At 43.3% G+C, this 72,089-nt stretch overlaps 1 protein-coding gene and 1 pseudogene across 2 annotated transcripts; one reads left to right on the forward strand and one right to left on the reverse strand.

Moving 5' to 3' along the window:
• Window positions 1–10,553: 10,553 nt before the first annotated feature.
• On the reverse strand, window positions 10,554–26,077 carry LOC140198677 (double-strand-break repair protein rad21 homolog; annotated as a pseudogene).
• A 385-nt stretch (window positions 26,078–26,462) lies between these two features.
• On the forward strand, window positions 26,463–45,319 carry LOC140198933 (NXPE family member 3-like). Of its 2 annotated transcripts, none has more exons than XM_072260205.1 (5): window positions 26,463–26,625; window positions 26,861–27,028; window positions 38,601–39,388; window positions 44,344–44,417; window positions 45,163–45,319. In XM_072260205.1, exons 2-5 carry the CDS (start codon window positions 26,921–26,923, stop codon window positions 45,219–45,221), a joined length of 1,029 nt encoding a protein of 342 aa, XP_072116306.1. In that variant the 5' UTR covers window positions 26,463–26,625; window positions 26,861–26,920; the 3' UTR covers window positions 45,222–45,319. The 2 variants fall into 2 exon arrangements, with proteins under 2 accessions (XP_072116306.1, XP_072116305.1); XM_072260204.1 differs by having other exon boundaries at window positions 26,463–26,573.
• The last annotated feature ends 26,770 nt before the right edge of the window (window positions 45,320–72,089 follow it).

The following is a 72,089-nucleotide window of genomic DNA, read 5'->3' on the forward strand; positions in this document are numbered from 1 at the left end:
GCCATCTTACGTCATTAACATGTGCTCAGGTCACCTGACTTTGCAAAGCCATTTTCCGTAGCCATAGACGCCAGTGACGAAGCTGCAGGAGCAGTGTTACTACAAAGGGATGATTATGATAATATTGACCATCCCGTGTCTTACTTTTCAAAGAAATTCAATGAGCATCAAAGAAATTATTCCACCGTAGAGAAAGAATTATTAGAATTTATTTCGGCTTTGCAGCATTTTGATGTCTATGTCTGCACAGCTCAGAGATCACTTGTGGTTTATACAGATCATAATCCATTGGTGTTCTTGAGTAAAGTGAAAAACAAAACTAGAAGGTTGTTGAATTAGAGTTTGATTTTGCAGGAGTATGATCTCATGATAACTCACATTAAAGGTAGGGATAATGTAATTGCCGACTGTCTTTCTAGGTGTCAAGCTTGCAACGTACTTTTAATAGTGGAGTGGAATTTACTATTTGTATACGCTCCTGCAATAAGTTATATTAATCTGTAGTGCACTATATGGTAACCGCATGGCGATTGTTTAACATATTGTAGTTTGTAGTTAAAATTTTGCGCTTACAGATCAAAATTTTTCCTTCTTGGGGGTTGGGGGGAGGTATTATGTGACCGCGTGTTTCATATACTGTGGGCGTCACTTTAAGCACCCGGACGAGGCAGGAGTATGACGTTAGTATGACATAATGCAGACAGACTGCTGGGACACTCCGAAAGAGAGAGAGAGAGAGTTAAGACTTCGGGCTGTGAGCATGAGCTTGCTACAGTAATGGGTGAAGTTTGATACTTTCCTATGCCCAAAGGATTGAGTGAATGAGTGGCACACAGTACATATTGTATATGTGGTTGTCACTTCTTATGATCCATACGTAGATTTTTGTGTATTCTGTGGCGACCACTTTCATTAACCCTTACATGGATTCGGGTGTGTTGTGTGGTGACCACTTGTGCTAAAGAATATTCCGTGACTGTCACCTTGTAATATCTCTATGTGGATTTCAGAATACAACTCAATGGCTGAGATCTTCTGTGACCGTTACTTCATTTTCCCAGCATGGAACCTGTGGAATTCTTCGTGATCGCCTCCTTGTTGCATTTTAATGTGGATTTACAAGTTTCTCCCCTCACCTATTCCGTGAGTAGCTGAAACTTTTCAGGCTTGCCATCTTAAAACTTTAAGAACTGTTCCTAAGTTTGACGGTTTGGGGTCCACAAACGCATAACACTGTTAACTTCTGTTTAGAAGAGTAGTTTGTTTAATTTTCTATATTTTGAGTAGATACTAATAAATATAGTGTTTTAACATTAAACTCTGACTCAGTTTGTGGTCTATTGCTGCTGGTATGTAACATTAGTCCCCAAGTACGCCAAAATGTCATTCTTAAAAATGGACCCCAACACTTTCCCAACCACTGATGATAGGCTAACTGTCCCATAATTTTCTCTCTTTTGTCTTCCTCCCTTCTTAAAGAGTGGAATAAGATGTGCAATTTTCCAGTTCTCTGGGACAATGCCAGAATAATGTGATTCTTGAACAATCATGACCAATGCATCCATTATCTCTTCAGCAACTTCTTGAAGAACTCTGGGATGTCATCCATCTGGTCCAGGTAACATCCACCTTAAGACCTTTCAGTTTGCCGAACACCTTTTCCTGTGTAATAGCAATGGCACTCACTCCTGCTCCCTGACACTCATGGATCTCTGACACACTGCTAGTGTCTTCCATGGTTTAGACAGAGCAAAAATACTTACTAAGTTCACCTGCCATTTCTTTGTCCCCTATTACTACCTCACCAGCATCATTTTTCCAGTGGTCTAATATCAACTCTAGTTGGCCCTCCTATTTCATCTTTTCCCTTCTAATAAATTTTTAGTTGCCTTTTGTTGGATTTTAAAAGCTTCCCAATCATCCAACTTCCCACTCACTTTTACTACCTTATATGTCCTTTCCTTGGCTTTTATACAGTCCCCACCTGGCACTCAGCTCTCACCTGTGGCTCCCCATAGCTGTTTGCATGCGACAGAGGCCACACCCCGGGCAACGGCTTCGACAAGCCGGCTAAACCAGGTGAGTGTAGCCGATGGGTCTCAAACCCTCGGTGAGATAGGGAGTTGTCTATCCCAGCATGTGAAGACAGACTCTGGTGGATTGAGCAGACGAGACCAATGGAAGGTCCAATGATCAAGAAGGCGGTCTCTGCAAGCGTCGTGGAATGCATAGAGCAGGACAAGACACAGCAGATGTCCTGGTCATCCACTGCGCCTAGTCCTATCTCCAGCCATCTCGACTCCATCTTGCCACTGGATCCAGATGGAAATTGGGAAGAGAGAGTGAGGCTGACGCTGCGCAACCCTCCCTCACTTAAATCCAAATCAAGCGCTAGTCTCGACACCATCATCATCATCATCACCCTCAACCTTTGAAGTCCTGTGGCGATGGGCGAGCGACGAAGCAGCAGGTGTGGATACTGTCACGTGACCGGCAACAATGAATATAGAAATGAGTCAGGTTTTATAAACAAATAAACATTTATTAAACTCTGCTCAACATTAGTAAAAAGATAAACAAATGAACACCTTAACCGGAAGTAAACTGTTATGCAGCCATTTAACAAACCGCCAAACTCAGTACTAGTTCTTGAAGCGGTAAATGCGAACACAGTCTTAAAGTGGTAAATTAGAACACAGTTCTTAGAATGGTAAATTTGAAAGTCCAAGAGATTTATACAGTCAATTAGGAGATACTCTCCTGAAGCAAAGAATTCCTCGAAGATTTGACATTACTGCTGATCCCAGCCGGAACCTACCTTGTTCGCAGGATTCACGACGACAGAAATAAAACGGTTTAAAGGAACTGACCTTTTCCTCTGTAGAATAGACACTGCACAACCTTTTCTGCTTTAGCGGAGGTTATCTCATGCAGATCACTCTTTCTTGAATGAAGATTCAATAATGGTCGATCCTCTCCAATACCAGCTTTACTCGATATCAGCTTTACTCGACTCCTTCAGGTTCCGTACCTTGGTAATATCTTCACTCTCCAATACTACTGAAAAGGTACACCAATAAAGCTAGCAGCTATTGGTGAAACTGCCGGCCCAACACTTCTGTACCTTACAACAGAAAGTAAAACTCCGTTCTAAAACTGAACTGCGTCATGGGATGAATACGCAGCATAGCGGAGTATCTGACTGACGATCTAATTGAAAACCAACTGTGTCACATCAGGAGTCTCTTTTATATACCTGTTGAGAACAAGTCATCATGTGACCGCACTGGCGGGAAAATTACATCATGTGACCTCCACAAGACCATTACATCATCCTCATAAGACAGTCACAAGATATCCATGAAGTATGTAACAATACACTGGGAGCTGTAGTCACAGACCAGCACACAGGCGGCTCAGGTCTACTGGTCACTTTTCGCTGACCGAAGAAGCAGTGAAACTCGGCATCTACGTGGACAACCGAGCAGCCCTCTTTAGGAACGCCCTCTTTCACCTCTGTAGTATGAGGAAGGGGCTAGAAAAGGTGCCCTAAACATTGCCTGCTTCATTACACCCTGGCCAGTTTACTGTGGCTGGTGGGGATCCAATCTTGGCGGTCGAACAAACACAACAAAACGCAAAGTGACACTGCTCACCATTGGCACTTGGAATGTGCACACACTATTGGACAACCCTACAGCAAGCAGACCAGAGAGGAGAACAGCCTTAGTTGCCAGAGAGCTTGCAAGATACAACATTGACATTGCAGCCCTGAGTGAGACTTGTCTTGCCAATGAGGGTCAGCTGACTGAAACTGGAGGCAGATACACTTTTCTCTGGAGAGGTCACGGCAGCGATGAGCGTCGTGATGCTGGAGTTGGATTCGCCGTCAGGAGTCACTGTGTTTGGAAACTTGCCAGTCTCCCCAAGGGTGTGAACGACCAGCTCATGACACTACAGCTTCCGCTACAGAACAGAAGTCAAGCCACCCTGATCAGCGCCTATGCCCCCACAATAACCAAACTGGATGTGACAAAAGACAGGTTCTATGAAGAACCAGACGCCCTACTATCAGCAGTGAGCAGCACCAACAAGCTGACCTTGCTCGGCGACTTCAATGCAAGAGTAGGGCACAACTCTGCAGCCTGGCAGGGAGTTGTTGGGAGACATGGAGTGGGCAAATGTAACAGTAATGGCCTACTCTTACTGAAGACCTGTGCAGCACACAACCTGCTCATCACCAACACAGCTTTCCGCCAGCCTACCTGTAACAAGACCTCCTGGATGCACGCCCGCTCTAAGCATTGGCATCTTATCGACTATGTCATTGTCAAAAGAAAGACAGGCAGGATCTCAGAGTGACCAAGGCCATGGGTGGTGCTGACTGCTGGACAGATCACAGGCTCACTGTCTCCAAAATGAAGCTCCGCATCTGACCCAAGAGGCAACCACAAAGAAGCAAGGCTATGAAAAGAATCAAGGTGGCCAGGCTGAAGAACCCCAGCATAGCTTCAGCACTGGCTGAAGATTTAGAAACCGAGCTTGCTGACCTATACCTTGCAGGCAGTGCTGTGGATGACTGGGGTCGCTTCAGGGATGCTGGTCCATTCATCTGCACTGAAGATGCCAGGGCTCTCTACCCGCAAGCAGCATGACAGGTTCGATGAGAATGATGAGGAGATGCAGGCTCTACTTGTTGAAAAGCACCGCCTTCATCGTGCCCATCAGAACGACCCATCGTCAGCTGCCAAGAAAAACACCTTTACCAGTGCTCGCAGGACAGTCCAGAATAAACTGCGTAAAATGCAAGACGCCTGGCTGAGCGCCAAGGCAGATGAAATACAGGGATACGCTGACAGAAACAACTTGAAACAAATCTATGAAGCCCTCAACACTCTCTACAGACCTCAGTCTCTCGGAAGTACTCCCCTCCTGAGTACAAATGGTACAACTCTCATTACAGAGAAGGCTCAGATCCTGCAGAGATGGGCTGAACACTTTGAAGCCGTCCTGAACCGACTGTCATCTATTAACGATGAGACGATAGACAGGATTCCCCAAGTCGACATCAACAGCACCATGGATGACCCACCGGTAGTAGCCGAAGTCACGGAAGCTGTCAGCCAGCTATCCAGTGGCAAAGCCCCAGGGGCAGACACCATACCTGCAGAGATCTACAAAGCCGGTGGTCCTGTACTTATAGAGAAGCTCACTGAGTTGTTCCAGTCTTTTTGGAAGCAAGGATCCATTCCTCAGGAACTTAAAGATGCATCCATCATACACCTCTACAAGAGGAAGGGCAATCGACAAATATGCGACAACCACTGAGGAATCTCGCTGCTCTCCAACGCAGGAAAAACCCTGCAAGAGTCCTACTAAATCGTCTGGTCACTCATCTGGAGCTGGGCTTGCTGCCAGAGTCACAGTGTGCTTTCGCAAAGGTCGTGGGACTATTGATATGACTTTTGCCACGCACCAACTTCAGGAGAAGTGTCAGGAGCAGAATCGCGAACTCTACACAACTTTTGTTGACCTCATGAAAGCCTTTGACACTGTTTGTCGACAAGCTCTGTGGAGGATCACGTCAAGTTTCGGCTGCCCCGCCAGATTCATTCAGATGGTACGCCAGTTCCATGATGGCCTGATGGGCAGAGTGCTGGATGGTGGAGAATCCTCTGAGGCGCTCCCAGTCAAACAGGGCTGTGTGCTCGCACCCTCACTGTTCAGCATGATGTTTACTGCCATGCTGAATGATGCCTTCCAGGACAGTGATGCTGGAATCAGCCTCAAGTACAGAGTAGATGGGAAGCTCTTCAACCTGAGGAGACTTCTAGCTTTTGCCAAAGTGAAGGAGACTGTTCTGAGAGACTTCTTCTTTGCCGATGACTGCGCCCCTGTATGCTGGCTCGGAGCCAGAGATGCAAGTCAATATGGACAAATTCTCCACAGCTTGTGACAACTTTGGACTCACCATCAACATCAAAAAGACCGAAGGCATGCACCAGCCTGCCCCTCGTGCACCGTACACAGAACCCAAAATCACAGTCAAGGGACAGGAACTACAGGCAGTGGACCAGTTTACTTACCTTGGCAGCACCCTCTCCCGAGCTGTGACTATTGATACATAAGTTAACTGCAGAATAGCAAAGGCAAGTTCTGCTTTCGGTAGACTGCGTTCCACTGTATAGGAATGTTGAGGAATCAGTCCAGCAACAAATCTGAAGGTCTAAAGAGCCGTGGTACTCATTACCCTCTTGTTGGCCTGTGAAACGTGGACTGTGTATCGAAGGCATGCAAGACAGCTCAACCATTTCCACATGACTTGTCTTCGCAGAATTTTAGGCATCAGATGGCAAGATAAAGTTCCAGACACTGAAGTTCTCTCTAGAGCAAGTCTACCACCAGTCCACACACCGCTGATGAGAGCACAGACACGGTGGGCAGGTCACGTCATCCACATGCCGGACGAGCGCATACCCAAGCAGCTCCTTTTTGGGGAACTCTCTGCTGGAAGACGCTTGCATGGAGGGCAGAAGAAACATTACAAAGACACACTAAAGGCCTCCCTGAAGTTGCTTGACATAGACACGACCACCTGGGAAATGCTGGCACAAAACCACCTGTTGCGGCCTCATCCACAAGGGCTGTCAAGCTTACGAAGCAAGGCGCATTGCTGAAGCACAACATAAGCGCGAGCTGCGCAAGTCCAGAGTCACCAGCGCAACAACTGCAGCGCCTACACGTCTGCCCAACATGTGCCAGGACATTCCGCGCCCGAATTGGCCTGACCAGTCATCTTCGGACACACTGCATCCAGTCTCAAAGTGACTAATGGTGTCGAGGTCTTCATCAATGGCGATGGATGAACCACAGATACAGTCCTTACCTTCCCTTGTTGGCCACGGTTGCCTAGCCCTGCCTTTTGAGAACCTGTTCTTCTGTGGGTCATATCTATCCTGGGCGCTGTGAACTATTCCCTGAAACTTCAGCCACCTCTGCTCTGCCATCATCCCCACCAGTACCCCCTCCAATCAACCTGGGCAAGCTCCACTCTCATGCCTCGGTAATTCCCTTCATTCCACTGCGATACTGATACATCTCTCTCTCAAACTGCAGTATGAATTCAATCATATTATGATCACTGCCTCCTAAGGATTCCTTTACGTTAAGCTCCCTGATAAGATCTGGGTTGTTACACGACATCCAATCCAAGATAGCATTTCCCCGAGTAGGCTCAAGCAGAAGCTGCTCTAAAAAGCCATCTTGTAGGCATTCAAGAAATTCCCTCTCTTGTGATTCAACACCAACCTGATTTTGCCAATCTCCTTGCATACTGAAGTTCCCCATTACAATTGTGACATTACCCTTATTACAAGCCCTTTCCAGCTCCTTTTGCAATCTCAACCCCATAGCTTCTGTGGTACAATTTTGCTTCTGTGGTACAATTTAACTCTTTGCTCTGTCTGTAGTTGTACCCAATCATTTGCTTGTTCTTCCTCAGGTTCATATTACATATCACACCATCTGCTTGTAAACCTGCTAGCTCACCCTCAGCTCTGTCATACTAGCTTGAGCCACCTCCAACAGCTCTAGCTAACCTGCCCGCAAGGATCTTGGTCCTCCTTGGATTCAAGTGCAATCTGTCCCTTTTGTACAGGTCACATCTGCCCCAGAAGAGGTCCCAATTACCCAGAAATCTGAACCCTTGCCCCCTGCTTCAATTCTTCAGCCACACATTTATCCTCACTCAGCAATCCTGAGATTACTACCCTTGAGGTCCTGCCTCTCAGCTTCCTTCTTAACTCCCTGTATTCTGTTTTCTGCACCTCCTCCCTTTTTCTACCCATATTGTTGGTACCAACATGTGCCATAACTTCTAGTTGCTCACTCTCCCTTTTCAGGATATTGTGGATGCATTCAGAAACACCGTGGACCCTGGAACTTGGGAGGAAAACTACCATCTGTGTTCCTTTTTCGCGTCCATGGAGGCCCCTGTAACTGCTGCCATTCTCTTCAGTTTCCTGCCCTTCTGAGCCACAGGGCCAGACTCAGTACCAGAGGCACAGCCGCTGTTGCTTCCCCCAGATAGGTCGTCTCCCCCAACAGTACTCAAAATGAAGTGCTTATTGTTTGGGGGGGGGGGGTGGCCACAAGGGGCTCTCCACAATCTGACGTTCTCCCTTCCCTCACCTGACAGTCACCTATTTATCTGTCTCATTTATTTTATTTTAGTTTATTGCCTTAAGGGAGAGGTTCTAGATAACTCAGTATTGGGCCTCTCCCATGCTAAGTGACATATTACCCATATGGAATTCGCATTATGTTAATCCCACTGCTTAAACTGTAAGTATGGTTAATATAATCAACTTCAGTTTTGTAATTAATCCAGTACTTTGTCCTTGTATAAAGTACCAATGAGGAATCAAGGGGCGGAGTGTAAGGGAGGAGTTAAATTTGATTCCTTCCTTGTGTACCGAAAATGTGTAATACAAAATGGAAGTTAAGACAAAATGGTGTTACTCTGAAATATGGGAATGTTTTGAGAAAGAGCAGGGGAACCAGCCCACAGCAGTATTTTGAGAACTGAATGTGAGTACCAGTCTACAGCCTTGAGAAAAGACAATGGCTTGGGATGGATTAGAGTAAAGGGAGAGAGAGTGAGAGACTGGAAAAGCTGTTGGACACTTTTGGTTCCCTCCTGCTGTGCATTGTGTAAGGTGGCTTAGTGATAGTTTAATAAGTATTACTTTGTCTCTTTTAGAAATTCTTTAATCGTTTCCTTTCTGTATTGATTCTGCATTATATTAATTGAATAAAGATATTTCTTATGACCTTTAACATGTGTACAGTGCCTCCGTTATTTCTGGATACCTCTTGCTGCTAAGTCTGGAAAGCATGACATAAGATATAGGGAAAGAATGAGGAAATTTGGCCCATCAAGTCTGCTCCATCTTTCCATCATGTCTGATTTCTTATCCACCAGAATCCTATTTTCAAAGTCAATGTTCCATCTAATTTTTTTTAGAGATGCACAGACCAACCATGGCTCTGAGCAGGAAATTTTTACACTGTCTGAAAACTGCACAGCACTTTAAATAGTTTTGTGTAATATGCCTGCTATGAATACTTAGAATGAAAATTGAAGAATCACATACTTTTCATTTTATTTATTAAAGGGTACAATTAAATACAATACAAAGAAAATCTTTCACGCTTCAGAAACTTTTTCTCATCTGGCTTTACAAATTCATTGTCCATAAGGACTGTCTAGATATGTCTTAACCCCCATTAGATCATCCAAATTTTCCACCTTTTGTCTTTTCCTGGGCTTATATTTGTTGGCAGTCAGCACTAGAAGCTTGAAATGTTTCAACGAGAACATTTGTTGAAATGACGGCTTTTCACATGCTTAATTTCAGGTAGTTCAACGTATCAGTGAACGTCTTAATTGAGCCAGTCTTAACTTTCTCAGAAACAACAAATTTGAATATCACAATATTTCTGTGGTAGTTTTGAGGAAACACTTTAGTCGTAGTTCGTAATAGTTTTGTCAATCGTACAAAATTCTCTTTTCCAAATTCAAAATTGGTTGCGTTAGCAATAGCAGCAGGGTCAAAAGCTAACTATTTTCTTAATTCATCATCAGGAAATCTATTATCCAGGTGATTACACTCACATTGAAAGAATCAAATAATAGGTGCAGTATCGACGTTAAAGCTTATACGTGCAAACAGATCGTTCACTTTGTCATTCCAATATAAGGTATCACCGATACTATGAGCGTGATTTGTTAATTTTTGCTTTTGCATAATGCAGTGCTTCAATTGTATTCAAACAGATTTTCTGGAGGAGTTTACAAAGAAATGCCAGATCTTTGTCAAGGATTTTTTTTTTAATACAAGTATTTTATTTAAAAGGTTATACATAACAGCAAGAACTATCACTGTTCAGCAACATTTAGCAATGACCTAATTAAGCAACAAACTAAAGACTCAGTAGCATCAGCAAAATGCTGCTTCAAATGAAAGGTGTCATCTTTCCATAATTAGATATTCATGAAAAATTATCTGCACATTTTATACAAAAAGTGGTTTGAAGCTTACGGGGACATAATGTTTAAAATGAAACCAGCTTTGTAACACTCCCATCAGTTACAGCATCCTAAATTTATGAGCATGACATTAGAATTAACTGAATATTTTGTATGTCCTTGGTTGTATTTTAACAAATAATTTGAAATTCCAGTGCAGAATGGGCATACTGGTAGCCTGTGTTCTAAAATAAAATCTCAATACAAAGGAGCCCGCACACAATTGTAAAAGTTAACTTAAGTGCAAATGTTCACTACCAATTCTATAGTACTTTGTTGTAATTTTAATAAAAATACATCTTATTGACATATACCAGCAATAGTGGTGTACATGACCTTCTTGAATAATTCTATCAATAAACCCAGAATTGTATTTGCACAGAAACATGCTAAATGTGTTCATAATCTGAATGTTTAGTATTTTTCCAATCATGATTATTTTTTTTCCAGTATAAAACCCGCCATGGAGTGAAAAGTATTTTTCTTCCTCATAAACACTGGAATAACACACCTATCCCAAATATTGAAGTTTCCCTGTCCAAAACAATCTTTTAATAGTCAATATACATAAAACCATCATATCAAAGAGTTGCAGTGGTCTCAATTCCCCACTTAGGGCAATACGTATCGAGTGAATAAACACGAGCTATAAGATCAGACAATATTGAACCTGGGTCCTGGAGTTGCAATGATGTCGCTGTAAGGCTCAGCCTGTGTAAGCTCAATTGCCTGTTGCTTCTTCAGTACTAACAAACTGCAGAATTTTGCAGCTGCTTGCTTGCTGTTATTTTTCTGACATAAATCTGTCAGGCCAACGGACTCAGCTCCCGTTGTAGCCAAAGCTCTCTGTAGACCATGAAGCATTTGTTGAGTTCTGTTATTACACCGCCTTTCTTCCTGATCTTGTTCACCTCCAGTTGTTTCCTCTTCCTCTTCTTCTTCCTCTTCATCTTTTTCTTTTTTTCTCTGGCAGAACTGCAAGTTCTGGGACAAGGTCAACGATGTGCATTTGTTCCTCAGGAGGAAGCTCTATAGGTAGAATCTGCAGTTCCTGTTCTTGTTGCTGTGGCTGTTGTTGCTCTTCTTGTGGTAATGGAACCTCAAGTTCAATTTCCTTTGATTTACGCTTGGCAATTCTCTGTGGTGGTGGCATGATTGACTCATCTAATGCAGTCCTACTGCTCTCTAATATAGATTCTCGCAGGCGACTGGGCTCTTCCAAGATGGGTTCATCAGTTACATCACGCTGCTGCTGTTGTTGTGGCTGCCGCTCTTCCCTTGGAACTTCTGGATTTTCAATCTCTTTCAGGAATTGTTCCAAATTGTCTGCCTCACCTCGCTTTCTCTTTTCTCAGCTCATCTGATACAATTGGAGTGAGGCAACGTGTGAACAGTTTCAACAATCTGTTACTCCAGAGGAGTTGAGCTGGAAGCGAGGATAACTTCCCCACACCACCTGTCCCTTTCCACATCATAAGTTGTTTGGGTTGGTGGTGTAAGATCCAACGCTGTTACAATGTCAGAGTGATCACTTAGCTGTGCCCGAATAGTTTTACTGTCCAGTTCCTTAACACTGTCTACAATCAGCTTCCTCTTCCTCTTGGCTTTTGTTTCTTTAACAGTTATATCAATTGGTTCCAATGCAAATGCTTCCTCTTCATTTGGTACCAAGGTTGTCTGATCAGTCATGGTTGGAAGAGGTTCATCAGGATCATCAGAGTCTGGACTGTCAGGTCCACCGATGGACATGACATCATCTTCATCATCATTATGGACAGGTTCTTCCAGCATCAGTACTCCACCATCTGTTAACACTGGTGCATCATCAAAGATACCACCGTCGTTGTGACTTAAAAGTTTATCGTTAAGAATTCCACCATCAGTACCATCCCCAAATCCATAATTTTTGAGGGAATCATCATATGCCAGATAATTACTTTTCTCAACCAGCTGAGATGTGGTGTTCTGTACTGGCTCCAACAACAGATTGGAATCACTAGTGCTTCCCATTATATCTTCTTCAAAAATGCTTCCTTCTTGCATAATCTCTCGGTCATCTACTCCAAAATCACCAAAGTCATTATCCTGAATTAAAGTGGTGTTACCAACTTCCTCTCTTATTGTGATTTCTTCCACTCTTCTCTGGTTCAGCGTAAACTGCTGAGCCACGCCAATATCAAATCAGTAATAACCTCTGGATTACTACCAGTGCCACGTGCTAGTCAGAGTAGAAATAGGAGGATATATCAGATGAATACGTGGCTTGAAAAATGGTGCAAGGGGGAGGGATTCAAATTTCTGGGGCATTGGAACCAGTTCTGGAGGAGGTGGGACCGGTACAAGCAGGACAGTCTGCACCTGGGCTGGACTGGAACCAATGTCCTAGGGGGAGCAGTTGCTACTGTTGTTCAGGAGGATTTAAACTAATGTGGCAGGGGGATGGGAACAAGTGCAGAGAGACAGAAGGGTGCAAAATGAGGGTAGAAGCAAAAAGTAGTAAGGTGAAAAGTAAAAGTGGCAGGCAGGCAAACCCAGAGCAAAAATCAAAAAGGGCCACTTTTCATCATAGTTGTCTAAGGGCTAAGAGTGTTGTAAAAGCAAGCCTGAAGGCTTTGTGAATCAACGCAAGGAGCATTTGTAACAAGGTGGATGAATAGAAAGTGCTGATAGTTATTAATGAATATGATATATTTGGGATCGCAGAGACATGGCTCCAGGGTGACCAAGGATGGGAGCTCAACATTCAGACATATTCAATATTCAGGAGGGATAGACATGAAAGAAAAGGAGGTGGGATAGCATTGCTGGTTAGAGAGGAGATTAACACAATAGAAAGGAAGGACATTAGCCAGGAGGATGTGGAATCGATATGGGTAGAGCTGCATAACACTAAGGGGCAGAAAACGCTGGTGGGAGTTGTGTACAGGCCACCTAACAGTAGTAGTGAGGTTGGGGATGGCATTAAACAGAAAATTAGAAATGCGTGCAATAAAGGAACAGCAGTTATAATGGGTGACTTCAATCTACATGTAGATTGGGTGAACCAAATTGGTAAGGGTGCTGAGGAAGAGGATTTCTTCGAATGTATGCGGGATGGTTTTTTGAACCAACATGTCGAGGAACCAACTAGAGAGCAGGCCATTCTAGACTGGGTATTGAGCAATGAGGAAGGGTTAATTAGCAATCTTGTCGTGAGAGGCCCCTTGGGTAAGAGTGACCATAATATGGTGGAATTCTTCAGGAAGATGGAGAGTGACATAGTTAATTCAGAAACAAAGGTTCTGAACTTAAAGAAGGGTAACTTTGAAGGTCTGAGACGTGAATTAGCTAAGTTAGACTGGCAAATGATACTTAAAGGGTTGATGATGGATATGCAATGGCAAGCATTTAAAGATTGCATGGATGAACTACAACAATTGTTCATCCCAGTTTGGCAGAAGAATAAACCAGGGAAGATAGTGCCCCCGTGGCTGACAAGGGAAATTAGGAATAGTATCAATTCCAAAGAAGAAACATACAAATTAGCCAGCAAAAGCGGCACACCTGAGGACTGGGAGAAATTCAGAGTCCAGCAGAGGAGGACAAAGGGCTTAATTGGGAAAGGGAGAAAAGATTATGAGAGAAAACTGGCAGGGAACATAAAAACTGACTGTAAAAGCTTTTATAGATATGTGAAAAGAAAAAGATTAGTTAAGACTAATGTAGGTCCCTTACAGTCAGAAACAGGTGAATTGATCATGGGGAACAAGGACATGGCAGAATAATTGAGTAACTACTTTGGTTCTGTCTTCACAAAGGAGGACATAAATAATCTTCCGGAAATAGTAGGGGACCGAGGGTCTAGTGAGATGGAGGAACTGGGGGAAATACATGTTAGTAGGAAAGTGGTGTTAGGTAAATTGAAGGAAATAAAGGCAGTTAAATCCCCAGGGCCAGATGGTCTGCATCCCAGAGTGCTTCAGAAAGTAGCCCAAGAAATAGTGGATGCATTAGTGATAATTTTTCAAGACTTTTTAGATTCTGGACTAGTTCCTGAGGATTGGAGGGTGGCTAATGTAACCCCGCTTTTTAAAAAAGGAGAGAGAGAGAAACCGGGGAATTATAGACCAGTTAGCCTAACATCGGTGGTGGGGAAAATGCTAGAGTCAGTTATCAAAGATGTGATAACAGCACATTTGGAAAGCGGTGAAATCATCGGACAAAGTCAGCATGGATTTGTGAGAGGAAAATCATGTCTGACGAATCTCATAGAATTTTTTGAGGATGTAACTAGTAGAGTGGATAGGGGAGAACCAGTGGATGTGGTATATTTGGATTTTCAAAAGGCTTTTGACAAGGTCCCACACAGGAGATTAGTGTGCAAACTTAAAGCACACGGTATTTGGGGGATGGTATTGACGTGGATAGAGAACTAGTTGGCAGACAGGAAGCAAAGAGTGGGAATAAATGGGACCTTCTCAGAATGGCAGGCAGTGACTAGTGGGGTACCGCAAGGCTCAATGCTGGGACCCCAGTTGTTTACAATATATATTAATGACTTAGACGAGGGAATTAAATGCAGCATCTCCAAGTTTGCAGATGACACGAAGCTGGATGGCAGTGTTAGCTGTGAGGAGGATGCTAAGGGGATTCAGGGTGACTTGAATAGGTTAGGTGAGTGGGCAAATTCATGGCAGATGCAATTTAATGTGGATAAATGTGAGGTTATCCACTTTGGTGGCAAAAACAGGAAAACAGATTATTATCTGAATGGTGGCCGATTAGGAAAAGGGGAGGTGCAATCAGACCTGGGTGTCATTATACACCAGTCATTGAAAGTGGGCATGCAGGTACAGCAGGCGGTGAAAAAGGCGAATGGTATGCTGGCATTTATAGCAAGAGGATTCGAGTACAGGAGCAGGGAGGTACCACTGCAGTTGTACAAGGCCTTGTTGAGACCACACCTGGAGTACTGTGTGCTGTTTTGGTCCCCTAATCTGAGGAAATACATTCTTGCCATATAGGGAGTACAAAGAAGGTTCACCAGATTGATTTCTGGGATGGCAGGACTTTCATATCATGAAAGACTGGATCGACTAGGCTTAATCTCGCTGGAATTTAGAAGATTGAGGGGGGATCTTATTGAAACGTATAAAATTCTAAAGGGATTGGACTGGGTAGATGCAGGAAGATTGTTCCCGATGTTGGAGAAGTCCAGAACGAGGGGTCACAGATTAAAGATAAAGTGGAAGCCTTTTAGGACGGAGATGAGGAAAAACTTCTTCACACAGAGAGTGGTGAATCTGTGGAATTCTCTGCCACAGGAAACAGTTGAGGCCAGTTCATTGGCTATATTTAAGAGGGAGTTAGATATGGCCCTTGTGGCTAAAGGGATCAGGGGGTATGGAGAGAAGGCAGGTGCAGGGTTCTGAGTTGGATGATCAGCCATGATCATACTGAATGGTGGTGCAGGCTCGAAGGGCCGAATGGCCTACTCCTGCACCTATTTTCTACGTTTAATATCATCTAAGTCTGATAGTGGTTGGTCAAAATCATGAAATCCTTTGGGCAAGGTGATAGCATTGTATGCGGGTTCTCGGTTCTCTTCTGGAAGTTCTACCACACCCGGATGAAAAGCCATTTTAATCTTTATAAAGGCTTCATTGCAGTCTGCCAAAAAATATTTGGCTTTTCTGTGATAAATCCTTACCACACCGGGCAGAAGATGCCGAGAGGTTCGCAAGGCCATCTTGACCTCAGGGGAAATAATGCTTTCCACGCTGCTCTCCAGGTTACATTCAAATATATGGGCTTTAGGCAGCTTCTTGTCCCAATGGACTGCAAGCCAAATTTTGGCAAGCGGCCCCCGTTTATTCAACACAAAGTGAGCGTAGAAGATCTTGCGTGATCACTTGCAGCACAAGATCATAAATCCTCGCCCGTCGGTGCACACGCCGCTCTGCACAACACCGCAGTGCCTGGAGCCCGCATCCGACAAGATGGCGGCCGTCAAGGATTGTTATGCTACTCAATATTGTGGATTGGTCAAAATCTTCAGGCTGCCATTGCTGATTAGATCGTTAAATTCATTAATCTGTTCTTTGCAATGCTAGATCGAAATTTCGTAATTCTTCATTAAGGCAGTAACGGCAAAATTCCTTGACTGCCATCTTAACGCTTTTAGTGGTCTAAATGACGCATTACCAAATTCCAAAGCATTATCTGATTATTGTAGTTTTCGCTTCTTCACTGATAACCTGCTGAAAATTGTATACACTGTTCGTAGCCGTGTTTCTATATCCTGCATTATTGATATTTTTTTCCCATGCATCTTCTAATCCCAGGTCTTCGCTCTGTGCAAAGCAATGTTGCTTAGACACAGAAGGGAGCAATTTCATATTTCAAGCCTATGCCAGTTCTTGGAGCAATTCCACTTCCTCTCTTATTGTCCTTTCACCTGTTCTTTTTCAGATATTTATCAACTCTGGAAAAAAAAAAGAGGTTTACTTGCTGAAGAACAGCATCAAATCAATAGGAAGATGTTGAATTCTTGTAGATTGAGTTAAAAAACTGCAAGGGTGAAAGGACCCTATATGTACAGGCCTCTCAACAGTAGCTGGGATGTGGACCACAGATTACAACAGGAAATAGAAAAGGTATTTCAAAGGGGCAATGTTATGATAGTCATGGGAGATTTCAACATGCAGGTCGATTGGGAAAATCAGGCTGGAAATGGATCTCAAGAGAGTGAGTTTGTTGAATGCCTACGAGATGACTTTTAAGAACAGTTTGTGGTTGAGCCTACTAGGTGCTCAGCTATACTGAATTGGGTGTTATATAATGAACCGGAGGCAGGAGGAGAAGATGGCGGCGCGCCTGCGTGTGCGCAGTGAAAAATGATATCGTATCGGTTAAATAGGGGCCGTGGACAATTCTGATTTGATGGAGAATGGATGTGAAAGCACGGAGGAACATCTGGAGAAATTTCTAAAACGCTCATTTGCTGCTGTCATTATTGCGTGGTCGGGAATCTTTCGGAGGGTAGGCCTTGAAATTTCCGGCCTTGCCTGCTTTTGGCGACCGCGAAGGAGGTCAAATCGTTCGGACAAAGATGGCGCTCAGTACTCGGTGTCGAGAGTTGATCAGAGCTCGAAGTTTTCGGATGACTCAGAGTCGGACTGTGGTCGGCATGGCAGGGAGAGTTTTTCTTCCTTCTCCCATCTCCGTGAGATGTGGGACATTTGAGAGACTTTGAACTTTACTGTACTCATGGACTTCTTCATCAAGTTATGGTATTGTTGCACTGTTGTAACTATATATGGTTTTGTCAGTTCTTTTCAGTCTTGGTCTGTCCTGTGTTTTGTGATATCACACCGGAGGAAATATTGTATCACTTCTTAATGCATGCATTACTAAATGACAATGAAAGAGGACTACGTGTCTTCATAATCTAGGTGATCAGGGAACTTAAGGTAAAAGAACATTTAGGAGCCAATGATCACAATACGATTGTGTTCAACTTGAAATTTGATAGGGAGAAGGTAAAGCCTGATGTAGCCGTATTTCAGTGAAATATAAAGGAAATTACAGAGGTACGAGAGAGGAGATGGCCAAAGTAAATTGGAAGAAGATGCTGGCAGGGATGACAGCAGAGCAGCAATGGTGTGAGTTTCTGGGAAAAATGAGGAAGGTGCAGAATAGCTGCATTCCAAAAAATGAAGAACTACACAAATGGCAAAATAGTACAACCATGGCTAACAAGGGATATCAAAGCTAATGTAAAAGCAAAAGAGAGGGCATACAACAAAGCAAAAATGAATGGGGAGACAGGATTGGGAAGCTTTTAAAACCCTGCAGAGAACAGCTAAAAGAATCATCAGGAGGGAAAAGATGAAATATGAAATCAAGCTTGCAAACAATATCAAAGTGGATAGTGAAAGCTTTTTCAAGTATGTAAAAATAAAAGAGAGGTGAGAGTGGATATAAGACCACGAGAAAATGAGGCCGGAGAAATAATAGCAGGGGACAAGGAGATGGCAGATGAACTAAATGAGTATTTTGCATCAGTCTTCACTGTGGAAGACACCAACCATGTGCCAGATGTTGAAGGGTGTGAGGGAATAGAAGTGACTGCAGTTACTATTACAAGAGAGAAGGTGCTCAAAAAGCTGAAAAGTACTTAAGTCACCGGGACCAGATAAACTGCACCCTCGGGTTCTGAGAAAGGTAGCAGTAGAGATTGTGGTGGCATTAGTAATGATCTTCCAAAAATCATTGGACTCTGGCGTGGTGCCAGAGGACTAGAAAATTGCAAATTTCACCACTCTTTAAAAAAGGAGGAAGGCAACAGAAAGGAAGTTATAGACCAGTTAGCCTGACCTCAGTGGCTGGGAAGACGTTGGAGTCAATTGTTAACGATGAGGTGATGGAGTACTTGGTGACACAGGACAAGAGAGGACAAAGTCAGCATGGTTTCTTTAAGGGAAAATCCTGCCTGATGTACCTGTTGGAATTTTCTTGAGGTGATTACATATTACATGTAGGATAAATAAAGGCGATACAGTGGACGTTGTATATTTGGAATTTCAGAAGGCCTTTGACAAAGGTGCCACACAAGGCTGCTTACCAAGTTAAGAGCCCATGGTATTGCAGGAAAGTTACTGGCATGGTTAGAGCATTGGCTAATGGTAGGAGGCAGTGAGTGGGAATAAAAGGATCCTTCTCTGGTTGGCTGCCAGTGACCAGTGGTGTTCTGCAAGGGTCGTTGTTGGGACCACTTCTTTTTATGTTGGATATCAACGATTTAGTTGATGGAATAGATGACTTTTTTTTAACCAGGTTTGCAGATGATACAAAGTTTGGTGGAGGGGCAGGTAGTGTTGAGGAAACAGGTGGGCTGCATTAGGACTTAGACAGATTAGGAGAATGGGCAAGAAAGTGGCAAATGAAATACAATATTGGAAAATGCATGGTCGTGCACTTTGGTAGTTGAAATAAATGTGCAGACTATCTTCTAAATGGGGAGAAAATACAAAAATCCAAAAATCTGAGATGCAAGGTGTTAGCATTCATTCAAAAGGTCTAGAATACAAGAGCAAGGATGTGATGCTGAGGCTTTATAAGGCACTGGTGAGGCCTCACCTTGAGTATCGTGAACAGTTTTGTGCTCCTCATCTTAGAAAAGATGTGCTGGCATTGGAGAGGGCCCAGAGGAGGTTCACAAGGATGTTTCTAGGAATGCAAGGATTATCATACGAGGAACGTTTGATAGCTCTGGGTCTGTACTCACTGGAATTTAGAAGGATGAGGGGGGATCTCATTGAAACCTTTAAAATGCTGAAAGACCTAGACAGAGCAGATATGGAAAGGATGTTTCCCGTGGTGGTTAGTGTAGGACAAGAGAGCACAACCTTAGGATAGAGGGGCATCCATTTAAAACAGATGCAGAGAAATTCCTTTAGCCAGAAAGTGGTGAATTTGCGGAATTTATTACTACAGGCAGCTGTGGAGGGCAGGTCGTTGGGTGTATTTAAAGCAGAGCTTGATATGCTCTTGATTGGATATGGCATCAAAGGTTACAGAGGGAAGGCTGGGGGGCACTGACGAGTTTAAAAAAAGGATCAGCCATGGCGGAGCGGACTCGATGGGCCCAACGGCCTAATTCTGCTCCTACGTCTAAAACAAAGTTTTTCACTGTACTTCCGTACTCGGGGCAATGGCGTGGACTTAGCTGATTTCCGTCTCAGAAGTGCACAATCCTTTGGGTTATTGAATTTCTTAGCTACAAGCTTACCACCTGTCAGATGGTGCAAATAATCAAACTAATGCACCTATGGAGATGCTTACTTGGTAACTTGGTTTTGGGTTAATTATTGGCTAGAATGCAAGATTGTATACATAGATAGGGTGAATTTTCAGACTTATTTTTTCTGGGTTAGATAACGGCGAACTGGAAGTGAAAGCAGAGAGATATGCTAGCCCGGCATACAGTGTAGCCAGATAACTAACTTGAACGCCTTTCCCTAATAAACGACAGGCAAACTACCACACAGAAAGCAGCCGATTTGCTGTAAACAACAGCAGAAAGGTAATGAACAATCTGCCGGAGGAGCTTGGCGGGGAAGGAATTGTCAATGTTCCGAACAATATACAGGCAGTCCCCGGGTTACGAATGTCCCACTTATGGACAACTCGTACTTACGAATGGACTGCCATAAAGCCTATTATATTAAAAATTTGAGTTAAATACAATGGTTCGTAATAGTGAACGCACGCACTACTTTGTGATGCTCATGAAAACATTGCGTGGCTTCAGCGGTTCCTCGGCTCGAGGAAGGAGAACGCCATCCGCCATTTTAAGTTGGATCACGTTACCGTTAATACTGTTTTGAGTGTGTAACTTTGTACAGTATTTAGCGATCAGAAAGAAGTGAAATGCCATCGGTCATGGGAAAAGCGCTAGGAACAATTTTAAAGGATAAAGTGATGATAGCATTTGAGGAAGAAGACTGGGACCTAAAAACTCCAGAACTGAAAAAGTTTTGACGAAAGAGTTAGCTGAAGCCTTTTGTCTCCTTGAAGCAAGGATGGCAAAGTTAGAGGAGCAAGATCCTAATACAGAGAGGTTCACCAAAGTTTACCATACAGTTATCGAGGGCCTCAGCTGCTACAAGGCCATTTATGATGAGAAAGAGAAAAGCTCTACTAAGAAAGGTAAAATATATACTATATACTAAGACAAATATTTGACTAACTGACACTAAATAAGAACTGTATGTACCTGTTCCGACTTACCTACAGAACGCTGGAGGAACTCAACAAGGTAGTAAGTGATAGGCAGTGGTGCAGTGCTAGCTGGAGAGCACGGGAGCGTGTCCTGCACGTCTTTAAGAAAAAAGCCAAAATAAAAAAGCTATTTAATTAGGTGCCACCCAGGGTGATTTGAGTTATCTCAGAAACTGCTGATCTCCTGGGACACTTTACGCATAACAGGTTCTGGAGTTTACAAAGAATGGTGCCAAAAACAAAAAAAATCCAGCGAGTGGATTTAACAAGATGTTTTCACTCACAGAACAGCCACTAATTAATTAGCTTGTTTATTTCGGCTTTTCTCTTAAAGATGTGCAGGACGCACTCCCGTGTGCTCCGGCTAGCACTGCACCACTGGATAGGTGAAACCGGGTGGGGAGGGTAGTGTGAAGTAGAGAGTTGGGAAGTCAATTGGTGAAAGAGACAGTGTGTTACAAGGGGGCGCTGGTAGCGGACCCAAATGCAAGACACAGACACTGAAGTACTGTGAACAGGACAAAGTTTATCAAGAATGCAAGGGAAGTTGGGAAGCAAGGAGTGATCTGTGAGACAGCGGGGAAGTTTGGAAAGCAAACAGATTGAGAAGGGGAAGGTCATTTCTTTGGTAGTTTGAACAGGGCACGACTGTGCAAGAGCGTGATGGTCGGTCTGTGAGACAGCAGTAGAGTTTAAAAAGTGAGCAGGTTAATCTCTCGGAACCATGCCAGAATCTATTGACTTTTGAAAGATCATTGCTAATGCCTCCACAACCTCCACAGCTACTTTCTTCAGAACACGAGGATGTATTCCATCTGGTCCAGGAGATTTATCTACCTTTAGACTATTCAGCTTACTGAGTACTTTCTCTGTCGTATTTGTGACTGCGCACACTTCTCTTCCCTGACACTCTTGCGTGTCCGGTATACTGCTGATGTCTTCCTCAGTGAAGACTGATGCAAAATATTCAGTTCCTCCACCATCTCCTTATCTCCCATTATAATTTCTCCAGCATCATTTTCTATCGGTCCTATATCTACTCTCACCTGTCTTTTACTCTTTATATACTTGAAAAAGCTTTTAGTATCCTTTTTGATATTATTTGCTAGCTTCCTTTCATAGTTCACCTTTTGTCTCTTAATGATCTTCTTAGTTTCCTTTTGTAAGCTTTTAAAAACTTCCCAATCCTCTGTCTTCCAACTAATTTTTGCTTCCTTGTATGCCCTCTCCTTTGCTTTAACTTTGGCGAATGTTGTCCCCTTGTTCAAAAAAGGTAGTAGGGATAGTCCAGGTAATTATAGACCAGTGAGCCTTACGTCTGTGGTGGGAAAGCTGTTGGAAAAGATACTTAGGTAGGATCTATGAACATTTAGAGAATCATAGTCTGATCAGGGACAGTCAGCATGGTTTTGTGAAGGGCAGATCATGTCTAACAAACCTAATAGGGTTCTTTGAGGAGGTGACCAGGCATATAGATGAGGGTAGTGCAGTGGATGTGATCTACATGGATTTTAGTAAGGCATTTGACAAGGTTCCACACGGTGGGCTTATTCAGAAAGTCAGAAGGCATGGGATCAGGGAAGTTTGGCCAGGTGGATTCAGAATTGGCTTGCCTGCAGAAGGCAGAGGGTCATGGTGGAGGGAGTACATTCAGATTGGAGGATTGTGACTGGTGGTGTCCCACAAGGATCTGTTCTGGGACCTCTACTTTCCGTGATTTTTTATGGACAGCCTGGATGTGGGGGTAGAAGGGTGGGTTGGCAAGTTTGCAGACGACACAAAGGTTGGTGGTGTTGTAGATAGTGTAGAGGATCATCAAAGATTGCAGAGAGACATCGATAGGATGCAGAAGTGGGCTGAGAAGTGGCAGATGGAGTTCAACCCGGAGAAGTGTGAGGAGGTACACTTTGGAAGGACGAAATCCAAGGCAGAGTCCAAAGCCAATGGCAGGATACTTGGTAGTGTGGAGGAGCAGAAGGATCTGGGGGTACATGTCCACAGATCCCTGAAAGTTGCCTCACAGGTAGATAGGGTAGTTAAGAAAGCTTACGGAGTGTTAGCTTTCATAAGTCGAGGGATAGAGTTTTAAAATTCTAGTTAGGCCACACTTGGAGTACTGTGTCCAGTTCTAGTCGCCTAGCTATAGGAAAGATGTGGAAGCATTAGAAATGGTACGGAGGAGAATTACCAGGATGCTGCCTGGTTTAGAGAATATGGATTATGACCAGAGATTAAGGGAGCTAGGGCTTTACTCTTTGGAGAGAAGGAGGATGAGAGGAGACATGATGGAGGTATACAAGATATTAAGAGGAATAGGTAGAGTGGACAGCCAGCACCTCTTCCCCAGGGCACCACTACTCAATACAAGAGGACATGGGTTTAAGGTAAGGGGTGGGAAGTTCAAGGGGGATATTAGAGGAAGATTTTTTACTCAGAGAGTGGTTGGTGCTTGGAATGCACTGCCTGAGTCAGTGGTGGATGCAGATACACTAGTGAAATTTAAGAGACTACTAAACAGGTATATGGAGGAATTTAAGGTGGGGATTATATGGGAGGCAGGGTTTAAGGGTCGGCACAACATTGTGGGCCGAAGGAGCTGTACATTCTATGTTCTATGTTCAATGTAATCCGGGAGAGAGACAAGCATAAGCAGGGAGAGATGTAGCTGGACACGGACACAGGCCCTGGATGAGACAAGGACACCGGGCCTGGGCTAGGACTAAGACTAGGAAAGCGGGACCTGGACGAGGAACTTGGAACTAGGAGCCTGGACTAGGACTCTGAGCCAGAGACTGGACAGGGACTCAGAACATGGGTCTTGACTCGGGCTCAGAATCCGGATCCAGATGAGGACTCGGGACCAGGAACAGACTAGACGATAGATAGTACTGGGAATGCAAAGCCTTGGCCTGGACTGGGTGAGGAATCTGGATGTGGCCTGGACTGAGCAAGGCACTCCAGCCCTGGGTGAGGACACGAAGCCTTGACTTGGACAGGACTGGAACACGGCACCTGGAACTTGGTCTTGGAACACAGTAACACGGAACACAGAGCCAAGACCCCTCCTTGGGAACAGGACATAGGGCCACGACTCGCACACGGAACACAGAGCCAGGACCCCTCCTTGGGTAGAGGACTTAGGACCGCGGCTCTACACAGAGTCAGGGCCTCTCCTTGGGAACAGGACATAGCGCCGGGACTCTTCTTTGACATAGAACACTAAACATGGGGACACAAACAGACAGTTCCAAAGTCAACAATAGATTGTTTCTTATCTTGATGCAACAAGGTTCCAGTCGCTCTCTGGCGGGTTAAATTGACAGGGAATTCTGACAAAGTGGCAAACAAAGGTAGCAGGCCAGGTTGCAGGCAAGGATTCAGAAAGAAGGCAAAAGGAACAGTCCAGCAGGGAATCCTTGGTTTGAGAGGTATTTATGTGCCAGCCCAAAACAAGAATCAGGTGCCTTAGTTAAGGCACCCAATGGAACAAGAGAAACCAGGAAAACCCGGAATAAGGAATCAACGGACCGGACTGTGACCTGGAATGCGGACTTCACGGACTGGAGAAGGGGGAATCTGACAGAAGGCCATGGGAGAAAGGGAAAAAGGAGGAGCACCAGGGGGAACTGATAGGTGAGCGAGGGAAATGGGGGTGGGGGGGGAACTATTACCGGAAGTTCAAGAAATTGATGTTCATGCTATCAGATTGGAGGCTACCCAGATGGAATATAAGATGTTGCTCCTCCAATCTGAGTGTGCCTCAGCACGACAATAGAGGAGACCATGGACTGGCATGTCAGAAGAGGAAAGGGAAGTAGAAGTAAATGGGTGACCACTTGGAGATCTCTCTTTTTCTGGTGAAGTGGTCTCCCAATCTATGTCGGGTCTCACCAGTATACAGGAAGCCACACCGGGAGCAATGGATACAGTAGCTGACCCCAACAAACTCATGGTGAAGTTGAGATGTTAAAAGATTAATTTGTCCTACTAACATGCAGGAAATTAGATACTGATCTACGCCGCAGGCTTCCTTGTCTTGCATGAAGGCTGTGGCAATCTGATTATGCTCTGTCCTCTAACAATGCTGAACTAACTAATAGAACATAGAACATGGAACAACATAGAACAGTACAGCGTAGTACAGTCTCTTTGGCCCACAATGTTGTGCCGACCCTCAAACCCTGCCTCCCTTATAACCTCCCCACCTTAAATTCCTCCATATACCTGTCTAGTAGTCTCTTAAACTTCATGAGTGCATCTGCCTCCACCACTGACTCAAGCAGTGCATTCCACACACCAAACACTCTCTGAGTAAAAAGCCTTCCTCTAATATCCCTCTTGAACTTCCCACCCCTTACCTAAAAGCCATGTCCTCTTGTATTGAGCAGTGGTGCCCAGGGGAAGAGGTGCTGGCTGTCCACTCTATCTATTCCTCTTACATTGTTCTGGGGTGGCTGGCCTTTAAGTTCTGCCTTTAGGTGATTATAATTGTCAAGTACTATTGAGATATTAAAAGATAATTTGTCCTGACAACATGCAAGAATTTGGATACTAATCTCATACATTGTTCTTGGGTGGAAAGCCTTTGCTTCGGCTTTTAGGTGCTTAAGCATTCTTTGTGTGGTACTATCACTGTTGCTGTGCTTGTGACTGTAGGATTTATCTTGCAACACACACAAGATGCTGGCAGAACGCAGCAGGCCAGGCCTGACGAACGGTCTCGGCCCGAAACGTTGACTGTGCTTCTTCCTGTAGCTGCTGCCTGGCCTGTTGCTTTCCACCAGCATTTTGTGCGTGTTGCTTGAATTTCCAGCATCTGCAGATTTCCTCGTGTTTGTATCTTGCATACGGGACTGACCGTGTTGTTTAACCTTATATAAAGGGAGGACTGTTCCCTTGTGGGAAGAGTATCGCTTGATAGGACTCCGCAGGCACTGCGAGGTTTGTTAAGCGATCCTCCCAAAAGCTTGCACTTGCATAAATAAAGAATCGTGGCTAGCCACAGAAGTTGGCGTATTGCATTTGTATCAAGTGGGTAAGAATCTCAAGAAAGCGAACTGACAAAGTGTCGCCTCACCCGGACGGACTGTCTGGGGCCCTGAATGATAGTGATGGAGGAGGTGTAGGGGCAGGTGTGGCACTTGTTCCGCTTGCAAGGATAAGTACCAGGATGGAGATCAATGGGGAGGACAAGGGAATTGCGTTGGGAGCGATCCCTGCCATTGCTGCGGAAATTGGGGGAGAGTGCTTGGCGGTGGGATCCCGTTGGAGATGGCGGAAGTTCCGGAGAATTATGTGCTGAACGAGGAGGACAGGAGGAAACCTATCGCTGGAGAGGTAGCGGAAGGATGGGGGCGAGGGTAGACGTGCGCCAAATGGAAGAGATGCGGGTGAGGGCAGCATTGATGGTGGAAGAAGGGAATCCCCTTTCTTTGAAAAAGGAAGACAGCTCCTTCGTCCTGCAATGAAAAGCGTTATCTTTAGAGCATGTGCGGCGAGTCGGAGAAATTGAGAGCAGGGTTTGGCATTTTTACAAATAACAGGGAGGGACGGGTGCAGGCTGTATAAAGATACCAATAGATAAGGTGTTTCCAGAGACTGACACAGAAAGACCGAGAGAGGGGAGGGAGGTGTCAATGTTTCCAGCTGAAGCCGAAAGGTCCGCGCGATTCCAAAAGGATCCAAGTGTTCGGACTTCGGACTGACCAATCCGCAGCCGGTAAAATGTTTCAGTCCTCTTTAATAATTGCAGTTGTAATGAGGGTTTTCGGGTAAGACTACTTTTATTGTGCTAAAATTCTGTAGCGACCCAAAATTAATTAGTGAGACATGTTGGCCGACTTATTTCGTACTTTCTTATTCGAAGATCAATTTCACGACCGCCAAGTTCTTTGGCAGTTGATTTCCAAGTTTATTTTGTAAAGTTAATGTGCGAAGCTTCTGTTGGTATATGTTAGTGCTTATCGGGTGCTTATTTATTTATTTATTTATTTATTATTATTGCAGACGCGCACATTGTAAGTGGTTAACAGATTGGTGTGCGCGGGAGTACCTGAATTTACCGATATGGACAAACGAGCTAAATCTAAAAACGTTTATGTTCAGCGTCCGCTGTTCGTGTTTTTGATGCTGTTAGCGCTGACACTGGTCTTTCTAACCCTGCAGAAGACAAAGGTGTGTATAATAGTGAAAGTAAAATGCTCAGTCTGCTGACCAAGGGTTAAAGTGATCGTGTTTATGTGAGCGTTCATCTCCCGTTGAGCTTCTGTCTACAGGGAACGGATTAAAATGGTCACAATCTGTTGCTCGTTACCCCTCTCCTCTTTGTACCAGGAACCTCACCTCTCCGTTCTCCATCCTGATGAGACGTTTCTACGGGAAGGTGGACAATTCTAGTGTTCCAATATTCAATCAATATATCGAGGTCCCAACTACAGGAAGTGTGTTATGACAACTCCTGCAAGAGAAGGAGCCAGGAGCCCAGGAGCCAGGGGATCTAGTTATAATAATTCCATTAATTACAAGATAATTATGGAGAAGGATAAGACTAATCGTGGCTTGAGTTTCTAAATTAGAGAAAGGACAATTTTGACTGCATCAGAATGGATCTGGCATCTGGGGATTGGAATATGTTGTCTTCCAGCAAATGTATACTTGGCAAGTGGAAGGCCTTCAAAAGTGAAATATTGAGAGATTTGTTAGAATAAAGAACAAGGCTAGAAGTTTTAGGGAACCCTAGTTTTCAAAGGGTATTGACACCCTGGTTAAGAAGGAGTGCATAGCATGTATAAGCAGCAAGGAGCAAATGGTTCATTAGAGGCATAAGACATAGGAGCAGAATTAGGCCATTCAGCCCATCGAGTCTGCTCTGCCACTTGGTCATGTTGGATCCACTTCCCTCTCAATCCCACTGTTGTGCCTTCTCCCCATAACCTGGCTTATCAGGAATCTACCAACCTTCACTTAAAATACATCCAATATCTTGACCTCCACAGCCACCTGTGGCAAGAAATTCCACAGATTCACCACCCTCTGGTGATCAAAGTTCTTCCTCATCTCCATTCTAAATGGATGCCCCTCTATTCTGAGTTTGCACCCTCTGGTCCTGGATTCTCCACTACAGGAGAAATCCTCTCCATGCCTACTCTATCGAAGCCTTTCAATATTTGATAGGCTTCAATGAGATCCCCCTCATTCTCCTAAATTCCAGGGAGTACAGGCCCAGAGCTATCAAATGCTCTTCAAATGATAAACCTTTTATTCCCAAAATAATTAACCTGAACCTCCTTTGAACTCTCTCCAATGTTAGCACATCCTTTCTTAGATAAGAGACCCAAAACTGCTTGCAATATTCGAAGCCTGGCCTCACCAGTGCATTTTACAGCCTCAGTATTACATCCTTGATGTTACATTTTAGTCCTCTTGAAATGAATGCTAACACTGCATTTGCCTTCACTGACTCAACCTGCAAGTTAACCTTTAGGGAATCTAAAGTCCCTTTGAAACTCAGAAATTTGAATTTTCTCTCCATTTAGAAAATCGTCTTTGCTTTTTTTTCACTTCTACCAAAGTACATGACTCATATACTTCCCAAAGCTGTATTCCATCAGCTCTTTCTTTGCCCATCCTCCTAATCTTTATAAGTCCTTCTGCAGCCTCCCTGCTTCCTCAACACTACTGGCCCTCCACCTATCTGCATATCGTCTGCAAATATGGCCACAAAGCCTTCAATTCTGTCATCTGAATCATTGACATGTAATGTAAAAGAAGCAGTCCCAACACCAACCACTGCAGAACACCACCAGTCACTGGCAGTCAATCTGAAAAGGATCCCTTTATTCCCACTCTTTGCCTCCTGGCAATCAGCCAATGCTCTGTCCATGTTAGTATCTTTCCTGTAATATCATGGGCTCTTATCTTGCTAAGCAGCCTCATGTGCGGCAACTTGTCAAAGGCCTTCTGAAAGTCAAAGTGCACAACATTCACCGATTCTCCTTTGTTTATCCTGATTGTATTTCTTCAAAGAATTCCAACAGATATTTCCGGCAAGATTTTCTCTTAAAGGAACCGTGCTGACTTAGGCCTATTTTATCATGTGCCTACAACTACCCTGAACACTCATCCTTAACAATCGACTTCAACATCTTCCCAACCACTGAGGTCAGGCTAACTGGCCTATACACTCCTTTCTTCTACCTCCCTTCTTTCTTGAATAGTGGAGTGACATTTGCAAATTTCCAGTCTCTAGAATCATACCAGAATCTAGTGATTCTTGAAACATCATTACTAATGGCACCAGAATCTCTTCAGTTACCTCTCTCAGAACTCTGGGGTGTCGTCCATCCAGTCCAGACAACTTATCTACTTCAGACCTTTCAGTTTCCCAAGCACATTCTCTCCAGTATTAGGAACTGCACTCATTCTGCCCTCGGCACTCTCGAACTTCTGGCATATTGCTAGAGTCAAACATAGCAGTATTACAGTGGAGTAAGGGGAAGTCATCTACAGTGAAGACTGATGCAAAGTACTTATTCAGCTTGTCTGCCATTTCCTTGTCCCTATTACTACCTCTCCAGCATCATTTTCCAATGGTCCGAATCTCCTTTTGCCTCCCTTTTACTCTTTACAAATCCGAAAAAGCATTTGGTATCCTTTTTGAAATTATTGACTAGCTTAGATTCATATTTTATCTTTTCTTTCCTTATGGATTTTTAAGCTGTCCTCTGTTGATTTTTAAAAACTTCCCAATCTTCTAACTTCCTACTAATTTTTGCTCTAGAATATGCCCTTCTTTTAGATTTCATGTTGAATTTGACTTCCCTTGTCAGCCACCGTTGCATCATTCTGCTTTCAGAATACTTCTTTGGTATGTATCTATCCTACGCTTTTTGAATTGCTCCCAGAAACTCCAGCCATTGCTGCTGTGCCATCATTTCTGCAAGTGTTCCCTTGCAATCACTTTGGCCAGCTACTCTCTCATGCCTCAGTACTTCCCTTTACTCCACTGTTATAATAATATGTTTGACTTCAGCTTCTCCTTTAACTTCTCTCTCTCAAATTGCAGAGTGAATTCTATCATATTATGATGATTGCTTCCTAAAAGTTCCTTTACATAGAAACATAGAAACATAGAAAATAGGTGCAGGAGTAGGCCATTCGGCCCTTCGAGCCTGCACCACCATTCAGTATGATCATGGCTGATCATCCAACTCCGAACCCTGTACCCGCCTTCTCTCCACACCCCCGATCCCTTTAGCCACAAGGGCCATATCCAACTCCCTCTTAAATATAGCCAATGAACTGGCCTCAACTGTTTCCTGTGGCAGAGAATTCCACAGATTCACCACTCTCTGTGTGAAGAAGTTTTTCCTAATCTCGGTCCTAAAAGGCTTTCCCTTTATCCTCAAACTGTGACCTCTCGTTCTGGACTTCCCCAACATCGGGAACAATCTTCCTGCATCTAGCCTGTCCAATCCCTTTAGGATTTTATATGTTTCAATAAGATCCCCCCTCAATCTTCTAAATTCTAATGGGTATAAACCTAGCCGATCCAGTCTTTCATCATATGAAAGTCCTGCCATCCCAGGAATCAATCTGGGGAACCTTCTTTGCACTCTCTATATGGCAAGGATGTCTTTCCTCAGATTAGGGGACCAAAACTGCACACAATACTCCAGGTGTGGTCTCAACAAGGCCTTGTACAACTGCAGTGGTACCTCCCTGCTCCTGTACTCCAATCCTCTTGCTATGAATGCCAGCATACCATTTGCCTTTTTCACCGCCTGCTGTACCTGCATGCCCACTTTCAATGACTGGTGTATAATGACACCCAGGTCTCGTTGCACCTCCCGTTTTCCTAATCGGCCACCATTCAGATAATAATCTGTTTTCCTGTTTTTGTCACCAAAGTGGATAACTTCACATTTATCCACATTAAATTGCATCTGCCATGAATTTGCCCACTCACCTAACCTATCCAAGTCACCCTGTATCCTCTGAGCATCCTCCTCACAGCTAACACTGCCGCCCAGCTTCGTGTCATCCGCAAACTTGGAGATGCTGCATTTAATTCCCTCGTCTAAGTCATTAATATATATTGTAAACAACTGGGGTCCCAGCACTGAGCCTTGCAGTCCCCCACTAGTCACTGCCTGCCATTCTGAAAAGGTCCTGTTATTCCCACTCTTTGCTTCCTGTCTGCCAACCAATTCTCTATCCACATCAATACCATACCCCCAATACCATGTGCTTTAAGTTTGCACACTAATCTCCTGTGTGGGACCTTGTCAAAAGCCTTTTGAAAATCCAAATATACCACATCCACTGGTTCTTCCCTATCCACTCTACTAGTTACATCCTCAAAAAATTCTATGAGATTTCTCAGACATGATTTTCCTTTCACAAATCCATGCTGACTTTGTCCGATGATTTCACTGCTTTCCAATTGTGCTGTTATCATATCTTTGATAACTGACTCTAGCATTTTCCCCATCACCGATGTTAGGCTAACCGGTCTATAATTCCCCGGTTTCTCTCTCTCTCCTTTTTTAAAAAGCGGGGTTACATTAGCCACCCTCCAATCCTCAGGAACTAGTCCAGAATCTAAAGAGTTTTGAAAAATTATCACTAATGCATCCACTGTTTCTTGGGCTACTTCCTTAAGCACTCTAGGATGCAGACCATCTGGCCCTGGGGATTTATCTGCCTTTAATCCCCTCAATTTACCTAACACGACTTCCCTACTAACATGTATTTCCCTCAGTTCCTCCATCTCACTAGTCCCTTGGTCCCCTACTATTTCCGAAAGATTATTTATGTCCTCCTTAGTGAAGTCAGAACCAAAGTAGTTATTCAATCGGTCTGCCATCTCCTTGTTCCCCATGATCAATTCACCTGTTTTTGTCTGTAAGGGACCTACATTTGTCTTCACCAATCTTTACCTTGAGTTCGAATTAAATTAGGTTCAATACCCAACGCCTAATCCAGAAAAGCTGATCCTCTTGTGGGCTCATCCATAAGCTGTCCTAAGAAGCCATCTCATAAGAATTCAACAAATTCTTTCTCTTGGGATCCAAAATCAGCACCAACCTGTTTTTCTCAATCTACCTGCATATTGAAATCCCCCATGACTATCGTAACTTTGCCCTTTTGATATGCATTTTCTAGCTCCTGTTGTAATTTTTAGCCCTTACCCTGGCTACTGATCAGAAGCCTATATATAACTCTCTTCAGGGCCTTTTTACCTTTGCAGTCCTTTAACTCTACCCACAAGGATTCAACATCTTCCAATCCTATGTCAACTCTTTCTAAGGATTTGATTTCATTTTTTACAAACAGAGCCACACAGCCCCCTTTGCCTACCTGGCCGTCCTTTTGATACAATTTGTATCCTTGGATGTTAAGCTTCCAACTGATCTTTTTTTTTGGCGTGTGCCTGCGTGTGTGCGCGTCTGTACGTGTGCGTCTGCGTGTGCGTGCGTGTGAGTCTGTGCTTGTGCGTGCGTGCGTGTCTGTGCGGGTGCATCTGCGTGTCTGTGCGTGCGTCCGTGATGTTGGATTTTCTCATGGCTTTTTCCAAGGCACAGATCGAGAGAGGGAGCGACTGTGTGGCGCGCCACTCCTCACACAGATATTTTCGCAGTATTTTTCCCATTGTTTTACGAGGTTGAGTTACGGTCTCGACACTCAACCCGGCACGGATGGAAAGCGTGCTCGGGGGCAGACCCGACTAGTTTCAAACCCAGGAACCTCCAGTCCCGGGTCCGGAGCAGATGTCGTTGCACCACCAGCCGGCCCCAACTGATCTTCTTTTAGCCATGATTTAGTAATGCCCACAATGTCATACCTACCAGTCTCTAACTGTGCTACAATATCATCTACCTTGCTCTGCATACAGTGTGTATTTGTATGTAATGCTTTCAGTCCTGTTTTTGTTATCCTTTGACCCACTGTTACATTGCAACTCATTCCAATGAGTGCAATTTTGTCCTTTTATCTGTCTGCCTTCTTGACAGTCTCTGCACACTGCCTCTGCTTGTATACCAACAACCCCTTCCTCAGCCCTATCACACCGGTTCCCATCGCCCTGCCAAATTATTTTAAACTCACCCCAACAGTTCTAGCAAACCAGCCTGCAAGGATATTTAAACGCAAGCAACAGGAATTCTGCAGATGCTGGAAATTCTAGCAACACACATCAAAGTTTCTGGTGAATGCAGCAGGCCAGGCAACATCTCTAGGAAGAGGTGCAGTCGACGTTAACGCAGCAGGCCAGGCAGCATCTGTAGGAAAAGGTGCAGTCGACATTAATGCAGCAGGCCAGGCAGCATCTGTAGGAAGAGGTGCAGTCGTACCCCATCTGTTACTTATTTTTATGCACACATTCTTTCTCTCGCTCTCCTTTTTCTCCCTCTGTCCCTCTGAATATACCTCTTGCCTATCCTCTGGGTCCCCCCCCCCCTTGTCTTTCTTCTCGGACCTCCTGTCCCATGATCCTCTCGTATCCCCTTTTGCCTATCACCTGTCCAGCTCTTGGCTCCATCCCTCCCCCTCCTGTCTTCTCCTATCATTTTGGATCTTCCCCTCCCCTTCCAACTTTCAAATGCCTTACTCATTCTTCCTTCAGTTAGTTCTGACGAAGGGTCTCGGCCTGAAACGTCGACTGCACCTCTTCTTACAGATGCTGCTTGGCCTGCTGCGTTCACCAGCAACTTTGATGTGTGCTGCAAGGATATTGTTCTCCCTTGGGTTGAGGTGTAACCCATCCCTTTTGTACAGTTCATAACTTCCTTAGAAGAGATCCCAACGATCTAGACATTTGAAACTGTTTCCCCTGTACCTGTTCCTCAGCCACACATTCCTCTTACAAATCATCCTATCTTATCCTTGCGTGGCACAGGCAGCAATCTGCAGATTGCTACTCTGGAGGACCTTCTTCTCAGTTTTACAACTAGGTCCCTAACTTCTCTCCTCAGGACGTCCTCCCTTTTTCTACCTTTGACATTGTTGTACCAAAACTTCTGGCTGCTCATTCTCCCCGTTTAGAATGTCATGGATCTGATCCAAGACATCCCTGACCCTGGCATCTGGGAGGCAACATACCATCCGGGTACCTCTACTGCATCCACAAAATCTGGTGTCTACACCTCTACCTGTGGATTTCCCCATCACGACTGTAGTCCTCTTCTTCCCCCTTCCCTTCTGAACCATGGTGACAGATGCAGTGCAGGGACACAGTCACTGTAGATTCCCCCTGCTAGGTCATCCACACCCCCACCCCCCATCAGTATCCAAAGTGGTATACTTACTATTGAGGGGAACAGCCACAGGAGTGCTCTGCACTGGCAGCCCAGCTCTTTTCTTTGTCCTGACAGTCACACTGGTACCTGCCTCCTGTAACTTAGGAGTGACTATGTCCCTGTAGCTCCTATCTAGCAACTCTTCAGTTTCCTGTATAAGTCGAAGGCCATCGAGCTGCAGCTCCAGTTCATTAACACATTCTCTGAAGGGCTGCAGCTGGTGCAGATGTGGTTATCTGGGAGGCCATAGGTCTCCCAGAATTCCCACATATCACACAGTCCCCGCAGATGAAGAATGAAGATGAAAAAGAAACATCAGATACTTATCTCGACTAAGCTTGTTCTTGCTGAAAACTGATGGGCCAAAGCCTCCACACTCTAACACTGGTCCACTCACACAATGGCCACTCCACCTGTCCCTACCTTATTTGTATTTGCCCTTGCTAATGAATGGCTATTTGATGGGGCTGCCAGAAAACATAAAGAAATAAGACATGCAAGAGAATCCTTAACAGGGGTATCAGGGGTCTAAAAGAAGACATGAGGTTGGTCTGGCAGACAAGATGAAGGAAAATCTGAAGGGCTTCCATAGATAGAGTATGAGTAAGAGGACAGCAAAGGACAAAATTGGTTCACTTGAAGATCTATGCATGGAGCCAAGTGAGATGGGGAAGATCTGAAATGGATGTTTTTGTATCTGTATTTACTTGGGCGATGGACTCAGAGTCTATAGAACTGAAGCAAAATAGTGAGGTCATGACCATATCCCGATTACATAAGAGGAGGTGCTTACTGTCCTGACGCAAATTCGGTGGAAGTCAACAGAAACCTGACAAGGTGTCCCCTTGGACCTTGTAGGAGGCTAATGAAGAATTTGCAGGGGCCCTGGAACAGGTAGTTAAAATGTCAAGTATTGGAGGATAGCTAGTGTTCTGTTATTCAAGAATGGCCTAATTCTAGGGGAATTCTAAGCCTAATTACACCCTAACGTCAGTAGTGGGTAAATTATTGGAAAGAATTTTAAGGGTTAGCTACGTAAGTATATGGATAGGCAGTGCCTAAATTGGCTTTGTGTGTGCTAGGTTGTGGCAAACCAATGTTCTAGTGTTTTTCAAGTAGATTATCAGAAAAGTTGATGAAGGAACAGCAGTGGATGTTCTCTACATGGACCTTTGCATGGCTTTTGACAAAGTCCAGCATGGGAGACTGGTCTAGAGTGTTCAGTCACTTGTTATTCAAAATGAAAAATTAAACTGGATTCAACATTGGCTCATTGAGAGCAGCCAGACAGTAGTAGTAGGTGGTTGTCTTTCTCACCGGGGGCCTGCAATTGGTTGTGTGCCACAGGGATTGGTGCTGGATCTGTTGCTGTTTGTCATATATATTAAAATTTGGATAATGATATGGTAAATTTGATTAGCAAATTTGCAGATGGCACCAAGATTTCCAGTGGAAAAAACCTGCTTGCATTTACCCTATCTACATCTCTCATAATTTTGCATACCTCTGTCAAATCTCCCGTTATCCTCCTGTGCTCCAGGGTGCTCCTAGGAGTTGGACAATCAACGTGGAGGATGCGTAACAAGAGCTAGCTTTCAATTAGGATGACGATCAAGAGTTTAACGGCAGAGCTTTGCAGCAGCTTCTCTCAGTCGATGAGTGACCAATCAGCAAGAAGGGTTCATTAGAAATAGCCAATAAAAACAGCACAGGTACAAGTGGAGAGGCATTCTTGTGAGTGTGCCAGTGTGAAGAGAAACGGTTGATGATGTGTACTTGGATTTTCAGAAGGCCTTTGACAAGGTACCACACATGTGGCTGCTTCACATGCTACATGTGAAACTCCTGCATGGCATTACAGAAAAATTCTAGCATGAATAAAGCAGTGGCTGATTGGCAAGAGGTGAAGAGTGGGAATAAAGGGAGCCTTTTCTGGTTGGCTGCTGGTGACTACTAGTGTTCTGCACAGGTCAGTGTTGGGATTGATTCTTTTTATGTTATATGTCAATGATTTGGATGGTGGAATTGATGCCTTTATAAAGTGTTATATGTCAATGATTTACATTATATGTCAATGATTTGGATGGTGGAATTGATGGCTTTTTGCAAAGTTTGCAGACAATATGAAGATAGGTGGAGGGACAAGTCGTTTTGAGGAAATAGAGAGGCTACAGAAGGACAGACAGATTAGGAAGTGGGCAAAGGAGTGGCAGATGGAATACAGTGTTGAGAGGTGTATGGTCATGGACTTTGGTAGAAGAAATGAAAGGTTTTTCTAAAGGAATTTTCTAAACAGAGAGAAAGTACAAAAACTGAGGTGCAAAGGGATTTAGGAGTCCTTGTTCAGGATTTCCTAAAGGTTAAGTCGCAGGTTCAGTCTGTGGTGAGGAAGGCAAATGCAATGTTGGCATTCATTTCAAGAGGACTGGTATATAAAAGCAAGGATGTAATGTTGAGACTTTATAAAACACCAGTGAGGATTCACTTGGAGTATTTTGAGCAGTTTGGGGCCCATTATCCTAGAAAGGAAGTGCAGAAACTGGAGAGGGTTCGAAGGAGGTTCACGAAAATGATTCTGGGATTGAATGGCTTGTCATATGAAGAGAATTTGATGACCCTGGGCCTATATTCACTAGAAGTCAGAAGAAGAAGGGGTGATCTTATTGAATCCCATTGAATGGTGAAATGCCTTGTGGAAAGGATATTCCCTGTGGTGAGAGAGTCTACGACCAGAGGACACAGCCTCAGAATAGAGGGGCGTCCAGAGATTAGGAGAAATTTCTTCAGCCAGAGTGTATTGAATCTGTGGAACTCTTTGTCACAGGCAGCTGTGGAGACCACGACTGTATGTATATTGAAGGCAGAGGTTGATAAGTTCTTGATTCGTCGGGGCAGGAAGAGGATACGAGGAGAAGACAGGAGACTGGTGCTAAGAGGAAAATTGAATCAGTCATGATGAAATGGTGGAGCAGACGCGATGGGCCAAGTAGCCTAATTCTGCTCCTACCGTATATCCTATGGTGCTATGGAATGAAGTCCTAGTCTACTCAACCTTCCCTTATAACTCAGGTCCTCAAGTCCCAGCAACATCCTAGTAAACTTACAGAATCAGTATCAGAATTAGAATCAGAATCAGGCTTAGTATCACCAACACATGTCATGAAGTTTGTTGCTTTGTGGCAACATTACGATGCAATACATAATTATAGAGAAAAAAGCCATGAATTACAGTAAGTATATATATTACTGAAATTAAATAACTAGTACAAAATAGAACAAAATAGGTAGTGTGGTAGTGTTTAATGGTTGAATGCCAATTCAGATGTCAGATGGCAGAGGGGAAGAAGCTGTTCTTGAATCGTTGAGTGTGTGCCTTCAGGGTTTTGTACCTCCTTCCTGATGGTAGCAATGAGAAGAGGGCACGTTCTGGGTGACGGGGGTCCTTAGTGATGGATGCACCCTTTTTGAGGCTTCGTTCCTTGAAGATGTCCTGGATGCTAAGGAAGCTAGTGCCCATGATGGAGCTGATTGAGTTTACTACTCTCTGCAACCTACTTCGATCCTGTGCCGTAGCCCCCACCCCACCCCCACCCCCATACCAGATGGCGATGCAGCCGGTTAGAATGCTCTTCTATTCTTTCAAACTCATTGATATCTTTTCTGCAGGTAGGTGACCAGAACTGCACAAAATACTCCAGATTGGACCTCACCAGTATCTTATACAACTTCATCATAACATCCCAACACCTGTACTCAGCACTTTGATTTATGAAGGCCAGTGTACCAAAAGCTGTCTTTACGCCCCTATCTACCTATGTTCTCCAACTTTGTTGCATAGACTGATCTAACCAAAATCATTGAACAGTGATCATGAGTGAGGATGATTCTTCATTTATTTTCCCCCAATTATATGCATTATATTGGTATATGTAAGGAATACTATTCCCTTCATTAACTGAGGTTAACTGTAAATAATGTGCGAATCAATTCATATTTCTGATTTTGTTAGCCTCAGGGACTGGTTCAGTAAATTCACTGTGCTCTCTAGGAATTAATTATAAACATTTTTATCAATTTCTTTTATCTCCGATGTTCAGATGTCCTACTGAGGAATATTATGTGCAGATCTCTTCACTGGAAAATACATGCTGTAATCACTGTATAATAATTCTCAGATTTGAACTATATTTTCATTTTTAAAATCTTTTTTATTAATTATTGTTGAAGATCAACAAAACAAATACATTAAGGTAATCAAGTCAACATGTCAATATGTACAATGAAGAATTAAATTACCAAATAACTGATTAACAAAACTGAACAATATATCAATAATAATAAAGAAAAAATAAAGTGAACTATATTTTTTAATGATTTTTGACTTGATAATACTGAACATTAATAAAAATTGATTGTGATGACGTTAAAAAGAATGTTCCTTTTCATAGTTCAAGCAGTTTTCAACTTCCAGAGGAAAGCCTGAAAAGAGCAAATATCCAGGTCCGAAACATTATTCCACAATACAGCAGGAAGACAAAGTGCAGGAGACTGAATGGATACACAGGCTGGTGCAGTTTGGGTATCTGAAAAACAGCTTCACTCCTGAAGAAAGATTGGAGGGTTCAGTCCTGATGAAAATGATTGAATGGCCAAAGCTTCCCATTGCCGAAGTTCCCTTTCAGAAAAGCAGTGACCCATCACATACTTGCTTTGTTATTTTAAATTCTGGAAAGACTTTCTATGTTGGAGATCAGTTGCAGGTGATGCTGCGTATGTACGATTTTGAAAGAAATCCAAAGTACTACGGGGGTGACTATCTCCAAGCTCGGATCCACACTCCAGAGTTGAAAGCCTGTTCAGCAGGAACAGTTATAGATCACCAAAAGGGAACTTATCACATCAATTTTACTTTATTCTGGCCAGGAAAAGTCCAAGTGTCTGTTTCCTTGGTTCATCCCAGTGAAGGGATCGAAGTACTTTGGCGACTTCGTGAAGAACAGCCATTTAGAATATTTTTGACAAGTACCTTCAAATATGGGGCTATTTCTGAGGCTACAATATGCAATGTATACTTACCTCAAACTAAACCAGTTTGTAACTTTACTTATCATAACACTGGAGAGCCGTGGATCTGCTACAAGCCAAAGAATCTTCCCTGCTCTTCTGAAGTCAACTATAAAAAAGCAGGATACGTGAAGCTGCCTTTGGCCGGGGAAGACCTCAGATTTTTCCAAATGTACGTTATTGACATTATTTCTATTATATTGTAACTTTGTTTCTTGATTTAGCAAGACTGCAGCAAGATTGCTCTATGTGTGTGAGGTATGGAGCAGTATGGAATTGCAGGTATTTCATGTTGTAGTTTCCAGCTGATATTCCAATGTTGAAATGTCAGCTGTAAACAACACAATGACATACCTGCAAACCGTTTTGGTACAATGACTTGCAGTCTATTTTAGCTGTAGATTTCAAATGCTTCAAAATGCCAGGTAGTGCATTATTGATGTTCCCTAAAGACATACAATTACATATACCAGAATGGTTTATGCTATAGTTAAAAGGCATCTCAAAGATACCAAAATATATCTATTGAATAGAAGGTATAACTGTATAGTTTTCTTATTCTTTGATAACTTTGTAATTGAATGTTTACAAATTGGATTGCCCTGGTGCTACATTTAGCACTGATGCCAAATCAAATAAACATCAAAAAATCATAAATTTGGTAAAAGACCATCTGAAGTAGTGTTAGGGTGGTTTATCCAAGAGAAGAAATCCAAATACTGAAACATAGCCAGATAGAGTGTATTTGAAAAGTATTTTCAAAGCTGGGGATGTTTCCAAGACTACAGTATGCAGTCTGTTTTTGCCTCAAACTAAACCAATCAGTAACTTTATTGATCTCAGGACAGGGGAGCCCTGGTTCTGTTACAAATCAGAGAAGCTTCCCTGTTCTCGCATCAATCATGCTATAGGAGGATACGTAAAGGATGTTTTAATTGGAGAAGAGAGGCGGTGTGTTACGTATATTTTCATTTATACTTACTATGTTATTGGTATTCACAGTACTTTCTGGTTTTACTTCCAACATTTGCAGCTTGTTGCTTGTCAATTTCAATTTATTTTGGAGTTGTAATTAATTTGAAATGTTTCTAGAGTTTCATCGAAGTTTCCTCCTACATTCCAAAAAGGTGCTGGTCAGTAGGTTTAATTACATACTATAAGTTATCCTTGTGTTGGTAGGAAAATTGGGGGAGAGTTGATAAATATCTGAAAAGGAACAGGTGAAAGGACATTAAGAGAGGAAGTGGGATTTCTCCAAGCACACCCAGTCCCAGAAGAGGAAATGATGTCAGAATGTAGAACATAGAACAAATTCAGCATAGTACTTGTATACAATACTGTATTATAATACAGCATAGAACATAGAATACAGTATAGTACATGTATACAATACTATATTACAATACAGCATAGAACATAGAATACAGCATAGTACATGTATATAATACTGTATTACAACACAGCATAGAACATAGAACAATACAGCATAGGATATGTATACAATACTGTATTACAATACAGCATAGAACTAAGAATACAGCATAGTACATGTATACAATACTGTATTACAATACACCAGAATGTAGAACAATACAGCATAGTACATGTATACAATACTGTATTACAATGCAGCATAGAACAATGCAGCATAGGACATGTATATAATGCAGTACTACAATACAGCATAGAACATAGAACAACACAGCATAGGTCAGGCCCTTCGGCCTATGATGTTGTGCTGATCGTTTAACCTTTTAAACTACCCCAAGATCAACCTAACCCTACCCTCATATAAGCCCTCCATACACTTACCACTCTCTGTGTAAAAAAAACTACCTTTCACGATGTTTCAGATCGAAAGCCTGCATTAGGACTGAGGTGGGAGAGGAAAGATGGCCAGCATAAAGTTAGAGTGGTGAGAAAGGGTTCTGAGGCGAATCGTGGAATGGAAGGTGATAGGCATCTATCAGTCCCCCACTCCGTTCACCTCCACTGCTTGACCCCAGCTGCCCATCATTTTTCACCCATCCTCAGTCCACCAATTTCCAGTGGGGTCATCTACAAATTTGTAGGTCACTTTGGAGCTGTGCTCAGGTATAGAGAGAGTGGAAAAGGCGCTAAGCATGAAGCACTTGAGGAGAGCCTGTGTCGATCGTCAGTGAGGGGGAGATGAGATTCCTCGAATGATAGTGGTCTCTCAAGTAAAGAACTGAAGGGTCCAATTGCAGAGGGAGTTATGAACACCCAGGTCTTGGAATTTGATTATTTCACTGGACAACAAATTAACTTTTATTCAATGTAATGCATTTAACTGCAAAAGGGTGCTGGCACCTTGCAGTAAAGTTCAGGTCAGCTAAAAATAATTGACGATTTTCATTTATAGTCAGTGTCTGAGGCTTCTCGTTTAAGTATCAACAATAATCAGCCAGCACTGATGGATTCCAGTTGCCCTGATACTGTTTCTCCATGACTGCAATGTCCCGGTGAAACCTTTCACCATGCTCGTCACTGACAGCACCAAGACTTTGCAGGGAAGCAGTCTAAATGGAATGCAGAAAATTAATCTTCAGTTACATGTTGCCCTTCATGGTTTTGTGTGCTTGAAACGTGTAGTCAATCAGCTGCACATAGTTTGCTGCTCTGTAGTTGCCAAGAAAATTTTATACGATTTTTTCTGGTCCCACTAGAAGTTACTTTGAATTACCTGTCATTGATAACCTGTTTAATTTTTGGACCAACAAAAATTCCTTCCTGAATCAAAAAATAACATGTTGCAACATAGATTGGATGGTCAAATCCAGTCTGCTGTATAACAGATGTTAGACACTCCCAAATGCTGACTGAGCCTACTCCTACCATTTACTCCACTGCTTATCTGGAGCTCATTCTTCCATCAAACCCATGACAGGCTGATAGGCCACATTCATCATGAGAAGCAGAGTGAGGCCATCAGTGTATTGAGGCAGGATTATCTTCCTGCCAAAATCTGGACAGCAAGCAACGAGCAATTTGCTCTGACTATAGTTGCCATGAGATCTGCCGGGAAAGTGGAATCCCTGAGAGCTTGAGGGAGAGAATGCGAGTGAAGGAGAGAGTGGGAATTGGGGAAGGAGGGGTGGGGCAAAGGTCAGCAAACAAGAAGAAAGTGAAGACACAGAAGGAGAGAGAGAGAGGGAGTAGAGAAAGAATGAGGAGGTGACAAAGAGAATGGGGCGGTGCAAAATGGAAGTGGGAGGAAAGAGAAATAGGAACAGAGAGAGAGAGAGAGAGAGGGTTTCATGCATCTTTGAATGTATTTAATACAAACTAATGGAAACAAATTTTACTGCTCTGCCTGGAACTGGATTCCACCTGGTATTAATTCATATCATTTGCATCATCCAGCACCATATCATAATGACTTGGTAGTTGGCATCCAGAGCAGCAGGGATTGACCTCTGCCCAAATTCCATTCCTCTTCCCTTGCAGCATTTCATCTAAAAGATTTTCGGATTGAGTGTAACCTCCACATCTGATTGGAAACCACACAATTGCTGGAAGAAGGGCAGAGGAAAATCCAGAAGACAGAAAAGGCCAGGATTGGAGCACTAGAGGAATATTACAGAGACAATCGCCAAAGAACTGAACACTATTATGATTTTAAATAACATTAAAAATTATAAAATCAAAACATTTTCCATTGAACAATTCATTTTAAGGTAGTTTTCCTTTGGATCATTAAAAATGCTGGCATTTGATTATTATTTAGCAGTGTGATTAAAAGTGCTGTTAATTTTAAATGTGAAAACACTTTGTTCTGAATTTCTGAACAGCCCTATATAACACACTGAGTTTAATTACACTGTCTAAACATTGTTATTTCAATTTTAGTAGGAAACAAAATATTGGATCGTGAGCAATTATAATCTGTCAATTCAAACATGGTATTACACATACCTCCTGAAAGGATTGATCTCAGTCCATTTGTTTATGAATTACTGTGCTCTATTATAGAAAAGATGAAGATGATTATACCTCGTCTCTGTGGTTTTAACCACTGAGTGCTAATAATTGGCATAGCTCCATCAACATGCAGATCCACTCATGAGCCTTGGTGTCGTTTGGGTGGAGTTTGCATCTTATCCCTTTAATTGTGTGCTTTCTCCCAAGTGCTCCAGTCTCCTCCCAAATCCTGAGGTGTACTGGTTGGTAGGTTAATTGGCCATCGTAAGCTACCCATAGTACAGGTGAGTGACAGGAGAATTAGAGGGGAGCTGAAGGATTTGTGAGAGAGCAGGTACAGGGAATTAAGTTGGAGAATTGTGTAGGATTGAAGGAATGCTTTGAGAGCCAGCGTAGATCCCACAGGCTCCCCTTCTATGTTGTAAGAAAATATCATTTATGATTATTACAAAGCTTTTTTAAAGTACAATCGTTTCATAGATTCTGTGATGAAAGTGCAGAACAGGTTAAATAAAAGGTGCACAGCCAGTTAGTTGGATGATATGAAACTTCAAGTATATTAACCAATAAGTATTATTTAGATAGATTTGCAGTTCAATCAGTTCCTGACGTCTATTCCACGTGAATGCAGAACAGTGATAATTGGGTGGAATTCGATTGTAAACAAGGTGAGACAGCGGAATCACAAACAAGAGACAAGCTGCAGATGCTGGAAGTCCAAGCAACACACACAAAACAGCGCAGTAGCATTGTTCTGATCAGATTACTTACGTTCATTTGGTTGATAACAATCAAGAGAGCTCCCTGTTATCACCAGCATAAATTTTACAACATGCTGGTGATACTAAGGAGCTCGTTTGATTGTTATCAACCAAAAGGACTGGAACAATGCCAATGCACTGATCATCCTCAAGCCTAATGTATTGGTTGTTAGTTACAGAGTTTGATACTTTGAGAAACCTCAGCAGAAATATCATTCCATGTAGGGCAAGCTGGATTTCGCTGGGTTTGATGAGTTCTATAAATCATACTATTAAGATTATATTTAATGCCAAAGTTTTGGAAGCTATATTAATTGCATTGGGCTAGGTTGGAGAAATAGAATAGTTAAGGACCTTCTTCGAACTGTCTGCTGAATATTTTACATTGAACATGTGACTTAATCTATGGTATTGACATTTGCAGTGGAGTGAACATCAAGAGACCCATATTACCCTGTGGCATTGGTCATGTAATTGTAAAGCCGTCTCCACGACAAAGTAAGATCATTTACAATCATAACTAATAAGCTGATAGTTTGTTTGGTATTTAGAGAAAATATAAATGGAATAGTGGAGCAGTTGTTGACATAAATACTGCAGATTTTTCAAATAAAATATAATTTAATGCACATAGTTCTTTCTTGAATTAGATGAACATCAGTTATGTATTCTTTTAAAATTAGAATTTATTCAGCAAAATGTACAGTTTTGTTGGGTTAATACTGATCCGGAATTTTACACTGAATGTATTTATCAAATTCCACCCAGTTAGTGATTGTTTGTTATACAGGAGATATCATGACCAAGGTGTATTTTTGTTATTTTAATAGATGTTTTAAAATAAAGTAAAATTGCCTCTCTAGGACTAACACCTCACTCGTAGTCTAGTGCATAAATTGGTGGAGATTATATCAAATATATCAAATAAAATTGAGTGGAAAGGCTGTGAGTTAAAAACAAAGGTCAACTAGCTACTAATCACTGGTATGATGCGGAATTTATAGGTGAGATAATTGCTAACAATCTTAAGCATCTTTATATACTCATTATTCAGAAAGAAAAATTTCATAAATAAGTACTGGTGTTGGTCCCATTGAAGTGGTATACCATCTCCTTTAATGCAGATATTGTATTGCAGTTAATATAGAATAACTTTTATTGATTGACACATCTGGGGAATAAGATACAGTGCCTAATGCCTAACATACAGTGTTTCCCGCCGCATGTTTCTTTCTCGCTTTAGGCTCAGCCACAGATCTCGGGGAAAGCCAGTGGTATCACCGGCTGGCTTTTATTTTATGAACCGATGGACATCAACGACCTGTAATATTCGTCACTTCGACACTCCTGCAAAAATTACAAAGTGCCTTCGAGGGAAAAAAGTGTATCTGCTTGGAGACTCTACAATACGCCAGTGGTTTGAATACCTGAATGTCTTCCTTCCAGGTTAGTACAATCTGTCTGGCTTTTTAAAATTTAAAACTGAAATAAGCACTACTCTTTTAGAGTTTAGAAACAAAAAGGTGGGTCACTCGAGTGGGGGCGTATTATAGATCTCCCAATAGTCAGTGAGCACCTGAGCAGTTGGCTGGAGAAATTGCTCATAGTTGTAAGAATAAGTGGTTGCATTAGTGGGACATCTGAATTTTCCCAGTGTTCACTGAACTCCTCAAAGTGTTAAAGGCCTGGATGGGGTGGAATTCGTGAAATGTGTCGAAGAAAGATTCCTAAGTCAATATGCAGGAGGACCCTAACTGGGTGGGTGCAGTGCCAGAAGTCCTCTTAAGGAATGAGGCAGAGGAAGAAATTGAAGTGTTAGTCACGGGGCACTTTGGCTCTGTTCACCATAATTCCTATTGTCTTCAGATAGTGATGGAAAAGGATAGGACAGGTCCACAGGTTAGGGCTAATTTTGGGGGAATCAGTTAAGCTCAGAATTATTTATGTTGTTGAGACATCTTGTGAAATTAGTTGTTTTATGCAGCAGCAGGTCAGTAGTATCAGTCCTGCCTAATAAAAATTAAGGAGTGCCAAATGAATTTCAATACAGGTAAATGTGAAATGATGCAATGTTGAAAGTCAAACAAGCATTAATCTTATACTACAAATGGTGGGGCACTAGGGAGTGTAATGGAACAGAGGAGCCTTAGGGTACAAGTGCTTAGTTCTTTGAAAGCAGCAACTCAAATAGGCAGTGTGGTGAAAAAGGCATTGAGCACACTGACATTCATCAGTCAGGGCACTGAGCAGAGGGGTTGAGACTCCATGTTGCATTTGTATAAGTTTTTGGTGAGACTGCACTTGGAGTTTTGTGCAGAGTATTGGTCACCCTGTACGTAAAATCATGTTGCACTAAACATCGGAATTGACTTCATTGGTAGATAAAAGGGTAAAATAACTGGCTGCTGTGAACTGCCCCTAGCATGGATAAGCAATGACAGGAAAATGCCAGGTCGGTGTGAAGCAGTGAACAGGCACGAGGGAGAACGTTACCGGAAAATAAGTGAGGGAATGTGATTGACAGGAATGCGCTAAAAGCTGGCAGAGACAACGGGCCAAAAGGCCAAATTCTGTGTCATTAAAGATTATGAAATACATAAACTCTGATAATCTGCCTACAGGATCTCTCCAGGTTCCAGAAGACCTGGCCTATAGAAATCCTGATGCAAATTCCCCTATAAATTTTTAAAACGTTTTTCAAGATATTCTAGTTACAAAAATGTGAACTTTTAAATTCATTAGTACATTCATAATTTCCGAATCTGTAGGTTAGTTACAAAGCACAAACGTTTACAGGGGTTATGAAAGTATTAATAATTCAAGAGGCAAACAGTCTTTAAAAGAACTGTTTACATGTAACCTTCCTGAGTAATTAAACAGATGCATTATTTTTAAGAATGCAGCTGCTGGTTCACATAGGGGTGGGGATACAATGTAATAGATTTGCTTTGGAAACTGACAAGGCAAACTCTTCTATTGATACTTTAAAATCCTTATCAAAACATTGATACAGTAAGGCCATCAAAATTAATCAATGGATGTTGGATATTCTGATTCTGTACCACTGTAACCACACAAGGGAAGATATAAAGAATGTTCATGATCAAAGTTTACAATAAATTCTTTCGTGATGTGCACTGCCAATGTCGGAACCCAAGTGCGGAGGAAAGACAGACTCTGATGTAGGGACAGTGACCAGAGTTTATACATAAGAATTCCAACAAAATGTCGGTGGCTTAGCTGAGCGACACTGCCAGATGTAACGTTCTCAAAACTCGGACCCTGTGATAAGCACGAATCAGGTGTCCACTTGTATAATACAAGTAGCACAGAATCCCTGAACCTATCAAAGTAAACTTACGTTTAAACAGAAAGCACCAGGACACTGCATTCCAAACAGCAAGACCCTCCAGAAAAAAACACACAAGGAGTTCTAAATGATTAACGTGTCTTATTAAACAAAAATTAACCAATTCAGTTGCTTTTAAAATCCTCAGAGCCCAATGTTCTCTGGCTCCCAGCACGTCCAAAGAGCTCATAGAAAATTTATTATCAAAGAATGTACTGTACATGTCAGCATATACTAAGTGGAGATTCATTTTCTTGTGGGCATTCACAGCAGACACAAAAAATACAATGGAATCAGTGAAAAACTACACCCAAAGAAAGATGGACAAAATAGCCTTCATGTTAATCAACCCTGAGTAAAATTGTTCATTTTTTGACTTATGGAAAAATTGGCTGAAGGGCAATTGACAATTGCTCTTTGATTCTGCTGTGAGAAATAACTCTGTTCATTCATCTCTATCCTTGTGAGGTAGGTAAATCAATGGCTCCCTTTGGTGTTGTGTTCTTTGTATTTTCAGTTTCAAAAACATTAATATCTTCAATATTATAACTTAACGAGTTAAATATAATCTTTTCTGTTTAGATCTTAGAAAGTTCAATCTTGGCAACCGTACTAGGGTTGGCCTTTTGTGTTCTTTGGACAAAGAAAACAATATCATGCTGGAACATCATGCTCACGGCCCACCAATGCATTTCAGAAGTGTTTCAAGTCATCATCTGTATTATATTTCAAAAACATTGGATGAAATTGAAGAAAGGAAAGACGTAGTTATTGGCATCACCTTATGTGTCCATTTCAACACCTTCCCACTGGATGTTTACATCAGAAGGCTGCAGTATATCCGGAGATCGATTCTACAGCTGCTCAGCAGGAATCCAGATACAGTGATTGTTATAAAGACTGGGAATGTACGGGAGCCTAGAGCAGGTTATATTCTTAACTACAATGACTGGTTCTCTTATCAACTCGATGTACTGATGAGAAGAATATTTGCATACATGAACGTTGCATTTGTGGACGCATGGGAAATAACCGTAGCCCACTACCTGCCCCATAATATACACCCTCAACGAATTATTATAAAGAATGAAATAGACGTGTTTCTTTCATATGTGTGCCCTTCTGAAAAGGAATAAAGGTATTTGCTTACCACACAAATCAAAATCTAGATAATAACATTGGAAATAGACTTAGGATGTAGACATAGAAACCTACAGCACATTACAGGCCCTTCGGCCCACAATGATGTGCAGATCATGTAACCTACACGAGAAACTGCTGAGAATTTCCCTACTGCATAGCCCTCTAATGTTCTAAGCTCCATGTATCTATCCAAGAAGCTCTTAAGACCTTATTGTATCCACGTCCACCACCATCGCTGGCAGTGCATTCCATCAGCCCACCACTCTGTGTGAAAAACTTACCTCTGACATCCCATTACACTTACTTCCATGCACCTTAACACTATGCCCCCTTGTGTTAGCCATTTCAGCCCTGAGAAAAAATTTCTGGCTGTCCACATGATCAATGTCTCTCATCATCTTCTACACCTCTATCAGGTCACCTCTCATCCTCTGTCATACTAAGGAGTAAAGGTCACGTTCACTTAACCTATTCTCAAAAGGCATGCTCCCCAATCCAGGCAACAACCTTGTAAATCTCTTCTGCACTCCCTCTATAGTATCCACATCCTTCCTGTAGTGAGGTAACCAGAACTGAGCACAGTACTCTAAGTGGGGTCTAACTAAGGTCTTATGTAGCTGTAACATTACTTCACAGCTCTTGAACTCAGTCCCACGGGTTGTCAATGCACCATACGCCTTCTTAACAACACTGTCAACCTGTGCAGATCCCAAGATATCTCTGATCCTCCACACTACCAAGAGTCTTACCATTAATATAATATTCTGTCTTCAAATTGACCTACCAAAATGAACCACTTTACACTTATCTGGGTTGAACTTCATCTGCCACTTCTCAGCCCAGTTCTGCATCTTATCGATGTCTCACTGTAAAATTTGACAGCCATCCAGATTATTCACAACATCCCCAACCTTTGTGTCATCAGAAAACTTACCCACCCTTCTAATTCCTCATCCAGGTCAACTATAAAAATCACAAAGAGGAGGGGTCCCAGAACAGATCCCTGTGGAACAGCACTGGTCACCGACCTCCATGTAGAATATGAACCATCTACAATCACCCTTTACTTTCTGTGGGAAAGCCAATTCTGGATCCACAAAGCAAGGTCTCCTTGGATCCCATGCTTCATAACTTTCTGAACGAGCCTTGCATGGGGTACCTTATCAAATGCCTTACTGAAATCCATAAACACCACATCCACTGCTCGACCTTCATCAATGTGCTTTGTTACATTCTCAAAACATTCAATCAGGCTCCTAAGGCATGACCCGCCCTTGACAAAGCCATGCTGACTATCCCTAATCAGATTATGTTTCTCCAAATGCTCATAAATCCTGCTTCTCAGGATCTTCTCCAACAACTTGCCCACCACTTATTAAGATTCACTGATCTATAATTTCCTGGCTTATCTCTATTCCCCTTCTTGAACAAGGGAATAACATTTGCAACCCTCCAATCCTCTGGTACTTCTCCCTATAGATGATGCAAAGATCACCGCTAGAGGTTCAGCAATCTCCTCCCTTACTTCCCACAGTAGCCGAGGGTATATCTTGTCCAAACCCAGTGACTTACCGAACTTAATGCTTTTCAAAAGCTCCAGCACATCCCCTTTCTTAATGTCTATATGCTCAAGTGTTTCAGTCCACTGCAAGTCATCCCCACAATTGCCAAGGTCCTTTTCCCTGGTGAATACTGAAGCAAGGTATTCATTAAGTACCTCCGCTACCTCCTCTGACTCCATGCACATTTGGTCCTATTCTCACACGGCTCATCCTCTTGCTCTCCACATAGTTGTAGAATGCCTTGGGGTTTTCCTTAATCCTGCTCACCAAGGCCTTCTCATGGCTCCTTCTAGCTTTCCTAATTTTATTCTTAACTCCTTCCTGGCAACCTTGTAATTTTCTAAAGTTCTAACATTACCTAATTTCTTGAACTTTTCATAAGCTTTTCTTTTCTTCTTAACTAGATTTTCCACACCCTTGGTACACCATAGTTCTTTTACCCTACCATCCTTTCCTTGTCTCAATGGAACATACCTATGCAGAATGCCATGCAAATGTTCCCTGAACATTTCCCACATTTCTGCTATGCTTTCTGCACTGAGAACATCTGCTCCCAAGTTTCTGCCCAATAGCATCATATTTTCCCCTACTGCAATTAAATGTTTTCCCAAATTGTCTGCTCCTATCTCTCTCCAGCGCTATGGTGAAGGAGATAGAGTTGTGATCACTACCTCCAAAATGCTCTCCCACCAAGAGCTCTGACACCTGACCAGGTTCATTTCCCAATACCAGATCAAGTACAGCCTCTCCTCTAGTTGACTCATCTGACTAATACATCAGGAAACCTTCCTGAACACATTTAACAAACTCCCCCCCCCCATCCCATCTATGGGAGATAAGGAGATAGCAGAGGAACTGAACGAGTATTTTGCATCAGTCTTCACTGAGGAAGACATCAGCAGTATACCGGACACTCAAGGGTGCCAGGGAAGAGAAGTGTGCGCAGTCACAATTACGACAGAGAAAGTACTCAGGAAGCTGAATAGTCTAAAGGTAGATAAATCTCCCGGACCAGATGGAATGCACCCTTGTGTTCTGAAGGAAGTAGCTGTGGAGATTGTGGAGGTATTAGCAATGATCTTTCAAAAGTCGATAGATTCTGGCATGGTTCTGGAGGACTGGAAGATTGCAAATGTCACTCTGCTATTTAAGAAGGGGGCAAGGAAGCAAAAAGGAAATTATAGACCTGTTAGCTTGACATCAGTGGTTGCGAAGTTGTTAGAGTCGATTGTCAAGGATGAGGTTACAGAGTACCTGGAGGCATATGACAAGATAGGCAGAACTCTGCATGGATTCCTTAAAGGAAAATCCTGCCTGACAAACCTATTACAATTTTTTAAGGAAATTACAAGTAGGGTAGACAAGGGAGATGTAGTGGATGTTGTATATTTGGGTTTTCAGAAGGCCTTTGACAAAGTGCCACACATGAGGCTACTTAGCAAGATATGAACTCATAGAATTACGGGAAAGTTACGTACGTGGATAGAGTGTTGGCTGATTGGCAGGAAACAGAGAGTGGGAATAAAGGGATCCTATTCTAGTTGGCTGCCGGTTACCAGTTCCACAGGGGTCTGTGTTGGGGCCGCTTCTTTTTACATTGTATATCAACAATTTGGATTATGGAATAGATGGCTTTGCGGCTAAGTTTGCTGATGATACGAAGATAGTTGGATGGGCCGGTAGTGCTGAGGAAACAGAGAGACTTGGATAGATTGGAAGAATGGGAAAAGAAGAGGCAAATGAAATACAATGTTGGAAAATGTATGGTTTTGCACTTTGGCGGAAGAAATAAATGGGCAGACTATTATTTAAATGGGGAAAAAGTTCAAAGTTCTGAGATGCAACAGGACTTGGGAGTCCTCGTGCAAGATGCCCTTAAGGTTAACCTCCAGGTTGAGTGGATGGTGAAGAAGCCAAATGCAATGTTGGCATTCATTTCTAGAGGAATAGAGTATAGGAGCAGGGATGTGATGTTGAGGCTCTATAAGGCGCTGGTGAGACCTCACTTGGAGTACTGTGGGAAGTTTTGGTCTCCTTATTTAAGAAAGGATGTCCTGACGTTGGAGAGGGTACAGAGAAGATTCACTAGAATGATTCCGGGAATGAGAGGGTTAACATATGAGGAACGTTTGTCCGCTCTTGAACTGTATTCCTTGGAGATTAGAAGAATGAGGGGAGACCTCATAGAAACATTTTGAATGTTGAAAGTCATGGGCAGAGTGGATGTGGCAAAGTTGTTTCCCATGATGGGGGAGTCTAGTATGAGAGGGCATGACTTAAGGATTGAAGGGCGACCATTCAGAACAGAAATGTGAAGAAATTGTTTTAGTCAGAGGGTGGTGAATCTATGGAATTTGTTGCCATGGGCAGCAGTGGAGGCCAAGTCATTGGGTGTATTTAAGGCGGAGATTGATAGGTATCTGAGTAGCCAGGGCATCAAAAGTTATGGTGAGAAAGCGGGGGAATGGGACTAAATGGGAGAATGGATCAGCTCATGATAAAATGGAGCAGACTCGATGGGCCGAATGGCCGACTTCTGTTTCTTTGCTTATGGTCTTATGGTCTAAACCCCTGGCTCTAAGGAGGTGCCAGTCAATATTAGGAAAGTTAAAATCCCCCATCAGAACAATCCTATTATTATTGCACCATTCTAGAATCTGCCTCCCTGTCGGCTCCCCGATGTCTCTGTTACTATTGGAGAGGTGCGGGGTCGATAAAAAACATCCAGTAGAGCTATTGGCCCCTTCCTTTTTCTGACTTCCACCCACACTGAATCAGTAGACAATCCCTCCATCAATTCCCCTTTTTTTGCAGCCGTGATATAATCCCTGAATAGCAATGCCTCTTTTGCCTCCGTCCTGTCCTTTTTGAAACATCTAAAGCTCGGCACACTCCGAAGTCATTCCTGCCCGAGGCGTCCAAGTCTCTGTAATGGCCACAACGTCACAGTTCCACATACTGATCCATGCTGTAAGTTCATCCACCTTATTTATGATACACCTTTCATTAAAATAGACACATCTCAAGCCATCTGGCTGAGTTAAGCCTTACTCTATCATCTGCCTATCCTTTCTCACAAACTCCCCACCAGCTGTCTCTTCTTCAGCACCAACTGCCTCTTCAGTTTGGTTACCAGCCCCCTGCAAATCTAGTTTAAACCCTCCCCAATAACATTAGCAAACCTCCCTTCCAGGATATTGGTTCCCCTTCAGTTCAGATGCAATCTGTCCCACTTGTACAGGTCACCCCTTTGCCAGAAAAGGTTCCAATGATCCAAGAACTTGAAACCATCTCCTCAGCTCCTCATTCGTCTGCGCTATCTTCCTGTTCTGACCTTCCCTAGCTCGTTACACTGGGAGAAATCCGAAGATTACTACCTTGGAGGTCCTGCTCTTCAGCTTCCTTCCTAGCTCCCTAAACTTACTGCACAGGACCTCTACCCCTCTCCTGCCTATGGCATAGGTACCAACATGTACAACAACTTCTGGCTGCTCACTCTCCCCTTCAAGAATGTTCTGCAACTATTCAGATACATCCTAGACCCTAGTACCTGGGAGGCAATGCACTATCCTGCCTTCTCTTTTGCTGCTGCAGAATCTCCTATCTGTCCCTTAACTACTGAGTTTCTTATGACTATTGGTCCACCTGACTTCACCCTACCCTTCTGAGGCTCAGAGCTGGCCACGGTACTATTGGTCTGGCTGTTGCTGCCTTGCCCAGATAGAACAACCTCTTGAGCAGTATCCAAAGGGGTCTGCCTGTGTCTGAGGGGAATGGCCACCGGGGGACCCTGCACTGACTTCTTTCTCCCTTTACCTCTCTCGGTCTTCACCCATCTACTCCCTGAATTCTGCACTCTGGGTGTAACCACCTGCTCAAAAGTCTTATCTATCAATTGTTCTGCTTCTCTGATGATCCTTAATTCATCCAGCTCCAGCTCCTTAATACGGTCTTTCATGAGCTGGATTTGGCTGCACTTCCTGCAGGTGTAGTTATCTGGGAGACCATCAGGTTCCATGAATTCCCACATCCGACAGGAGGAGAATTCCACTGCCATGTCTGCCATCCTGTCTGCACTGTACAATGGGCAACCAAGACCAAATCAGCAATAATGAAAGGAAAAACCTACCCTTCTTACCTGTTTCTTTGGCCTCAGCCTCTTCTCGTCGAAGCCTCTAAGTTCCTACTCTGACCGTAGCCCCCATTCCGATGATGGCCGCTCCACTAGACCCCACCTCTCTTTTATGGTTTAAAAAATAAGAAGAATAAACCACGCAAGAAGAAAGAACTCACCACGTTTTGTGATGCTCTGCCTGCCTTCCACTGCCGCGAATGCCTCTGACGCTTCCCGTGCCTGAGCACTGGCCATTGTTTTTAGGAAAAACATCAAGAACTGCATCTTCCAGCTCTCCACCTTGACCTGTATCCTGTAACAACCATCTTCATTATCCACACCTCTGCCAATTTTGTATCATCCAGAAACTTACTATCATCTGGCCCATATCAGTCTCCTCAAAAAACTCAGTCAGACCAGATACCCACTGGTCACACCGGGCATCCCGAATCTATCGTTTTCTTTCCAAAACACAGGAGGTTCCACAGATGCAACACATACAAAATGCAGGAGGAACTGAGCAGATCAGGCAACATCTTTTGATAGGAATAAACAGTTGATGTTTCATCCAAGACCCTTCAGCAGGTCTGGGAAGGAAGGGGAAAAATGCCAGAGTAAGAAGGTGCCCATCTCTTTCCCTTCTCCCCTGGTCCATTCTCGTCTCTCATCAGATTCCTACTTCTTCAGCCCTTTATGGTTTCCCATCACCTGTCTGCTTCTTAGTTCTTCCTCCTCCCACCCACCTGGTTTCACTAATCACCTTCCAACTTATCCTCCTTCCCTCCTCAGCCTTCTTGCTCTATACTTAACTGATGTCAATGGGACACATTCCACATGATCCATATTGCAATAGATTTCATTCAATACTGATCGCCTGGAGCGAGATAAGGTCTACACTGCAACAGATTATATTCAATGCTGATCTTCTGGAACAGGATACGTTCCACCCTGCAATAGTTCTTACAGACGTAGATTTGTTTGTCTAAAATTGATTGTCTAAAATTGCAATGTTAAATATGTCATTTGTTCTGAAAAATTGAATTCTATGCTTTGAATTTATTTTTGTCATGGTTAATAAATGTTTTGTCACACATGATTCATATTCAGTTATCATAATTTGTTAGCATTCTTTACTGTAAGCTTCAATCAAAGTAAATATGCTAGCTTTGATATGAAGCTATTGTGATTCAGTTTTGAGTTTTGAATATTCAGGTTGTTTTCCTTGTGTCTTCACCAGTTGTGTGAAAATTGAAGTTGCATAGCAGAGCCATTATATAAAGGCAATAATACCCAAGCTATTGGAATACACTCATGATTTACAAAATTACAATCTGTAAGGCAGTCAGTTACAGTAAAAACAAACTGGATTATGCTAGAGGATACATTGAACAACCATAATCATCTCAGTGAACTTTAGGTTTATTGATGTTATTGTCTTAAATTATGATCAATAATTAACTAAAGTGGATTGAAGTCTAAATTAGACATGTCCGACTGGAGCAGTTAAAAGTTAGAATTAGGCTGAAAGGATACACAACGTTCACAAATAGATCAGAAACCCTAGAGCTTGGGGAAGTTTTAAACAAAGTTTTACCAACCAATTGATAAAAAGGAAAAAAATACATGTGAGAATAAACGTAAAAACATTCTTACATTAACTCAAAGTAAATAAGCACGAGAAGATCATTGCATAATTGGGCACTCGATTTGTTTTACAAAGGGGAAAATACTTCACAGATGTATTAGAAATTTTGAAAAGGTAACTGGCAGGCAGACACGATGATGTGGCAGTACCTCATCGCTGCACAAATCTGGGTTGGATCCTGATCTTCAGCAGCTGCCTGTGCAGACGCTGCATAATCTCTGAGTGTGTGGGTTTCAGCCAAGCACTCCGTTTTGATTCCCCATTGCAGAGAAGTGCTGCCAGTTGAACTGAGTATTGCAAATTATCCCTTGGTCAAGGGAAGAGTCAAAAGGAATCAAAGAGGAGCTGACGGCCGTGTAAGAGAGAATGTGGGGTGGGGCTCATGGAATTGTTCTGCTGTGAGCTGGCATGAACTGGAGCAGCCGAACGCCTGCCTTCTGTGTTGAGATGAGCAGAAGCTCAGAACGAGTGCAAAGTAAGGGCTTGGATAGGGTGGGAATTGGGAATCTGGAGCTTGAAGTGGAGCAGTCTCTGCAGAATGTTTTTGAGAAGAACTAGGAGAGGCAAAATTATGTGGGCTGGTGGTCCCAGGGGCAGTCTACACATACAATCGCACACCCAGCCTCCCAGGGGCAGTCTACATGTACAGTCGCACACCCAGCCTCCCAGGGGCTGTCTACATGTACAGTCGCACACCCAGCCTCCCAGGGGCAGTCTACACATACAGGCACACACCCAGCCTCCCAGGGGCAGTCTACACGCACAGTCGCACACCCAGCCTCCCAGGAGCAGTCTACACGCACAGTCGCACACCCAGCCTCCCAGGGGCAGTCTACACGTACAGTCGCACACCCAGCCTCCCAGGGGCAGTCTACATGTACAGTCGCACACCCAGCCTCCCAGGGGCAGTCTACATGCACAGTCACACACCCAGCCTCCCAGGGGCAGCCTTGTTGTTGTTTGTCCATCGTTGTTGTCGATGAAGACCTCGACACAATTATGATGATGATGGTGTCGAGATTAGCGATTGATTTGGATTTAAGTGAGGGAGGGTTGTGCAGCATCAGCCTCACTCTCTCTTCCCAATTCCTATCTGGATCCAGTGGCAAGACAGAGTCGAGACGGCTGGAGATGGGACTAGGCGCAGTGGATGACCAGGATGTCTTCTGTGTCTTGTCCTACTCTACAAGTTCCACGACACTTGCAGAGACAGTCTTCTTGACCATTGGACCTTCCATTGGTCTCGTCTGCTCAATCTGCCAGAGTCTGTCTTCATATGCTGGGATAGACAACTCCCTATCTCACCAAGGGTTTCAGACCCATCGGTTATCCTCACCTGGTTTAGCCGGCTTGTCGAAGCCGTTGCCCGGGGTGTGGCCGCTGTCGCATGCAAACAGCTACAAGGAGCCACAGGTGAGAGCTGAGTGCCAGGTGGGGACCAAAGGTGGACCAACCACATTGAAAGGAATGCCACATGTTCCCCCACCAGAGGTGTTAACCCTCCCTGACACCCCATACATCCCAGTGGGCAGTCTACATGTACAGTCGCAGACCCAGCCTCCCAGGGGCAGTCTACATGTACAGTCACACACCCAGCCTCCCAGGGGCAGTCTACATGTACAGTCACACATCTAGCCTCCCAGGGGCAGTCTACATGTACAGTCGCACACCCAAACTCCCGGGGCAGTTTACATGTACAGTCGCGCACCCAGCCTCCCAGGGGCAGCCAACATGTACAGTCGCACACCCAGCCTCCCAGAGGCAGTCTACATGTACAATTGCACATTCAGCCTGAATATTCTGCTGTGGTGAAGTATCTTCTCAACCATTAGATTCAAAAGAGGTTGTGGGTGGCTGGCTCCTTGGAGCTGATATACTTTACGTCTCTCTGCTCCGACTAATCGGTGCATATACCTCACCAGGGTTGAGCAAACGGTAAGCTATTCCCCAGCAGCTTCCACTGCTACTGATCTTTTCCAGTCATTCTACTTGGAGATTTCTGGTGTGTCACTGATGCAGATGGACAATCCCGCAGTGCCGACAGCAGCTCCAAACTCCTGGTGTAAATGGTTTAAAAATACAAAGGTGCCTGATACCTTCAGCAGATGAAGCACAGCTACAACAGAGATGGACTGGGACAGAATCTCAGTACATTCCTGAGTAAACTTCTTCTTCATATAGAAGGCAGTTGTGGTCAGACCCAGCTGCATCACATCGGTGTTCTTCTCTGACCACTGTCCCCTGCGAGCCTTATGTCACTGATAAGAGGACCAGAAAGTAGGCGGGGGACGTAGTATTTGACTGTCAATTTGCTAGCCCCTGAGAACAGCAAGAACCGTAAAGTCTGCTTTCGCAATGGTTGTATGGTGGAAGGAACCAAGGAGAATATCAAGAGGTTCTTCATCCTCTGTGGTGTTCAGAAAGCAAGGCCCGGGGTAAGGGGAATTGTGTCGTCTCCAGGCGGACTTGCAGCAACTTCTCCGTCTGCAGTTGGAGTGGGTGGGGGGTGGTGTAGTGGATGTAAGAGAAGAACTCCAAGAGGTGAAGAGCCAGCATGCTGTTCTTTGCCTCGGAATCCCACAGGATTATTATTGAATCCAGGCTCTGCTTTGTGGAGCAGGATGAGACCCTCTTACACATCTTCTTCCAAGGGGGTTTAACATGACAGGAGGACATGTGGTCCACAGCCTTAAGGAAGAGGACAGCTCAGAAACATCCTCATGAACAGACATACTCAGGAGCTACAGACTGTTCTGTATGACAGATAGTCTACAGAAAACAAATCCTCTCAGTACTTCCTGCCCTCTATCACGGAACTGTTAGGTGAAAGCAAATGGGAGAGCTCGGATCCGCCACTGACTGGCTCCATTGCTTCCCTGGCACAAACAAAATTCCTGGAAACAATGTCTTCATGAGAGTTGTATTCAGCTGTGTGGGACTGGATAGACTTTGACCTGCTGGAAGTGTATAACGCTATGCTTCTGGCTAGCAGCAAGTCAGACTCCATGAGAAAGGGCATCATTTCCCTCACTGACGAGCTGAAAGGGGAGAGGAAGAACATCAGGAAGTGAAGACCATTTCACTGTTGAATATGGACTCTAAGATCCTGTCCAAAACCTTCACCAATGGAATCAAGTTTGCTCTGGGACAGGTGATCCACCCAGAACTGACCTGTGCTGAACCTGGCAGCAAAATCTCTGTTCAGGGCAAAGCTGTCAAAGATTTTGCCTTTGGGTGATACAAGGGTGTGGAAGCCAGTCTGTTCAGCTTGGACCGAAAGATGTCCTTCAGCAGGATATCAAACATATACATGGTGGATGTGGTCTCCAAAATGAGTTTTGGGAAGGGAATCAGAAATTAGATCCAACTGCTCAACACAGACATCCATAGTCCAGTCTAAATTAATTAGCGGGAGGTAGATAGTTTCCTCATCAAGTATAGAGTCAGCTAGGGTTGCCCAATCTCCACTGTCTTTACTGTATGCTGCAAAGAACCCTTTGTTGAAATCATCAGGAAGGGCGAGGCAGTGACGTAACACATCAAAATCTTCTAGTAGATGGATGATTTCACCATCTACTGCTCAGACCCATGGTCAGGTCACAAACTTATCAGCATCTGCGACCAGTTTGAGTTGACAGTGAGGGCTAGAGTCAACCTCAAAAAGAGCAAGGCCAAACGCTCCCGACTGACCCAATGCCCTCTTCACCATCAGGTCCCACTACTTGTAGGTGCTGTCTATCTGATTCCGTGTGGGTGAGGCTCGGGCTAAGTAACAGGAACTGGTTGGAGTGGATTGGGATTGTAAATAAAAAGAACTGCGTCTGTGGAAATGACACTCTATCAATTACTGGGAAGAACTTGTTTTTTTAATATATTATTTCTGGTTTTGCACTATTTTTAATTGAACTATTTAGTATACATATATACTGCAATTCATTTATTTATTTTCTTTCTATATTATGTGTTGCAATGTACTGCTGCTGCTGTTAACAAATTTCATGCCACATGCCGGTGATAATGAAGCTGATTCTGATTCTGATTCTGATCAGGTGTGATATGCTGTCAGAGCTGTTGTACCTGACACAGGTCAGGCCTGTTCCTCATTCCTCTGCCTCGATAATTATCCAGTTTATCTGAGTGTCCAGGAAGGAATGGGTCCGATGGATCGCTCTGCACAAGTTCCCAGAGAACTGGGCCAAAGTATACTAATATTGCTCTCATCTTGATGACCACCTACATTTGCAATTGTGTGAACCCTAAATATATGGGCACCAAATGTTAGTACGTATTGAGGTCCCACAGGAGATTAGTGTGCAAACTTAAAGCACACGGTATTGGGGGTAAGGTATTGGTGTGGGTGGAGAGTTGGTTAGCAGACAGGAAGCAAAGAGTGGGAATAAACGGGACCTTTTCAGAATGGCAGGCGGTGACTAGTGGGGTACCGCAAGGCTCAGTGCTGGGAGCCCAGTTGTTTACAATATATATTAATGACTTTGATGAGGGAATTAAATGCAGCATCTCCAAGTTTACGGATGACACGAAGCTGGGTGGCAGTGTTAGCTGTGAGGAGGATGCTAAGAGGATGCAGGGTGACTTGGATAGGTTGGGTGTGTGGGCAAATTCATGGCAGATGCAATTTAATGTGGATAAGTGTGAAGTTATCCACTTTGGTGGCAAAAATAGGAAAACAGATTATTATCTGAATGGTGGCCGATTAGGAAAAGGGGAGGTGCAACGTGACCTGGGTGTCATTATACACCAGTCATTGAAAGTGGGCATGCAGGTACAGCAGGCGGTGAAAAAGGCAAATGGTATGCTGGCATTTATAGCGAGAGGATTTGAGTACAGGAGCAGGGAGGTACTACTGCAGTTGTACAAGGCCTTGGTGAGACCGCACCTGGAGTATTGTGTGCAGTTTTGGTCCCCTAATCTGAGAAAAGACATCCTTGCCATAGAGGGAGTACAGAGAAGGTTCACCAGATTGATTCCTGGGATGGCAGGACTTTCATATGAAGAAAGAATGGATGAACTGGACTTGTACTCGTTGGAATTTAGAAGATTGAGGGGGGATCTGATTGAAACGTATAAGATCCTTAAGGGATTGGACAGGCTAGATGTAGGAAGATTGTTCCCGATGTTGGGGAAGTCCAGAACGAGGGGTCACAGTTTGAGGATAGAGGGGAAGCCTTTTAGGACCGAGATTAGGAAAAACTTCTTCACACAGAGAGTGGTGAATCTGTGGAATTCTCTGCCACAGGAAACAGTTGAGGCCAGTTCATTGGCTATATTTAAGAGGGAGTTAGATATGGCCCTTGTGGCTACGGGGGTCAGGGGGTATGGAGGGAAGGCTGGGGCGGTGTTCTGAGTTAGATGATCAGCCATGATCATAATAAATGGCAGTGCAGGCTCGAAGGGCCGAATGGCCTACTCCTGCACCTATTTTCTATGTTTCTATGTTTCTACTTTCCCTAGTGTTGTGGAAGATCAGCCTGGCTGCATTACAACACAATACCTCAGTCATCTGGACATTCTTCACCTGCTTTTCATGGAAGAGGATTTCCAGTAAACTCCTTTAACCACAGGTCCACCAGGCAGTGTTAAAGTGGAATGTCCTGCAGACGCTGCAGAACAGAGACTCTATGGATACAGGGGGGTGGTTCCCGGAGCAGACTGGCAGAACGCCTCATCATCAGAACACAATCCAGCACCAAGACCTTGCTTTTCCAGCAGTGAGAGGGGTGCTCACAGTCAGCATTGTGTCTGTTCAACTACACATCAAATAAGAAAAGGGAAGCAGTTGGAGGAGTAGTTAACTGGTGCATTTACTTTGCAGAGAGAACAACAGACCAATGTGCAATGTGTAAGTTATCAGTCAATATTCAGTGCTAAGGAGAGACACAGCTGCAGAATAGAGGGGCATCATTTTAGAACGGGGATGAGGAGGAATTTCTTTAGCCAGAGGGTGGTGAACCTGTGGAATTCTTTGCCACAGGATCTCAGCTGGACTGTACATACTGGCCTTGGGGTGGAAAGAGCACAACAGCACCTCTTTCACGTCAGAAGGCTGAAGAAGTTTGGCATGAGTCCCCAAATCCTCAGGACCTTCTACAGGGGCACCATCGAGACCATCCTGACTGGCTGTGTCACTGCCTGGTATGGAAACTGCATTACCCTCAACTGCAGAGAGTGGTGCGGACTGCCCAGCACATCTGTGGATGTGAACCTTCCTCTATTCAGGACACTTACAGCAGCATGTGTATGAAATGGGTGCGGAGAATCATCAAGGTCTCCAGCCACCCCAACCACAAAGTGTTTCAGCTGCTTCTGTCTGGCAAACGGTACCACAACATTAAAGCCAGGACCAACAGCTTCTTTCACCAGGCCATCAGATTTATCAATACACATTGATCTGATTGCATATCTGACTGTCCATACATTTATACATAATAATTATGTATACAATCTTAGTGTTTGGCAATATCCTCCCACATTAGATTAGATTAGATTAGATTATGAGGACATGCAGTCCTCTTTTATTGTCATTTAGTAATGCATGCATTAAGAAATGATACAATATTCCTCCAGTGTGATATCACAGAAACACAGGACAGACCAAGACTGAAAAACAAAAACCATATAATTATAACATATAGTTACCACAGTGCAACAATACCATAACTTGATGAAGAACAGGCCATGAGCACAGTAAAAAAGTTCAAAGTCTCTCGAAAGTCCCACATCTCACGCAGACGGGAGAAGGAAGAAAACTCTCCCTGCCACGCCTGATCACAGTCTGACTCTGAGTCTAACCTCTACGATTCCCTTCCTTATTGCTTGAAGATGCAACATAAAGATTTTTACTCCTTCATGGTGTGAGATGAATGAAAGAAATTAAAATTCTAATTCTAATTCTAATTCTGTGGAAGCCAAGTCCTTATGTATATTTAAGGTAAAGGTTGATAGATTCTTGATTGGTTTGGGCATGAAGGGATACGGGGAGAAGGCAGGAGGTTGGGGCTGAGAAGAACATTGGATCAGTCATGATGAAATGGCAGAGCAAACCCAATGGTCCAAATGGCCTAATTCTGCTCCTATAACTTGTGGTCTTATGACATCACCATGTCTGATCTCCAACATGCACTCTGTAAATCAGTAGTCCAGTTCTTGTAGCCATCCCAATGGGTGTCCACTTGCCTTCTCGGCAATCACACGCGAGGACTTCCTGTCCAACCTAGAAGCTCCTTGCTGATTCACTTGGCAACTGGCTGAACTGTTGATTCTGCACTTCCCTCCTTAGGTCTGGTTTCAGGAGGTCTATGCAGATCTCAAGTTCCTGCTCATGAACAGCATTGCAGGTGTTTGATTTGTCACTGCATGAACAGAGTTCCGATACATAAAAAAGTTGTCCACCTTTGTACTGTAAAGAAATGCCCTCCTTGTCCATAGCTTTAATGGACTTCTTGAAGGTGTGGATAATCCTTTCAGCCAACCCATTCATTGCTGGGTGGTGAGGAGCTGACTTGAAATGTCTGATGCCATTTTTTTCCATGAATAGTCTGAACTCTTCTGACATGTATTGTAGTCCATTGTCACTCACAGTTTGTTCTGGCAAGCCACTTTTGGAGAAGATAGTACCCAGAGCAGAAACAGTCTTTTCTGAGGTGGTTGGTTTCATTGGTATGACCTCAGGCCACTTTGAATGAGAATCCACAGCAATCAGAAACATGGAGTCCATAAATGGCCCAGCAAAGTCAATATGTACTCTTTGCCATGGTGAAGATGGTCACTCCCACAGGTGTAATGGTCCCTGTAGGGGTGAATTTTGAACTTTGGGTGGCATCCTGAACAGCTTTTGGTCAAGTCTTCAATCTGTTGATCTATTCCCGGCCACCACATGTAAATCTGGGTGAGACTCTTCATCTTGACCATGCACCCAGGTATCCTTCATGCAGATTTTCTAACACACTGGTGTGCAGTTTAGACAGAACCACAACATGCGATCAATACAACTGGGTTCTTTGACATACAGACAATTGGTCTTGTCTCACTGAGGTCTCTAGAAACAGGATTACCATGAGCTGGCCATCCTTGCATGGTGATGTCATAGACTTTTGACAAGTCGTGTCATTCCTTGCTTCTTCTTGTATTTCAGAATATGTTACTAGCAACTGGTCTACCAATGCAGTGTAGAACACTTCTGGGTCACAGAATGAAGACTTTTCTTCTTCAATTACCTACAGTGGAAGACATGACAAGCCATCAGCAATGCTGTTTGTTTGATGCCCTTGAACTCTATGTCATAAGAGTGGGCTCCTAGGAGTAGTGCCCAATGTTGCAACCAGGTAGAAGACTTCACTAGGATTCTCTTCCTGCGAATGAAAATCGACACAAGAAGCTGGTGGCCTGTCTTTAGAGTAAATGTTCGTCCATGGAGGTCAATCTGTGCATAATTGTATTCTGCCCTTGTCAGTGATCTTGAAACAAATACAATCAGACGTTCAAATCCATCTTTCATAAGGTGTGACAAAATGGCACCAATGCCCTAAGGGGACATACTTCAAGCCGATCTGATGAGCAGAGATGGGTCATAATGAGTGAACAGTTCATTTGACGTTATTTGTCTCTTTGCTTCTTTGAATGCAATTTCACACCTTTCTGACCATTCCCACTTTGCTCCTGCCTGCAACAGTGTGTTCAATGGGTGCAACACTGTAGCAATGTTTGGGAGAAACTGGTGGTAGTAGTTTACAAGGCCCAAGTATGACCTGAGTTGTGAGACATTTTCTGGTTTGGATGCCTGTAACACTGCTTCAGTCTTCTCTTGTGATTTATGTAAGCCATGCTTGTCAGTGACGTATCCACAATATGGGATTTCATTCTTTAAAAACTCACATTTCTCTCTCTTTGCCTGCAGACCATACTCACTCAGCCTGGTAAGCACTTTATCAAGGTTCTGGAGGTGCTTGTCGTCATTTTTGCCAGTCACAATGATGTCAACAAGGTAACCTTCTGTTCCTGGGATATCTTGGAGCACTTGGTCATTGGCCTTTGCCAATCTGCTGGAGCTGACGCGACACCAAAACTAGACAATTATACTGGAACAACCCCTTGTGAGTGTCAATTGTGAGGAACTTCCTGCTTGACTCCTCACTCTCCATTTGCAGATAGGCTTGTGACAAGTCAATCTTTGAAAACCTCTCCCTGCCTGCCAAAGATGCAAAAGTGTCTTCTATTTGTGACAGGAGATACTGCACAGTACGCAGCACAGGGTTAATGATCACTTTGAAGTCCCCACATATGCTAACAGTTTCACCTTTCCCTTTCTTGATCACTGGGACAATGGGCTTGGGTCAATTAATCCACTCAAGCTTGGAGAGAATGCCAAATGCCTCCAAACTCTGAAGTTCATAATCCACTTTAGGATGTAGTGAGTAAGGCACTGGATGCACTTTATGGAAATTCGATGTTGCTGCTTCATCCAGTTCAATTCTGGCTTCCATGCCTCTGAGTTTACCAATATCTTCCTCAAACACCTTCTCATTAGCATTCCGCAGCTGTGACAGTCTCTGGTTAGTGCTACTGTTTGGGCTGCAGTTGCCTGTTGACGACACATTGAGAGCATTGATTGTGTGCCAGTCTATTTGGATTTTTCTCAACCATTCACGTCCAAAAAGTGCTGGCCCTCCACCTTTCAACACATAAAACTCTAATTGCTGTGTCTTGTCTCTGTATGTCATGCTTGCTTTCAGTTTGCCTTTAGGAGATAATTTTTCATCTGTGTAAGTCTTTAGCATCACTGAGTTCTCTCTAATGGTAGCTTAGAAAACAGTCTGTTGAAGTCAGCCTCTGAAATTCCAGACAAATGTGACCCTGTATCCAGGTTTATTTTCAGTTTTACACCAGACACATTTGTTTGGTTTTGTGTTTGAAACTTTTCCCTGTGTAGTTTTTCTCTTCGGTTATGCTTTTTGTCTGACTTGCAGTCTTTCTTTCAGACCTTGTTTGTGACACCTTCTGCAAACTTTTTCTTTGAACTAACAGTCATTTGCATCATGGGAGGATTTGCCACATCAATTAATTTGTTTTGGCTTTTTGCACCATTCAGGGATGTTTTGTACATCTCACTGTCTAAACTCTCCTTCTGTAGTTTGCCACATCTTCTGCTACAGTCTCTAACGATATTGCAATGGACAGTGCTGTTCAAAGGTTAGGTCTCTTTCTGACAGTATCCTCTTTTGAGTGCTTTGACTCCATGCCACATATAAGTTTGTTCCTTAATGCATCAGGAAGACCATCTCTAAAGACACAGTATTGAGAAAGTTTGCGGAGTTTTCCAATGAATTCAGAAAAGCTTTCATCCTTTGACTGGTTCCTTTTGTGAAATCTAAATAGCACAGCTATTACTAGTGGGTTGGATCTCAAGTGATTTTGCAAAATTGCAACAATTTTATTGAACGTCTTGCTTGCTGGCTTTTCAGGAGTTACTACATTGTGTAAGAGACTGTATATTGTAGCATCCATAAAGCTAAGAAGTGTGGAGATTTTCTTCACCTCATCCGCATCGTTAGCATCATGATACAGTTCAACCCTCTCGATATATGACCCCTAGACCCCTTTAGCATTATCAAATTCTACTTTCCCAACTAAGGCCAGCAGCACCTTATTGTAACTTCAGTTTTGCTAGTTGTGTCTCTCTCACTGTGTACTGTGCACTAGTACTCACAGGCCCGTTGCTAGCATCTGTGACCGCCTTCTCCGTTCTGGATCAGTTCACTCTTTCCACTTGCTGTCTCTCTCCCTTCCTTTGAATTCTGTCATCTCATAACAGTCGGTACAGTTCGTTGACATTCAGATTTGTACTTAACGCCAGTTTGCTGTGTCTGTACAACTACTTATCAAGTAAATAAAGACACGCAGTTGGAGGTGAAGTTAACATCTATATTCACTTCGTGGAAGAGCAACAAATTAACGCACAAGCATAAGCTATCAGTCAGTAATTAATGGTAAGGGGAATCATTGCACTAAAAAAATAAATTCGTACATTGCAGTCAGATACTTCATGTAGAGATAAAGTATCATCTATAACGCAAGCTGCCCTCAGAATCGCTGTGATGGGGAAGAGATAAACACTAACCTCTTCGCAAACTGTGGATATGCAAAGAGGTTTTGTTGACAGTTACTACGGGTGGTGTCTCGGCTCATTCCAAGCAGTTGCATAATGGAAAACTCTGACCTACAGAATGTACCCGGAGACACACACCAAGATAAATATCAAGCGCTGCTTGAAGTTCATTAACTTGGTGAAGGACACTATTTTGACTGCCTGACATTTATTGCTCTTCCAGCGCAGCAACGTGTCTGTAAGGCAAAGCTGCAGATCGGCGCGGTCCAAAACGCATGGCCACTCAGTATAGCCATCATTACGGTGTCACGTGGGAGAGCACGTTCGAGGATCCAAAGAGTGAAACAGGAGACACTGATTTAACAATAAGTGTGTGAGGTTAGATTTTTAAGAAATGAACAGTGAGGCACTAAATCTGACATCTAACGAAACAAGCATTCATCTAAGCTACCCGAAACCACTACACCATACGTTCAGTTACTCTTCAAATGGACAGGTACTCTGCTAAACCTCCCCGATTTATAAAACCCGAGATAGCATGTTACGAAACCCATAGCATGTTACGAACGGATACGTAACTAAACAAATCACGGGGAAGTTGGAGGCTGTTTGGGGCACAGGGAATCTGATGGACTACTATTATACACGGAGGTATAACAATTGGACTTATAATACAGGGTTTTATACTTTTGCCTTGTGGTTGTAGTTTAATGGGGCATCTGCGAGTGTTTTACTAGCCTGAGGGGTGAGTTACATGATGTAGCGACTTCCACAGCAGGGCGCAGTTTATTCTGTTTGAAACCACTTCCATCGTGCTGATTGGTTCGTTTAAAGTTTGTGATGCTTTTTGGTTGACGTTTGGGCGTAATGGAGCCCATCTCCAGTTCTAGGCACTCTAGGAGTATAAAAGATAGAGCGAACCCTCTGCACGTACACTTTCTTTCCTGCCATCCACGGGGCGTGCCTTCGCCACGGGCTGAATTCCCGACCAGTTCTAAAGGACCACTGAGAGAGAGAGCATTGCAGACACAGGCACAGCTCCCCTGCGGTTTGTTTAGTTAAGTACTCGTACGTAACATGCTTACTTCTTGGGTTTTATAAATCAGGGAGGTTTAGCAGTGTCTCTGTTCATCTAAAGGGTAACTGAATGTATGACGTAGTGGTTTTGGGTAGCTTAGACGAATACCTGTTTAGCTAGATGTCTGATTTATTGTCTCACTGTTCATTTCTTAAATCAGTTGTTTCTTAAATCCCATTGTTAAATCAGTGTCTCCTGTTTCGCTCACTGGATCGTCGAACCTGCTCTAGACTATCAGGAAGGAACACAGTCTAAGCTTCTTGGGCAGACTTTGGTGGGAAAGCCTTTCAAAGTATAAAAAGAGCATCAATGAAGGGTGTTGGCCCGAAACATCAACTGTTCATTTCCCTCCATTGACACTTCCTGACCTGCTGGGTTGCTCCAGCATTTTGTCTGATGCTATAGCTCAACCTCATTGGTCTGAAAATCAGTAGTTCTTATCTACAGTACTTGGAGAATAATTAGATTTCACAGATCTCATCTCCCCTGTTCCATTTTAAAGGCTAGCACTAAAATCGCACTCTTGTCCCTCTAGTAACTTCAAATACAGACTCGCATGGGCTTGGACTTCTTCCCAGCTTCAGATCTCTGTCACATCTCATGGTGGCCTGCTCACTGTTGAATTAGGAAGGTACCCCAACCTCCATACTGAGGGGATAAAGATTTTACCCACATTTCCTTTAGCCGACGGGACAGAGGAGGGGTATGGGGATCTGCCTGCACTGCAGGCTTCCACAACATGTAGTTATTCATAAACTCACACATGTGCTATTACAGGCTCAGATACCTCCTTAGAAACCTCTTTCCAGGAGCACCTGGCTGTAGGCTTGGAGTGTGTCCATTGTGCCTTTCTACGTAGTATAAGCTTTCTGGAGGAACCAGATTGTCAAAGTCCCTCAGACCCGTGGAGCCTTTTCCCACCCTTCTTATTCATTAAATAGTAGCATTCTCAAGCATGAGGGAGCATGCTGCTTGTAGTGTAAATCTCTAAGAGCTGTTTATGAAGGTCATAGTTGCAGTGTTACATGTCAGCAGCTGTAAGAATTTGCATAGTGTTAATAAAGAAGCATGTGTCAAAAATGATAGTGCAGCTCTACGCAGGGAAAAGTGACAAAAGTGCGCCCTAAACTGAACATCACAAATGTAATAGGACCTTAATACTCCCTATTCGAATATTAGAATATAAGAAATAGAAATAGAAACAGTTCTTTCAATAACTGTCACTTGATTGCCATTCAATAAGATCATGACTGATCCTTAGTATCAACACACTTACCTGCATTATTTCCTTTAATATCTGAAAATCTATTAATTTCTATCTTGAGTATACTCAGTGGCAGTCTCTACAGCTCTAGGAGGTAGCTCATTCAAAACATTCACTATCCATTCAGATGTAGAGGATTCTTCATTGTTCTTTCCATAGGTTTTGTTTTACCAGCCAGGGTTGTTTGCACTGAGCTGAACCCCTGAACCTGGAGAACTGGTGGACCAATCTTAGCTTGGCCTCTACCCTTTGATCTTTTAGGCATGGGTGACCCTACCAAGAGTCATAGCATAAAGCTCTAACTCCAACCAATATAGTTCTCCACGTCATTGAGGCACATAAGTCCCCAAACCACAACAAGGTTGTGGTCCGCCTGGAGGAGTATTTTAACAAATCACCTGTTATTTTGAACACTAACTCCATGTGATCTTTCACTTTGCTCATACATCCCCTTCCATTCAGCTTTGGCCAGCTGCTTTATCATGCCTCGGCAGTTCCCTTCACACCACTGCGTTACCAATACATCTGACGCTAGCTTCTCTGCTCTAACTGAAAGATCAATCAAGATCACTGCCTCCTTAGGGTTCCGTTACCTCATGCACCCTAATCAAATCTGGTTCATTACATAACACACACCTCAGAATGGTCTTTTCCCTATCAGGCTCAACCACGCACTGCCCTAAACAGCCATCTCTTTGGCATTCCAGAAATTCATTCTCCTGGTATCCAGCAGGAATCTGATTGCCAATCTCCCAGCATATTGGAACATTGTTTTTATGCATACCTTTTCCATCTCCGATTGTAATTTGTATTCCACATCCAGGCTAGTGTTCAGGGGTCTATATACAACTCCCATCAAGCTCTTTATACTCTTGCAGTTTCTTAGCTCTGCCCATTAGGTTTCTACATCTTCCTGTCCTATGTCACTTCTTTCTGAAGATCTGATTACATGTCTTACCAACAGAGCCATCCTACCCCACTTTGTCTACCTGCCTGGCCCTTTGATACGATGTGTATTCTTGAAAGTTAAGCTCCTAACTGTGATCTTCTTTCAGCCGCCACCCAGTGATGCCCACAATGTCATACCTGCCGATCTCTAACTATGCACTCCCAACTGCCAGGAAATTGTTAGTTCACTGAAGCAAAATGCTGCAGATATGGAAAATCTGAAACAAAGAGAATCGGAATCAGATTTATCACTGACTTATATGATGTAATATCTGTTGTTTTGCAGCAGGAGTTCAGTGCAAAGTCAAAATTACTATAAAATACAAAAATAAATAAAGGTTGCTAAATAAAATTAATAGATGGTGATTATAGGAACAGTCAACATGGATTTGTGCGTGGAAGGTCATGTTTGACAAATCTTATTGAATTTTTTGATGAGGTTACTAAGAAAGTTGACGAGGGTAAAACGGTGGATGTTGTCTATATGGACTTCAGTAAGGCCTTTGACAAGGTTCCACATGGAAGGTTAGTTAGGAAGGTTCAATCGTTAGGCATTAATATGGAAGTAGTAAAATGGATTCAGCAGTGGATAGATGGGAGACGCCAGAGAGTAGTGGTGGATAACTGTGTGTCAGATTGGAGGACAGTGTATAGTGGTATGCCTCAGGGATCTGTACTGGGTCCAATGTTGTTTGTCATATACATTAATGATCTGGATGATGGGGTGGTAAATTGGATTAGTAAGTATGCAGATGATACTAAGATAGGTGGTGCTGTGGATGATGAGGTAGGTTTTCAAAACTTGCAGAGAGATTTAGGCCAGTTAGAAGAGTGGGCTGAAAGATGGCAGATGGAGCTTAATGCTGAAAAATGTGAGGTGCTACGTTTTGGTAGAACTAATCAAAATAGGACATACATGGTAAATGGTAGGGCATTAAAAAATGCTTCAGAACAGAGGGATCTAGGAATAATGGTGCATAGTTCCCTGAAGGTGGAATCTCATGTGGATAGGGTGGTGAAGAAAGCTTTTGGTATGCTGGCCTTTATTAATCAGAGCATTGAGTATAGGAGTTGGGATGTAATGTTGAATTTGTATAAGGCATTGGTAAGGCCAAATCTGGAGTATTGTGTACAGTTCTAGTCACCAAATTATAGGAAAGATGTCAATAAAATTGAGAGAGTACAGAGGAGGTTTACTAAAATGTTGCCCAGGTTTCATCTCCTAAGTTACAGAGAAAGGTTGAACAAGTTAGGTCTTTATTCTTTGGAGGGTAGAAGGTTGAGCAGGGACTTGATAGAGGTGTTTAAAATTATGAGGGGGATTGATGAGTTGACGTGGTTAGACTTTTTCCATTGAGAGTGGGGAAGATTCAAACAAGAGGACATGGGTTGAGAATTAGAGGACAAAAGTTTAGGGGTAACATGAGGGGGAACTTCTTTACTCAGAGAGTGGTAGCTGTGTGGCATGAACTTCCAGCAGAAGTGGTTGAGGCAGGTTCTATGTTGTCATTTAAAGTTAAATTGGATAGCTATATGGACAGGAAAGGAATGGAGGGTTATGGGCTGAGTGCGGGTCGGTGGGACTAGGTGAGGGTAAAAGTTCAGCACAGACTAGAAGGGCCGAGATGGCCTGTTTCCGTGCTGTAATTGTTATATGGTTATATGGTTATATGATTATAGTCACGTGGATCATTCATAAATCTCTTAGCGGGTTGGGGGCGGGTTGGAATTTGGTTCGGAATTGCAGAATTTGAGTCTTCAGGGAAAATGTTGATTGGGCTCAGCAGGCCAGGCAGCATCCACAGAGAAAGAAACAGAGTGGACCTATTTGCTAAGAAAGTGAGAAGTGAGAAGACATGTTTTACAATGAAAGCTTCGCTAGTTTTGTTGTTTGCATTTTGATGGGGTCCCTGACCTGAAACACCCACCCTACCACTACAGAACT

This window comes from Mobula birostris, chromosome 6 (genome assembly GCF_030028105.1).
Source record: "Mobula birostris isolate sMobBir1 chromosome 6, sMobBir1.hap1, whole genome shotgun sequence".
Lineage (NCBI taxonomy): Eukaryota > Metazoa > Chordata > Chondrichthyes > Myliobatiformes > Myliobatidae > Mobula > Mobula birostris.

Excerpts from the sequence above, each read along its gene's own strand:
- LOC140198933 (XM_072260205.1), top strand. The coding sequence starts at position 26,921 with ATGGACAAACGAGCTAAATCTAAAAACGTTTATGTTCAGCGTCCGCTG. Across the intron at positions 27,029-38,600 it reads TAACCCTGCAGAAGACAAAG|TTCAAGCAGTTTTCAACTTC; the intron begins GTGTGTATAATA and ends TCCTTTTCATAG. Across the intron at positions 44,418-45,162 it reads AAAGCCGTCTCCACGACAAA|GCTCAGCCACAGATCTCGGG; the intron begins GTAAGATCATTT and ends TTCTCGCTTTAG.